The 62,792-nt window shown below is 34.4% G+C and overlaps 1 protein-coding gene across 2 annotated transcripts; it reads left to right on the forward strand.

The window, feature by feature from the left end:
• Positions 1-2,232: 2,232 nt before the first annotated feature.
• Positions 2,233-52,672, forward strand: LOC124354835 (zinc finger protein 474-like). Of its 2 annotated transcripts, XM_046805585.1 has the most exons (7): positions 2,233-2,358; positions 17,449-18,655; positions 27,819-27,932; positions 29,303-29,425; positions 42,817-42,959; positions 44,521-44,774; positions 52,455-52,672. In XM_046805585.1, exons 2-7 carry the CDS (start codon positions 17,492-17,494, stop codon positions 52,604-52,606), a joined length of 1,950 nt encoding a protein of 649 aa, XP_046661541.1. In that variant the 5' UTR covers positions 2,233-2,358; positions 17,449-17,491; the 3' UTR covers positions 52,607-52,672. The 2 variants fall into 2 exon arrangements, with proteins under 2 accessions (XP_046661541.1, XP_046661542.1); XM_046805586.1 differs by lacking the exons at positions 44,521-44,774; positions 52,455-52,672 and adding an exon at positions 44,215-44,402.
• The last annotated feature ends 10,120 nt before the right edge of the window (positions 52,673-62,792 follow it).

Below are 62,792 nucleotides of genomic sequence, written 5' to 3' on the forward strand. Positions count from 1 at the left end.
ATTTAAAAAATCCATCATAATTAAATATTATAACATACTTTTGTTTATTATTATATTTTATAAGGGAGTTTGTGAATGGTAACATCCAGCACTTTTTACTGTATACTTTAATTTATGAGTGTAAAATTATTTACTAATTATGCAATTATTAATTCAGCTAAAGGGAAACAATCTTTTATACTTTATTTTCTGTGCCTTCTAAATAATTAATCTTCTACTAGCAGCACACAACTGTAAAATTAGAGCCTTCTTGTGTTTGAAGGCGTATTTAAGAGTCTAGTCTAATATTGTAACCTATCCTTATGGTTTCAGAAGGAGACCAACAGGAAATAACATATTTTGTACTCATTTAAATTTATGTGTCATACTTTTGGAGAGTATTGTAGTTTGCAGATTACTCAAGCGGTTTATTGTTTAGTAACAAGTTCCAATAAATTTTATACAGCTTTCCGAGGAATTGGTAAAACCATTTCAAGTCAACAGCCTTTGCCGAACCATTAAAAAAACAACTCTATTCTAATGTTGTTCTGATGTATTCTAATGGAATCACTTAATATACTTCTACATCCGCACAACAATTTCAACATACAACTCCCTATTAAATATGTTTTACCTAACTATTTCTATAGTAACTCTCAAACGTAGACATATTTGAGCAACATGTCAATTAAATATAGAGCAAGGATATCCGATTAGGCAAACGTACACAATTAAGCTGTGATACACAAAATTAGTTTGACGCAGGCAGACAAGCACATCACGCACACAACACGCACAATCAAATTAAGGTAACCATGGCAACGCTGCGATACACACGTCATCGTTGTACTTTGAAACACGATTTCTGTTATTTTCAACCGATTATTTTATTTTAAACTATAAAAATTCTCTAAAAATGTCGGACTAAAGATTTTTTTTGCTTTTCATAATTTATTAATGAACTAATTGTATTTTTATTTGCATTTTTTCTTTAACATTATACTTGTCAATATTAATTTAATAATCATTGATGACACATAAAAATTCAGTCACACATTCAATCCTTTTAAACATTGTAGTGACACAAACCATTTTATATCTTTGAACTTTCCGCAGTCCTTTTAAATTTCATACTACAGCACAGCGTTAAAGCCTTCCTCACTCACTCATCACTAATTCTCCAACATTCCAAAATCACAGAATGTTCAAATGTGGCACACGTGTGCCTCACGACGTAAATAGAAAAACTAACGTATTTTCATAGTGATCAAAGATCCTTAAGGGTTGAAATGGGGTTGCAACCCTTCAAAGAATTATATTTTGTTTTTCAATTTCTCGATGTCCTAGAAAAAATTAAATTTGACATACACTGTCTTATGCTCTCAACAAACAAGAAAAAGACCTTTTATGAAGACCAATCGCACATAGGAGTTTGAAATAGGATTGGCATCTCAATAAAATTATAGTTTTGATTTCCATTTTCCGATGTTCTATAAATGAAATTTCACACACATGTTCCTCATGCCTTACAAAGCAAAACAAAAGCACTTTCATGAAGATTAACTAACCATTGGGGCTGAAAAAGAAATTTGCAACCCATAAAAAACATATTGTTTCAACTTCTAGATCGCATAGATCTATTAAATTTGGAATACAAGTGGATCATGCTCTCAACAGACAAAGTCAAGATTTTTCATGCAGAACAATTGCCCATAGTAGCTGAAATAGTGTTGCAACCCTTAGTCAATCTATAGTCTGTTTTATGTTTCACGTGTTCGCTGTCATAAAAAGATTAATTTTGATACTCATGTGTCTATACACTCAACAGACTACCTTTACCAGATATGTATTAAACCTGAATAAAAAAATATGAAATCTTTAAACTATGTACACGAGTAACAGTTTCAGGGAGTGACATATTTTTTAGTTTATGACGTACGTTATGTATATTTGTCTAAATTAAATATTAGTTAATACAACGACATAGTTGAAATATTTGTTATAGATTTTATTTTTTATAAATGAAAAAATATAATTAATATATGAATATATATATATACAAATAATTAAACATTTTGAACTTTCACTGTAATTCTTTTTAAAACAGTTCGGAATAATTTGCAAGAACGGACTACCCAACCCACTATAACCTCAGTTGCACCTACTCAATGACGTCACCAATTGTATTGATTGGTTGACGTCACAATCAGCTGATTGACCACATAGGTACACCGCTCCTAGTGGCCATTGTTGTGACTACCACAGCAGTTGTTGGGCGCGCATATTATGCTCACTCACTACTTGATATTGTGACCAACCACACACGCTCATTATCGTTACTATCTGTGTCTTCTGCCGAACGTGGAAACTTTGTTACAGGTTAGTTAAAAGTCTGTAATTAAAATTGCGTAGTGTTTTTCTTATACCTTATGTAATTATTCAATTTTAATATGGTGGAAACAAAACTATAGTTTTATACTCAAGTATAAAATTCCAGTAGTACGTCCTGAATTATACAACTTTTACAGAAGTATACATATTTTTGATAATAAAATAACATTTAAATGAGTATTTATAGTTATATGAGGTACATTTTAAATTCTATTTGTGACATGATTTAACTTAATTTATTTTTACTTCGTTTTTTCATATAAAAATAAAATATACATCTTTAGTTTAAACATGAAAGTACAATTCAGTGAGTACAATCTTAGGATAAATTGTATTGTTTTTATCAAGTCAAAAAATCTAATAAAAACGATACTTTTAAAATAGCGTTTTTAAACTAGATATATTAGTTTATTACAACAATGTTATGTCATATTTGTTAACACTTAACTCATTAAAAATATTGTAAAGTTTAATCATATTGAGTGATTTAAAAAATTAAAACAACTATAACTATACAACTTTATATAAGATTTAACATAGAAATATAACTGTGAAGAAGCAGTGTGAAAATAAATGACTGAGGAATACCTTTTACAATTTCAAATACGTTAAAAAAAATACAATGGTAAATGCATACTACATAACACAATGGTAAAAGCGATAAGACTTAGAATTGAAAGGGTAATCTTGCTAGAGAGATCAAATTAAGCGAATTAGGACTTTTTTTACTATTTGTTATTTTTATTTAGATATTTATTGTTGTTCTATACTGCAAGATGATAAATATTATATTTCGTTTGTTTTTCAAAATTATAATCGTTATAAAAAAAAATCTATAGGACGAAGTAGACAAATTAAGAGTTAGCATCATAAAGCTGTTATGATCCTTTTACCTGATTTTTCAGCAGTAAAGCCACAATCGCCACTGAATCGATGGTTCTCCAACCGGTAACGTGGCGCTCTGCTACAGTTTCGGTCGATGGAGAATTTGCTTTTTTTGTAATTATTAATTTTCTATATAATTATGAAACAAATTTGGTGACGATATTTCTTCAACGACTTGCTGTTATTGTCAAATATAAAGTATCTAATGTCGGAGCCTGCACGGCGGAGTACCGGCCGGGTTGTGGAGGCGCGTGGGAGAGGACACGGATAGCCACGGCACATTTCTGCTTTTACAAACGCATTGTCATATTATATTATATTAAATAAAGTTATGCGTCATAAGCAGTGTAAATAATTAGGTATATTAAGCAAGGGAAATAATTTCTTTTTGGGGAAGAAAAATACGATTTCTGTAGTCGAAGGCACTTTACACAGAAAGCGTACTCACTACAAGACAAACCTTCACTCCTTGAATCAGCGAGGACTGACTGTCTTAACTGCTTAGAACACACTTTCCACGAAATAATTTTAGAAACATACTGTATGTAAATATTCTACTAAATTGCAGTATGAAGTTTGTTTTACAGCTTCCCGTTAGACATTTCAAATTGATCGAACGTGTTTCTAATAATTTGAAAATGTAGAAACTTGAAAACATGTGATTTGGTTGTACTGAATTACATGCCAATAATGGATATCCAAATTAAAATGTATAATCATGGAAAAGAGAAAACTACATAAGTCCTTCAGGAACATTTGTTCACAGCGCGATTCAAATGACAGGCCTAGTACTACCAATGACTGGACCTATTGCAACACTAGTGAATTATATTGACAGTTTTAATCAGTAATTTCAGTTAGACATGTAGTTCTGACTTATCGCTAATACTTATTTTAAACATAACAATTGAATTTGTATTTCATTTAGGTTAAAAGGGTGTTGTAATGCAATTCTTTTTTTACCTATGTGTCCAAATATTTTTTCATTCTTCAATTGTTAGACTGCATACTGTGATTCAAACTTCAATTAGTTTTTTTAGAAATAATAATTCCGATTTAACACAATGAACACATTATTAATTTGCACATCAGTGGCGTAACTAGTTTGATTGCGCCCCAATGCAAGTCTTCCTGGATACTGCTTCGCTACATACGGCATTGTACAATCTCTATCCAATTAGAGAAAGATATATGATAGGGTAAACTATACAGTCATTGGCACTTTAAGATGCTATTCCTTACGTCTGTTCAATATTTTGTTCTCAGACACATGAAAACATATATTTTGTTAATATTGATTGGTTTTTGGCTTTATACTTTCTTTTTACATTCACAATAAATTTAAAAAGTAAATATTTATGTTATGTGGAAGTGGAAATATTTATTTTGTTATTATGTTACATAATTATAGTGATTGGCACCTAATTCACAGTTATTGGCATTCTGTTTGACAGTCATTGGCACACTTTCATATTTTGCTAAAATAAGAGTGAGGCAATGAAATCATGCACACAACTTACTCTAAAATGTATAATGTGTATATACAACTATTGAATACAATAATTATGATTGCATAAGTAGAAAGTTTAAAAAAAATATTACTTCTATAGCCTATATTGTGACGTTAAAATTCAAATAAACTAGACAATAATAGTTTGCCCTTCTACAACATCTTAATAAAACCATTAAATGTTTAATTCGTTGGCAATTTCATTTCCAAAGTCCAAACAGATGTTGCATACAAACACAGGATCATGTTGATCAAGGTCCTCTCTGTTTTGTATACATTTTATATGATACAGTCTATCACACATGTCACATTCAACAGGTTGGGAGACTTCTTCGTCTTTGAAGTTAGTCCCACAACTGTAGCACAATCCATTTTTTGTTACAGGAAACAACTTTTTCCCCACAGACTTAGGCTTATGTGATACAGACGGTCCGTTATCAACATCAATTGACTTTTCAACTTTGACTTTCCCACATAATTGATCTTCATAATTTTTCTTCTTAACAGAAATCTTACTATGTTGTTTAGTAGAGTTTCCTTTCTGGGCTTTACTTAACTTCTTTTCTTCTCGTAGTCTTTTCCTTTCTGCCTTGGCTCTTTCTTCTTTTGCCTTTTTTTCTTCCTTTTCTTCATAAATTATTTTCCATTTCTTCGAAGAAACAACGTAAGGTACTCTTTCTGTTTTTCTTTTGCCTTTTCTGGTTGGAGTTTCGGGCCACACGAGAACATCAGCCAAAGCTGGACCACTGCTTCCAGATGCTTGGGCAATGCCTTGTGAAGCATGTAGCGCAACACGTGAACCTTCACTTAACTTTTTCTCGGGTGTTGTATAGTTATGGTCAAGTTTTACATTTACATTGTTGTACATTGTTTCACATTTTGATTGTTGAAGATATGTGGTGTCATTTTTTAATGCATTGGCACTGACATCTGGTGCAGGTAAATTAATTTCAGGATCATAGTTTTGTTGTTTTTGTAACATCAGTTGTGTGGCATCTTTGACAATAGGCCTATCTGGCACACATACATCAGTGACAGTTTTTGGAGAGTGTGGATTTAGTTCCATGACAGCATGTGGCGAACCAAATTTTTGAGGTTGCTTATTTCTGGAAAACTCCTCCCACACTCGATATAGTGTGAAAAACAGTGGAGGTTCATTATTTTCCGACACAACTTTCTCTATATTGCGGAATTTTTCTATCATTTCGTCTCCTACAATCCCTTCGAATTGATCCAAGGTAACTACATCTTTACCGCTTAATGGTACAATTTTCATTTGGGTTTTACCAAGACACTTTGTATAGTCAATTGAGTTGCAGTTCCAAGGAAACAAGCCACAGGCTCTAAATCCGTTAGTAAGTGTTTGAGGCTTGACCTCGTCCACTACATGTTTCAGGATTGGTGCAACATTCTCCTTAGTTAAAGCGTCTGTCGGGTGGTTACTACGCCAATTAAACACTGCCTTTTTCCAGCCTGACTTGATTGGTCTAAATGCAGCAACATCTGCTGGCTGCATTATTCTGGTAGCGTTTGGGTATAGGGCTATCAGTATTATTTGCAACTCAGAACACAGTTGGCTTAGCTGATAGGAAAGATGGCTCTTATGCCCATCTACAAAAAGGATAACTGGCCGTGTGATATTGTTTTTTTCAAGGTGTGCATTAAAAACATTACCGATGTACTCATAAAAGACTTCGGATTTCATCCATCCAGTGTTCGAATGACCAATACCCCAAGAGTCTGGTACAGAATTTACAATTGTTGATGGTAATCTATGGTACGGATAGATTAACATCGGTGGAACAATTCGCCCACAAGCAGAAAAAGAAAACATCACAGTAATGGCGGCTTTTGAATTTCCCTTGTCAATTTCATAAACATTTTTTGATCCTGTGGGAGCTAAAACTTTAGAACCCTTTGGACACAGTAGGAAATTTGTCTCATCGCCATTAAAAACACGAGTCGGGTCTTTCAAAACGTCCACCGCATTTTCTTCTTTCAAAATGTCTTCTATAGTTTTAAACCAATTTTTAATATCGTTTTCGCTGACGCATGAGCTTGCAGAAGTTACTCCTTCGGGAGTCCTTAAGGATAGGTTAGGGTGCCTTTTTAAAAATGCTTGATACCAACCGAGGCCTGGAAGATTGTTTTTAAAAGGATTAGGTCTTTCATTTTGTATTAAGAATTCTTGAACGCTCAGTTGCAAATCTTCTTTCCGTCGTGGGAAACCTTTCCGACAGCAGTCATTGATCCATTTTTCAAGTGTATCCTCTTCTTCCTTCGTCAGTACAGGTGGAGGACCAAGTTGTGTTTTTGAAAACTTGTCACTAAGCCGAAACTGAATAGTTGACCGAGGAACACCATGCTTTTTTGCTGCAGCCTTTTTGGTCATTCCATTTCTAACATCTTGTAAAGCTGCCTCAAGAGAATCGGCTTTGTAAGAGAATTTAGGCATAATTTGAACTCCGTTGGTGATCTGAAAAGAAAAAAGTTATTTATTGGCATGCCAATATCTATACATTGACATAGTGCCAATCACTGCTAGGTTACAGTGATTGGCATGCCAACGAGAAATATATATGTGTGCCAATGACTGTTTCAAATTGAGTTGTTAAACAATAACAATATTCATAAAAAGCCCATTGTTTTTATACTTCGAAAGATGTTATTTTGGCTTAAAATAAACAATCTCTTAAATACATAGTCATTGGCACTCCCTGCCGATGACTATATTTCATAATTTTTAAACATACAGTCATTGGCACCCCCTTTGCAGGTTTGATTTTGAGGTTATTTAACTTAAAACCTATCAAAAATGGTTTCAACTCCTTCTACATTACAGCTATCATTGTCTTAGTTGCAAAGATTTATCTTATCAAAGGGAAAATAACATAGTACAGAGAAGCAACTCTAAAGGAATTCACAAGAAGATCAACAGAAAAAGCTTACCTATACTAAAAATAATTTTTCCAGACACCACGTGCAGTCTATCTGCAAACATCACAATACCAATTGGGGAGAACTGTTAAGAGTATCTAATGAACTATGTTGGCATTCAATGCTGCCAACCTAAATCTTGTAATGAACAAAATAATTACAAAGTGCCAATGACTGTACTAGTGCCAATGACTGTATGGTTTACCCTATACTAGGTTATTTAGGTTATCATCCTGTCAAAAATGACGGTATTTCTAATTTTTTAATGTTTTATAATCAATGGATTATTAAAACTTATGATGTTATGACTTTTTACTGTTTGTATTTCTTGGTCATATTAGTTTCAAACTTAGTAAAATTTAAATCAATCATTCTATCACCTGGTAATTGGTAAACGTAAACACTAATGTTAAATTTGGCAAAACACCTGGTAAATGTTAACACCAATGATGAATCTTTTGTTTACATTTACATGTTTTGATTGTCAAAGATTATGTACAAACATTTCAATTAGGGCTAACTACAAGACTAGGATCACATTACATACTTTCAATTAATTATTGTACTTTTTAGGACGATAAAATAAGACTACTTCTTTTTACTTTTTACATTTATTCAGTGACATATAAATGATGTAAGAAGCTCCAACATTATCTTAATGTTAATTTTATGCTAAACATGAAACATAGACATTTTAATTGAGGGTTTTAATTCCTACTCCCACTCCCTGACAAAGCCCCTACGGCTCTTTGTTTCTAGGAACCGTCTAGTTAACCTTTTTACATCTAAAGACCGAGCTCTCTCATGTTCAATACTAATTACACTAAGGTCACACAGTCTAGTATTGGACATAGAATTTCTTAAGTAGTTCTTAATTATTTTTAGTTTGGAAAAAGACCTTTCACTACTTGCCACAGTCACGGGTAATGTAAGAAACATTATGAATGCAGTACATACGTTTGGCACACTTGATGAAATAAACTTATTTTCAATCAATAGATAATCAGCCAGCTGGCTGATTTTGCTTATTTTATTACTTCTGATGTCGTCTTTGACTATATTTCTAAAGCAAATGACTTCGTTAACTAAAGCATGAGTCACATCAGATTCATATTTTTTACAAAAGTCAGAGGCTGACTGTACGAGTTGTTCGTCAGAAAACCGTAACAAATTATCTGGGTTTAAAAAACTGAACGTGTCAGTTATACATAACATAGATTTAAACCTTTCGTTTAACTGTGAAATTAAAATATCAACAGCTCTCACAAATACCCTAACTTTAAAGCAATGCACAGGATCACTAAACTCATAGTCACTAGAAAGTTCGTCAAAAAAGTCTTTACTTTTCTTTTACGTTTGGAGGTCATTGACGAATCAATATTCCACTTAGCAGCTAACCTCCTGGCTTGATCTAGGACATCGTCGAATTCTCCTCGCAGTTGGCTCACAGTATTTAAACACTTCTGAAGGAGATTCTTTGCATCGTCTAGATTAACGTCGGACCTCTGTAGGGTTTTCGACGTGATCTGGATTCTTTCTAAAATTCGACTTTGAAACACTAACATCAAAACAAACTCAAAAGAAGACATTTCCTTTATAAGACCAGTTGCTTCTACGACTTCATTGTTCTTGCTTGAAGTCAAAATTATTTTCGATAGACACTTCAGCACAGCGACAAAATTTACATTGATTGATAGTAAAGCGTCGTACCTTGACGACCACCTAGTAGGACAGAGTTTTTTCAAGGTTAACTTGATAACACAGGAGTCGGTCAACTCTTTTAAACATTGCCATCTTGGTAGGCTTTGGCCGAAAAATACATAAATACTGTTTATTGTATCATAGAATGATGAAATCTCTGAAATCGATTTCACACTGTCGTTTAAAACTAAATTTAAATTGTGACTAGCACAATGGACATACTGAGCGTTAGGTGACTTTGATTTTATTCTGGTCTGCAGTCCTGTGTAAATTCCATTCATGACAGAAGCGCCATCATATCCTTGACCTCGGCACTTATCAAAAGATATTTTCTTTTCTTCTATAAATTTAACTACAAGATCCTCTAGTCCTTAGGCTGACTGGTCTAGTACTTGCACAAAGCCTAAAAAGGATTCCATTATCTCAAGCTGATTTAGGTCTGGTTTGTATAAAACATATCTTAAGATTATTGATAACTGATCAATTTTCGAAATGTCTTGTGTAGTATCTAAAATGAGAGAAAAAAATGGAGACTGTTGAACATCAGTCAATATTTCACTCAAAATCTGATGAGATGTCAAATGAATAAGCTCGTTTTGAATTGAAGGGCTTAAGTATTTTACCCTACTATCTTCGTTTTCCAGGTGATTCTTTAAAATAGGATCGTATCTAGAAAGGAGATCAATAATATTCAGAAAATTTCCTGACTCACTCTTAACATTTTTTATGCTCTCAGATCGATGACCTCTAAGAGCTAGATTACAGGTTGACATTGTTATGATAACATCCAAAATTCTCTTTATTACTTCAACCAGTTTATCTTCTTTGTCATAGAAAAGAGTTTTGATATCTCTATTATTTTTTCTTATTCCATATGCGATACATGCATTAATATGGCACTTATTCAATTCGTGGTCTTTAATTTTTGTTGACAGATTTCTCCAATCATTAATTTTCCCAGTAGACCATGCATTGTTAAAGTTTTTATCAAGTCTGTTAGCAAACAGCCAACATGGTTCACAATACACGCCATTTAAAGACGGAGAGTAACAAAGCCAAAAGCGCTCAATTTTTTGACCAGTTTTCGTTTCGGTAAAATAATAATCTTTCGAAAAGGATCTATTTGTTTTAATGTCTTTAGGGAATGGCCCTTGAGGTCTACACGGTTCGGAGTTCAAAATCCGAGATTTCAATTCATCATTGTTAATATCTTCTGAGAAAAGAGCTATGTCTGTACTCTCTACTCCACCATCATTGCAGATTATACCAAAGACATCAGTATTTTCTTGTACTGAAATACTTCCGCCAGTTGCTGATGTAGAAGGAGCAGTATATGTAATATTTAAATCAGCAGACTTACTCACATTTTGGTGGACTTCTGAAGTTTGGTTATCGGCAAGAACATTCAATTCGACGATATCTTCTGACGTGGATATTTTACCCCCAAGCCCACATTCATTCTCACCAACACCATCGTCACCTGATTGACTTTGAGAGGTATCAGCAAAATCCCGTTTTTTAAAAAACGTGTCAATCTTTGGTAGTTTCTTCACTTTTTCTTCTTCTTGTTTTTTCCTTTTTCGGAACTCGGCACCACTAGGTCTTTTGTTTCCGTCCATTTCGTTCAATCACAAACAATCATAACGAAATCCATTAAAAACGCACAAATTTATACGGTAAAAACGGTCCACTGATTTAAATTGTATAACAAATACACAGACAAAATTGTTTTGTAATAAAACTCACACTACTGAACCGCACAATCGTACTAACAAGGACCGACTGACAGGACAGGGTGACTAGTCTGTGAGTGCGCAGCGGCCACCCCTCCCCCGCCGAGACTTGGACTCGCCCAGGCACCCGGCACACGAGAGGGGAGGGGCGGCGGCCTACTACATGCCGCATGACCTTGAGATGCGCAGCAGTTACGGAGTAAAACTGAGTTGTGGGGACAGCGCGCGGCTCAGTAGTGTCCCAACATTCAAACTGAACGTATCAGTCCGGCATAGTAACATCGCAGATAACCTAGACTTGAGTGGACTAGTTATCATATTTCATTTCAAATATACTCATCATGAGAATATTTTTAAATAGTGTATTAATAGTTCATACTATTGTACTGTTAGAATAACGAATACAACTCGGTGGTCAAATGTTTTGTTACCCACAAATTTAGCTTCAATTAAAAAAAAAAACACTTTTGCGCCCTTCTAGGGCCTGCGCCCCCTGAAGGCCTGCGCCCCAATGCACCGCATTGGTTGCATTGGCGTTAGTTACGCCACCGTTGCACATCTACTATACAATATACAGTCTGTACAGCGTTGAAACATTTAAATTGAATTAGTGTCCTTAACCGTCACAACTACTCAAGACACGAAATTCAAACTTCTTCGTGATCTCTTGAGGCACTATTATACTGCTGGAATTAAAACCGTTGAGCGTTGAACATTCTTGTTGTTAAACAACCGAGACTAAGTAGAAAGTGACAGTGAGTTCAGAAAGCATTTAACAATCGGAAATGTCTACCATAATGTTAGGATCGTTTTTATCTCTTTTACTTTATTCTTCCGTCTTTCGTAACTAAGGTCGTTAAATTTGTATATTACTTGTTTAACACTTTTATTTAAATTTCCCATGGATTTTACTCGTAGGCCATATAATTCATAAAATAAACTTCAAAAGAAAGATTTACAAGCAGTAACTGAATTTAAACATTCTTTCTTAAGGTGTTTTCATTAATTCTTATTTCTTCTTAAAGACACACGGCACACAAACAAACAGAGAAGACTTTAGATTGTGGGAATAAGTAACTGAGCTTTGTGAAAACAAAAATATAAATATAGGTCAAGAGACGTAAGGTTAGAGGCACCCTAATTTCGATTTTCCCGGGTAAGCCACCAGATTACTTTACAAGGTCCATATTATAGGATTTTTGTTACTGATAATTGTATTAACTTTTCATTATTTTACAAATGTTTATATTGTAACATACTGTAATAATATTGTAATATGTTTTGTTATATTGCTTGTAATATGTATTGCAAGCTCTTATTAAATTTTAACGAGCTTGTTCTGAAATAAAACGTGTCGATAAATTTAAAACGATTTTTGAGTGAAATTTCTAAATTGATTTATATTTTTTATGTAAGAAACCTGTTTCTGTCGGAACTACCGCTATAAACTAACGATTGGAAGTATCTTCCAAACAGCTAGTGCCTTGGAAGATTTCCTTTATAAGTACAAGTGTGTAAGCCTACCTGATTACTTGAGTAGGATGTCGTGTTCAATTTTTGAAATAGGTCATAACGTTCATTTTTTAAATTTTTATCACGTGTATAAGTGCAAATGTTTGGTGGATTAGCGAGCTAAAACTTTCTTTTTTCACAAATTGTTCCACCTAAAAGGTTAATAATTTGTACAATACGTAACCGTGGTCTGGAGGAAACAGATAAGGCATAGCTATTTATTTCAACTTTGCTAATAACGATATCATCAAAATAAACTATTACCAAAAAATTTATAACTTACTCTCTAAGAAATGTTTTTACTCTCCAATTTGAGACCTCTAGATCTCTACGGTGGCATTTAAAATGTTATGTCGACAGAATAATAATATTTTGTGAAAATATTCTTCTAGTGTTAGTTGGAATTCTCTAAATGTCAAATAAAAACCTGGTGTCTAAACAACTACTTTACCATTTACGTATTATCGAAACAATATATCCCAATTTCCACGGCCGGACATCGAAGAATATAAATGCAATACTCTGGGTTCGTACACAAGTGCGTGAAAATAATCTGACGGGATTCATCATGTAGTGACCTTACCGAAGTCGCAGTCCGAGGAACCCAGGAGCGCATCAAGTTGATTATTGGGACGCAGCGAAGTGCTTTTCCAGCACCGTATACAGCACCCTACGCGGGTCACCATCACTAACTTTTCTTTTACTTCAGGTTTACTAATTACATTATAAGATAAAACATTCAACGATGGAAATGGTTGCGAGTATGAGCCTTTCTTCCAATAGCAATAGCTGTTCTCAGCAATACTGGTATGCCGATTGAAGCAGAGTGTTTTGTGACTAATTAGAGGTTAAAGTCTTTTCAAAATCTTTGTTTTCCAACCTAGGGTTTATGGTCTAAAGTTTTTTTACCAAGATTTAGGAAGCTAGATCAAAGACAGTTTAGTTTAAGTGAAAATTTCAGTAAATAAAATAAATAAAACTAATATATGTCCTATTATGTAAAATTTAGAAGTGTCAAATATCCATATTATTAATATTAAAGGATTGGTCACAGCAAAACCATGAAGTCGATGCGTATTATTTTTGAGAGCAAACTGCATTGAATCGATCCTGAGCTTCAGACCATGAAAACAAAGTTAAAATTAGAATATCTTTATTTTGAATTATAGAACATGAGAGATATTTCATTTAAAAATACGATTAGTAAACACCCGAAAGCTTTGTTTTCCAAATCATTTAACACACAATTATTAGAATTTGAGTTTCCTATTCTGCTTGATGGTTCTCCAAATTCGTAAACATGTTTATTACTAGAACATTAACGTGAATGATGGACTGTGACTTACCATTACCGAAGTCTGTTAGGGTAATTTTAGGACTCAATATTTTATTCACTCCATCAAGTCTGACTCGTCTAATAGAGACGTCACTCGTAATCCTAACACCAACAGCGAAATGACCTCTAGCATCCCTAAAGAAAGAAGTGGTCACCGAAAGAAAACTATCTTAGCAGTCATTTAAGTTTCATTACTCCAAAACATGTTCCAAAGGTTTCCCATTGGTCACCTTCAGCCCGGGCTAAAAAGAAAATAAATGTGAACACCATTTCTAAAATTATTCATAATTAATCCATATCTCTCCAAGTACATGCCATTTGAAATATCCCAGCATATTTCCTCTGTCTGCCACGTTGGTCCTTATATTCTCCATGGTCCCCATGGATTGTGAACGTCTTCCCGAAACAAAATAAAGAATGGAATTTTCCTTGGCATTCGAGATAAGTTGAGGCAATTTACTGAAAACTGCGTGTCTGTAATTCATTCTCTTTGGATTTACAACAGGTTCGATACATCTCCAAAGGAGAGTTGAACTAGAACCGATCTTGAACTAAAACCATTTGATTAACCATAAAATAAAATACCATATACATTACAGCCAGATCACAGAATTTGCAAACATTCTTGTTTGCTAAATATACATGAATGTGAAATATCTAAGCGAGTAAATGATTGTTGCACTGCTGTTTTTAAACCCATACAAAATAAACTAGAAAAAAGATAAACTAGAATATTTTATACCAGTATTTCAGAGCTAAAACCTTTGAATGTAAGAAAATCTTTAACAATTTGAAGTCAATTTAGTATCCTCTCATAATTTTCCACAGACTAAGAACTGTTACTAAAATACTATTAACTTATATTTTATTAGATTACTTTTGAAAATCTACTAGGTTGATCGCCTTGTAGGACGTAAATACGTAAATAGTATCTATAAATCCTGTTATCGATGTATAAATGTTAACAGTTTTAAGAATATTACGTTTAAGAGAAATGCTCAGACATTTCTTTAATACCTTATAGAAACATATCATTATTATATACCTTTAAACAAATTAATAATGTTATCCTCTTAAGAGCACCCGATTTTAAGCATTTGTGAAGATGTTACTCTCGTCATTAGGTAGTTTCATGGGAGAAAACCCGCATTCAGCAGTTCAAGTTCTTTGAAACGATTTTAAATAGTATTTCTCTATTTTTTTAGGCGGAATTATGACTGTTTTAGTTCTCTTTTCCTCTCAACCTCAAAAGTTAAGTTTGAAGTTTTATTCACGAAAACATTATTCATTTGGGAATAAAATTGTATTGATATTAACACACTATTTCAATAATAATAATCCTTTTTTGTAATATTGATTATGTCAATGTCCTTGTTTTAAACAAGGCTTCGTGCTGTCAGTGGTGTGTCTATTTAATGCAAGGTTTTAATATTTGATTGTTTAATTGAAACATGCAATAAGATACTTTGACACTGTACAAGAAAGCTGCCAGAATAATAATGCACATTTAGAATTTTAGCGCTACCACTATTCTCTCTGCCAAATGCGTGACTTCGTCACATTTGAGGGCTGGGATTGAGCGACTGCCTTCCCATGTCGTGTCTAGGAATAGGTCCATACTCGTATTCTTGGACATGAACCCAGATTAGATTACACAGATAAGTTAATATACTAGTGATTTGCAGCAACTATAAAATGAGTTAATATGGTTCAAAATCAATATAAGGTAACATGTGCTAGCTTAAACGTGTGAAAGTTAAAATTTTAAGCGCGTTGTTATTACATTTCCGAAATAATGTTAAAAGTTTTATTAATTCAGTTAATTTGTGTTTGTAAAGAAATTAAACAGATTCTTAATCATTACGTTTTCATCGGCTGAACTTTAGCAAAGCCTATCAATAATGGGACTCGAGGGATTTCATTTCTGTCTGTCCGCACGATATCTCGAAAACGAACTGAATAAAAATTGTGCATGAAGCTTCATTTAAATATGAGGAACACTGAGTTCGGTTCATGTCATTCCATTGGATTTGGCTGATCGTTAACGAATATGTTTACATTGGTCTTATGGGTGACTATGATGAACGCGATATAATATCTGAATAGATAAATTTGTAAACACACTGTGTACAATCATATGAGATTTTAACAAGTGACAGTTGTATTCAAAGATTAAAACGAAAATACAAAAGTCGGAGGGAGGATGTAAAAGAATCGGTGACAATATTTTACTTTAACGCATTGTTATGTTGTATAACCTTCGCTAGCTTAATTTTATTAAACTTTGATTTAAACACTGCTATAACATCCAACTTGCTGAACCAAAATACGAATGAGCCATGTGACAGGAGAAAGACATCGAGAAATATTTTATCTGTACACTTTAAATTTTGCGTGAAACTTCATTTCACAAAGACGACGATGAGTTATATGATGATGCCCAACCATTGGATTTGGCTAAGCGGCGTCGTTGATGCCTATCACTCAGTATGTTAACACAATTTTATTTTGCTTGCCGGGAGGATGTAAATATTTATTTTCTGTATGTCTGTCTATCTATTCGTAGGAAATCTCAGAATGAAATGAGATATAAACTTCAAACTTGCCTGCAATCTAGTGACGCCTGCTACGTGACGCGTGATGTGGCTTACTCATCATATTAAAAACATAATTTTCTAGAAGATTAATCAATTACTTAGTATTCTGAAAACAGGTGTCTCATCACAATATCATGTGTGCACATGAATATATTTTTATAAACAAACCATTTTGATTCAATGCATTACAGTAACCATAAATATTTGGGTATAAATGGAGTTACTTTCTTGTTGGTTACAATTCAAATGTGCAAAAGGATGTCCATCCATAATATTGTTAGTTATAATAAATAAATAAAATAAAAATGCCTTTCATTGTGAGCTATTCACTCGCATATCTGATTTACAGGACTACTCAGTGGCTAAAATTTAACTACTAACTAATGTAATACTAGAAGTAGCTGTCACTAGCAGGTGGGTACATTGATTTTAGTTTATTCTTACATTTAAGAGTGAAGAAGCATTTAAGGACTGAGGATGCCGTTATACGTGATAGTAATAGAAGCTCCTCTCCCCATACTCAGCCTTACTTTGCAGAAGTGTTCGAATGCTGTTAATGTCTTCCCTCAGCATTCTGTTGACTCAAAAGAGTCAGCACCTTTTTCAACAGTACTCTTTGGCTTATCAGCAATCAACACTTGATCAATCAGGGTAGTCCAATGATGAAGCTATGTCGTAAATAACAATTATGATAACACTTTGCTTCTTTAAAAATATAAACCAATATGTTAAGAATAATTATTTATGAAAACAGCAAAATGGTGTCTCATTATCGCTAGAGTCGTGTTGTAAGTAAGTAATTGTTACCATGTTTTAAATATTTTTTTATTATTAATAATAATTTGAAATATTCTTGTCTGATTTTAGATTAATTGATTCTTCGTTCTTCACCAGAGATGTGCCTTTAGGCATGTCAGTGAAGGTCCAGGTGGCGCCATCGCCGCATCTGTGGTCTGTCGTGAAGAAAATGCATCTGAAGACGGGTAAAGTAGCTTCTGGGAGGCACCGGCCAGACACAGCCACCCTAGAGAAGCCCCTGATCCTAGATCCAGGGCTGCTAAGGAAGGTGGACATGACTAGACTAACAAGAGACCGCCTCCTGACCATCGAGAACCTCATAAATACTCCAAAGAAGACGAAGACCTCTCCCAAACCGAAGGAGAAACCTGGAAAATCATCAATTAGGAGCAAATCCAGAGAAGACAACACGGAAAGTTGGGTGGATGAAGAGATCTCGTCAATCAGCGATTTTAAGAGGAAAAATTCAAGAGTAATAAATACCACCTTTAGAGTGAGATCTCATGTTAGAAAAGGACTAAGAGAAGTATTCTCTTCACCTACTCAGCTCCAGATTTCTCCAGCTCCTGAGAAACAGCCGGTAAAATCAAAGAGTCCGAAAGTGAAAGAGACCCAGACAAATCGTGACAAGAAAAGTGTTGAAGATGTTTTTGGCACTTTGATAGTAAGTGAAACTCTAGTTCCGTCGCCTTGCAACACCTGTGGAAGATCCGAGAGGCCCGAAAGGCTCCACGCACACCCGTCTATGCCACAGAACAAGCGAAGCAAGTTAAAGGACGACCAAGAAAACACGGCGGTGATGCAGCAGAAAAACTCTGTCACTAAACCCATGGCTATGAAGTTTCGAAGCGGAAAATCTCGCGGAGAAAAACACCCGGATGTGGAGAGACCCCAGGAACAGATAAAGTCTCCGGTGCAAAAAGATACAAAAGAAGAACAGAAGAAAACTGTGCCATTGATTAGAAGAGAGACTTTTAAAATTGAAAGAGGGCCTAAACCAGTGATTGCTGTTGAGAAGAAAATGTCGCAACCTTCTCCTTCTCCAACGAGAAAATTGGCAGTACCTCCGAATCCTCCTCCAAGAAGACAAGCTCTTCCGAGGACTCCTGAGAAGGAGACCCCGAGAGAAGATCCTCCTGCTACCCCGTCGGAGATGTCAAACCCTCCAGTCGTCCACTCTGGCTCACCACGACGGCCCCGGACCATCACCTGTTATCTCTGTCAGAAGCAGTTCGGCACTGCGTCTTATCCGCTTCACGAACCTCAGTGTCTTCAGGTAAAAGTTTCAATAAATCTAGAAATATTACTTTTATTTTAATTTATTAAAAGTTTCTAAAATGTTACAAAATTGGGGATAAAGCGTTTCAGGTGATTCCGACAGTTATTATCCTGACCTGTAATGCATTTATTTACCTTCTCAGTTCTGGTTTCCTACAAATGTTTGATTACAGTTACTTCTATATCTTACATTATTAATCTTTGTAGTAGAAGACTCAAATCCCTAAAAACATTAACTAATGCAGTCTGAAATTAAGATGTACCTTATAATGATGGTTTGTGAATGAAGATTTGTGAAATGTCTTAATAAAATATCTTTTTCTTATTTTGAATACGGAGAATATAAATTTTAAAAGGTTTTAATAATTTAGACTATTTCAATTACATTTGATTCCTTATGTTATTTTTAAATAACCTTGTTAAGATCGTATAGTTTTAAAAGTGATTTAGAATACAAAGAAAACATAAAATAGAAAAACAATCTATGCTATATATGTTCAGTAATTCGCAAAACTGTGTTCTGACTGATCAACGTCTGGCGCTCTTCGTAACAAATCAGTTCTTATGTACTGTAATTGATCTATAGAAGAGAAAACGAAACATTTCTTAGGCGTTTAATTGGTAATTTTCCGGTTAACTGGCCAAGACGTTAATTGGACCGAAGGCCCCGTCGTGACCTTAAGAACAATTACCGCGTACAGTTAATGGTTAACAGTTAACCTTTTAATGACCGTCTTCAATCTTCTTTCAGACAAGGTCTTACATGTTCGTGCTAACAAGATTGATACAAAGTCTTCTAAAAACAAGAATAATCTTGATTCAGTTTAAACATGTATTAAGTTACGGTTATATTAACACTGAAAAAAGAATTAATTTAGAGCTTATCATATGAGTCTTTCCAAAAATGTATAACAAATCCTACAGATTATCGTCCTCTAATGGAATTAGAGATGGCCATTATCTACAAATAATACATATTATTATGTGATATATTACAAATTCGATGTTTGGGAAATTTTAAGCCAAGAAAATTATGAAGAACCTCCATTTTTATTTACAACCTAGATGAACATAAAATAAGTCTTGACTATATATTTTACGAATCTCTTGTTAAAACTAACATGTAAATTTTCCGGTTAATTCGGTCTCGTAACATTGTTCACACAACAATGTTCTTGAAATATTTTAGTATCGTTGTGGAATTATCTTCAGTCAACAGGACACATGAAACCTGAATCGAAAATGACCCAGTTTGGTTTACCTTCTCTTGACTAAAGATAGCATCTACAATACATAGAATATTTAAAGAACGAAATATTTATGTTGTCAATAAAATCAACTAAATATGATTGGCTGTGAAGGATTTGTAATACCATAAGGTTTACTAATATGATCATAAAAATGTTATGAGAAAATTCGTCAACGTGGGCGTATTTATAGTTGAAACAGAACCGAAAGGAGATTAACCTTGAACTTGCCGCGCCATGGATGTGGGTCACGAGGGCACCTAGAGGATACGCGATATCATCTTCTTTCTGGCGGTCTGATGTCCGTTTGTTATCAAGGTTTAGTTTGTCCTTCTTACAATCACGTTATGTTCGTTGGAGAGGGTATTCAATTAGTAAGTGTTTTGAGTCAGGCTTATGTTGATTCGCATCAGTAAAATATAATGCTGTCAATGTTTTAAATCTGCTTTAACAGTTTCGTTTTATAAGTTGAAGTTTTGTAAAAATGATTTGAAAAATAGTCGCCTGTAGTGAAACTTCATATTCTTATTTCTTATCTTGTCGGAAGCATGATGAAATTAGGGTAATTTTCAAATCGGTTTCTTAAAATAATGTCATTAAGGGCGCAGATTGATGAGAGCAAAGTGGGGTTCAAGAATAGGTAAACAGGTGCAGCAAGTGCACTTCAACAATGTTTAAATTGAAATATTAATTGATAAAAATTAAAAAAGTCAGTTTCGAGTGTTTTTTTTGTTAGCGATTTTCTATGTTTGTTAGTCCCACAATGTTTTATTACAAAAAGTGGGTAGGATCTTCAAACAACGCTAGATCAAATAGATAAGGTATCAATGTCGACGCAGAGACTTACATTTAAAATGCAATTAAATGTAAAGTTTTCTTTCTTGGTGATAAATCATTTACATTTTAGTGAAAATAAACGGGTATGGGTGGAACATAGGATTTAGAGGAGGTAGATTGGTGAAGCGCTCGTATGTTTATACTCATTTCAACGCTCCAGATTTTCACACATAGTATTAGTAAGTAAGATGCTCTCCTCTCTGGAATGGGTGGATGAACTTTTGAACTCATGCACTTTCTGTCCTTGTGTTGGATAATTGTTTTTTAGATATCTGGATGTCCTTAGGAACCCCTCATTGCCATCAGCAGAGACTAAATGCTCAAACTCAGAATTTCGCGCTCTAGAACCCAGTCAAGAAATTTTGTCAGATATCACACCGAACCCAGAACAAAAAGATAATGATATTGAATATTTGAAACAGAGCATACCCCAATAATCTGGACATTTGGACACCTTTGTGCCATGGAAAATTTCAACGCGTAGTTATCTCTTGTAAAGTTCATAAAGGGTTTACTGACTCAGCTTTATTGAACCACTACTCCTGTATATTAGTTCAATCAGAATAGGATAAATAATAACAAGGGGTTCTAAAAATAACATGCTAGCTCACTCCGGAAGTCTGTTATACAGTTCAATATAGTCAGTCTATGGACAGTGGCGAAGAATCAACTATAATGGGAGTCGATACAAATGCATTAAATGCTTCCCTGATACCTTTGCAACTATGAACAATACACTCCTAGATATCATGAATTAATCTAAATGACCACCCAGAGCCCCTTAATTCTGATATAACAATGGGTCATCATCTAGATGAGCGGTGGTGAAACAAACGTGGGAGTAACAGTTACTGTAAGTGGTGGTGAGTGTTTGCGCTGAGTGTGACTGTATGTGTGTGGGTGTGGGCGAAGTGATCTGCCACGGATCTCGTGACAATAGTGGGTGGGTCGGAGACTCTGGAGTATTGGTGGGCGGTCACGTCTTTGATGCGACCAGGATCTATATTGATATTGTAAAACATTCTTAGCAATGTAGAAAATGTGTTGATGGTCGTACTGTGGTCTTCTACGATAATGTTTTCCTGTTAACTGAGTAAGAACAGAAATGTAGAGTGGCGTAAGATTAATTACTGATTACATACGAACTAACAATGACTTGTCCAACAAAGTTTGTTAACTGGTTTTGCAAAACAGATAGTATAAAACTAACAGAACAATATTAGCCAGTATAGACTCACTTGTATGTTCTCACGGCAAACACAACTCCTTGCGTTCATTTTCAGTTGAATTCCCACTTCGGAAACAATAGCTGCAAGTGAAAGTGGGTCAATGTAACGTACACAATTTGAATATAAATAAATCTGCAATTAATACAAAAGTAGGTTCAACCTATTGATGCTTACTGAGTGGGCCATTTGGTCTACAACTGTCTGCCTGGGAACATATCTATTGCGTGGTCATCAAGGAAGTTCAGCGATTTATGATGGAATATATGATTTAAAAGACATATTATTAAGGTACTAAAATATAAGTAACATGGACTCAAATATAAATTTACCATTGATGATTGTAGAGGATAACACCCCTTATGGAGTCCAAGTGCTTCTGAGCCAGACGCAGCGAGATGGTATGGTTGCTTATATGGGGATTTCCCCTATTAAGTTGATCTACTTCTTAGTAAGACGTCTTAAACATATCTCTTAAATATATTAAATGAAGCAGTTCTCACAAACTATCAATACGGTGCCGACATCTGCGGCGTGTTAATACGTAACACCTCGAACCGTGACGTAACGTCCTAGATGCGTGACGCCTGCGTCACTCCCATATCTCGACTCGGACACGCATTCTGGGCTCTTCTCGCGCTGGGAAGTCAACTAACTATTGAGGAAGCTGTGAACTGGTGTAGTAACAATTTATTTGAACAAGTGGCTAAACGCATCTCACCATCTAGGTGAATGTGAGGGGAATAGATACTTTTTCTTTGTTTGAAGTTTATTGTTAGAATTTTTAGGGAATAGATAGGTATCAATTTTGGAGTCCAAGAACTCTTGAGCCAATTACAACGAGATGGTACGAGTTTCGATTGTATGTTTTCGTTCGAGTAAGGTTGGTAATTCTCAAACCCTATTGCGGAAACTTTGTCTTTGAAAATCTTATAAGAGAGCTGATTACTCGTCTGTTTAATGTACGTTATATAAAAAAGAAGCGAAGATCATCACGACTTCAATTTGTTACCTTTTTTGAAATGAAGTATAAAACATACACTATACATTATCTCACAGAATATGTAAGTACTTCCATTAATGCGTTCCTGCTAGAACAACTTGACCTGCTAACACGTTGAATCTCAAAGTTCGGTTGCACAAAAGCCCAGCAGTTTTACTTAACGCGAAATTGGTAGACCATTTCGTCTCATTTCTAGTCAGGTTATAAGGCCTAACTATATAATTTAATAACATTTTTTTAAAGTATTAGTATTTTGTAAAAAAACTAGTTTGAATTTAAGGTAGCGCTTATTTCGCCTAACTATTTTTTTCGTAGGTTGTATTGTATCATTTAATAGTTTCTCATGCATCTTTTGGCCTTTTAACGTGGTGATGTGTGATTAAGCCCTTTTATATGTATAATATAAAAATGTTCTTTGTTTGGAGTTTATTTTTGACGATGGAAAGATTGTAAAGGAAACAGGATTTTGCCGGACATTTGCCATCTGAACTATAGAATAAACGTCAGAATACGTCTACATTCGGCTACCAACCACCTACGACGGTCAGTTTAATGATTAGTGTTGCGTATAGTTTTTTATTGTGCATGTTTTAGAGTTAGTGAAGTTGACAAACAACATGGTGGTTGTGATTCCTGACTTAGGCGTGTCACAGCGTTTTAGTATGATTTATTTTATCATAGATTGTAAATGTATTAGGTTAGTTATTTACCTGAAGAAGAGATCAGAATTCAGATCTCGAAACGTAGTGTTATTGATTTTTTGTACCACTAAACAATGGCAAATGTCCAGAAAAATCATGTTTCCTTTATAACAATGTTATGCTTAATACAATTATAGTCACTTTGTATGTCTAAATAAATAATTAAATAATGTCTTAATCAGTTCTCATAATGTTCATTATTCGTATGTACTGAATTATATTTATGAGTATAATATTCTTTCTGTGTTTAACCAATTAATGTTTAGTATAGACCCAATGCACATTAATGAAATCTGATAGGAGTCTCTATAATTTTTTTTATTTATATAAATAAAATATACCTAAAATATTTCTGTCTTTTCAGAATCATTCTGAAACACGAATTTTAGTTGTCGAATTAAGATCTATTATACATAACATTCAAATCTTTACTACCTATGTCCTTGGAAATAATTTAAATTTATACTGTTTAGGAGAAAGTGAAGCAGCACTGCAATGTTGTTTGTAGTTAAATGCACTGTGTGTGACCTTTGACACGAAGCGAGGCATACACTTGACGTCTGACTGATGGGGTCGGTCGGTGCGCGGTTGACAAGTGATAGTGGTAAAGGTCAAGGCACTCTGAGATTGATCGGCACCTAGCAAGGGTCAGGTCACAGTAACATCCTTTACCGGTTACTACCTCTACAGTAACTCCGATTCGTGTGTGACAAAATAACTAATTTTAGATAATTGGGACACTTTCTAGTGTTTTAGGAACTACTTGTAGACACTGGAGACGAGGTTATACATCGTGGTCGCTAACAGGCACTAGTTAATTATTGCAAGGTAGGAGTATGCCACACCACGAGTCGCGTAATAGGTTTCGGTAAGGTTTTGTGCAAAATTGTAAATTTATAGCTACTATATGTGTTACTATGTCAACATGCCATATGCTTACACTCAGTATGTTTACAAATGCATTTATTCAGTGGTTTTCTGGTTGCTGTTATATAATTAGTTACCCATACGACCAATGTAAACATGTTCAATAATAGCCAAATCAAATCGCATAAAATGCGAACTCTGTATAGGTGAACTCGATGTTGCCTATGTAGAAAATAAAATATGTACATTACAATTTCAAGTGTATAGGTCAGTTCGTTTTCGAGATATCGCATGGGCATACAGAGAGACAGATATAGAAAGAACAGAAACTTTTCCAGCTCCTGAAGTATAGGCTTCGCTAACGCTCAGACACTTTTTACCTTAGATTCAACTCTTCTGGCTGGAATCGTTGATCGACTTTGTCGTGTTTTGAAGGGGTCGTGTTATAGTTTTATGAAATACTGCAATTTGTAATTAAACCTCTTACTTTCGTTGAACATTTCAGTGGCAAACTTAACAAAAATGAACAAATACAACGGTTCGACAGAACGTAACGAAAGCCTTACCAGCCAATCCAATAAAGTAATGTAACCACGCGCGCGCGCGCGTGTGTGTGTGCCACATAATAAAGTGTTATATGATTTGATTCAGTTTGTTTATTCTACTGTTTTGTCTACCATCCTGATCAACCCATAGGGACCGACGTAAAAATTAATTACTTTTGTAAAACATTTTAATAATTTTTATTCCTACCTTCATTTACCTTTGGTCCCGAAAGAAACCCTATAGAGCCTTTTTCTTGGACTAAGAGGAATCTATGTATCAAGTTTGAAGTCTGTAGGACCTTTCTATCTAGAGTTATCGCATGCATCTAGAGTAGAAAACGATACGATTTTAAGAAGGAACTGTCGGGAGTAATAATAAAGAAAGAAAGATTGCATGGAAAGATTACATTAGACTAAGTAGAAAATTTGTTGTTTCTTCCAAAAGAGACAAACGTCTTTAAAATCTCAAAACGCTTAAAAGAGGCTATGCTCGGACCTCATTTCACCATGTCAGCCTTACTGAGGATTGAGTGCTATTATAACTGAGTTAATAGAATAAATAATTTTTCTTAGGTAATTAGAAAACAACAGACTTGAAAGATTTGATCTGTTGAGTTAACAAGAAATATGTACTGTAATATATGGGAGTTATGAAAGGTGCAACCAACTCCTTTACATAAATCATGATTTTAATTTAACATCTCCCACTGACTGGAGTGGAGGAAATAATCGCTTCCCATCAAACTTATGTATTATGTTGATGTACAAGGATGTTACATTTTAACGGTTAGAAAACAACAAACAAACATGGACCTGTATTTAATATCGTGAATAACAATGAAAGAACATCTCGTAAAGTGATATGCGTGCGGAAAATGATGTGAAGGTAATCTTCTCAAGGTCAGCAAGTTATTGCTTTAGAAAAAAACTCTCCGCAAATCGTAGGCAAATAATGTTTGAAACTCGTGAGGCACGACACTCTCCCCCTGTTTACTAATGACAGCAATCGATATTTCAACTGTGACCGGATCGATATATCGACAGAAGCGACTATTGACACCGATGTCATGACGACTCCAACTGACACTCGGCCTACTGCTAATGCCCTATTATACATCAACACCTTTTACTCGTGTTCAAAACAGACGTTGATTTATTTCAAAGCCATCGATATTTTATAGACCATAATGTCTTCATATAATCTACTTATGGATGGAATTGAATTTTGTTGCAGATTTCTGAAAGTCACTAACAATATTAAACGGAGGTTTTGGACGACTGTATTGTTGCCATCTCGATATAATGTCATTAGAACAATGTTCACACCTTTTTACATCCTTACTCTTAGTTTGAAGACTTATGGAGTACGCATCTATCTAATCGAATTAGTTATTTCGATATTTGTATTTATTAATCATAAAAATTAATTAAAAAAAAAAAAAAAAATTTTTATATACTGTGTTATTCTAATATTTTATTTCAAAACATATACAGTTGAAGCAAAATCATGCACAGTGTTTGGGTCCGTATTAGTTATAAGTTTAAAATTAGACTAATCTCGTAATCTGACAGTTTACATTGCCATTGTGGGGTGCAGCTCAATGTACTAGTTTCATTATAATTTGCTCTTATAACAATATCGCTCTAATGGATTGATAAGAAAGATTGGAATTATAATCCAAATGTTGTATCCAAATTAAAATAAAATTAATATTTATATTTTATGTAAAATTATATTAAATTTATTCCTTACTGAAGGTGAGAATCCTAAATGCAATTAGGGGATAGATTTGTTAAAATCGGAAGCTGGTTAGTTAAACATTCTATCTTCTATTGGCTGAATCCCAAGCTCATTGGTATACTGGCCATGAACCAGTCAGTGCCTTAGCCAGAAGGATTTTCTGTTGTTCAACCCCTTGAGACCGGAATCATCTATAGTATGAGATCTCTAGGATGATGATAGGTATCAAGAGACAAAAGTTCCTAGAGGCTCAGTGCTAATATATGCCAGGTGCCAGTTGGTTCAATAGCCGTAAGTGTCAAATTGCCAGGTCCTATGAACTGCAACGGAAATCTAACTGAATCTGTGATCAGTGAGCTAAAAGATCTCGTTTCAGTTTACAATTTTCAACATATAGGTGCAATACAGTGTAAAAAACCAATAGTGTAAACTTTATGCCGGACCCTATGGGAAGCTTGTAAATCCATCTCAGTTGACGTGTCGTGCAGACTGCAGTACTACATTAGCATATGCGGAACTGTGAACTGGCAGTTAGTGGGTTTGCTCATGGGCAGCGAGTTGTCGCTTTGCTTTCTGTGTCAACTGTAGGAAATGTGTGTCAAATAACACCAGAATGTATTGTTTTAGATGTCCTTTTTACCAAGGAATAAAATACCCCATTTTTGAAATTTCATATTTGTCGTATTGGATGAATAAATATATTAACAATCTTAAATGTACAAGTCCTTACATCAAAATGTGTAAAGAGACGGACGTAAAGAACCACAGTTTTTTTTTTATTTTACTCAGGATTCATTCTTTATGTTATAAGAACATGAATCGCCAAAAATTTGAAATGCATGTAATATTTTACTTGGCTGTAATCAAGTTGGTTTTATCTGTAATAATTTTTATTGACTGCCAGGCCTTGCAAATTCTAATTTGTTACACTCCTCAAAAATAATTCGTCTTTTGTGAATTGCTCTTCAGAAAATGAAATTATCTGGTTTTGTAGAAATGGCAGCGAGAGAACCAGATGCTTGCAGTTCCTCAACCGGAACCGAGCAAACCGCCGTCGAGACGTCCCAGCGAAGATGGGGTGTTGGATCATGCGTGGGAGGTCGCACAGGTATTTACAAATATTCCAGAAGTTTAGTCAGTATTTCTTTCTTGTTTAGTTAATAATACACGTTGTTTTCAGGACCACCTACCTATTTATTATTTATTGATGTAAGACGTTTTATTTTACTGAAATCCAGGGCCGAAACTATAATAGAGAATCTCAGATAGTATATTCCTGCCGAGCAAAATGGAATATATATTGCAAAGTTAGTTTTTTATAGGTGAGTATAAAACAGTTATTTATAACCCCAAACAAATTATGAATTCAATTAATTATCACTTAAAAGGTAATTGTTTGTTGTATTGATGATTAACCGTGGCATCTAGATGGATGAAGATTAGGGATTGAGGTGCGTTTAAAGTCTATATAATTTATAAATGAAATTGGAATTATTGCATTTTTCTCTATGGTAGGAATTTTACAAATCCGCAGTACACCCTTATTTGTCAGTTAAACTATTTAACAAACAGTCAACCTCCTAGTAACATGGATTCACAGTCTAGAACTGAAGTCGATGGAAGTAGTCGATGGAACTGAGAAAAATCCACCATAATTTATTTAGCCACGATGAAACCAGTTCCAATCGCACAGATCGTCCTTTGGCCGACCTTGGTATAGGTACCTATTGCACACCCAAGGTAAGCCCCAAGCTGCACCAGCAGACAGTTCCAGTAGTGACGTCACAATCCCAGGTGGGCAGAGCCTCCTACCCGACGCCTACTGTCCTGAGTCACCTACCGAGTTGTCCTGGGGACCACGAGAGTGGGTCGGTGAGGGCAAGTTCCGGAGAGTGGGCGAAATGGGGAGAAATCCGAGTTCGAAGAATTTGTGAAAGGAAAATAAAAGATTTAGATGGGAGAAGAATTATAATCCTTCCTAGGAACCAGGCGAATTGGTTACTGACAAAGAAATTTTTACATCACGACTGCAATGTAGTTACACCTCCAAACTGAACATTAAACATGATATGATTTAGTTTATGAATATTCAAATGAAGTAATATTTGTTAAACCAATTTTTGTTTCAGTTTTAGGTCTATTGACTAATAGCAATATAAAGAAAGCAACAGAGATTAGGCTTGCAACTAACTTTTAGCTTATATTATACGGTTAACAATGGTCATACAGCATAGGGTTTAAACATATTTTCCTGACTGTAGTTATATTTCTTAGACTTTAACGTACTGTATACATTTATAATAGGTGTAGCTGAAATTTGCAGGTGTATTTTCGTTTATAGATGTCCATGAAACTCATGAAGGAGGTACACCGTTTTTCTAAACCATCTTCCAGGTTAGATATTCTCGATAAATCTTTTAACTCTCATATGTTCGGTTTTATTTCTGTCTACGCACTCATCCAAATATCTGTTTATAGGCAACCATGGTATCCTGTGATCGATGTTCCAAGACCTTTCTACCACATCGACTAGAAGCCCACCAGAGGGTATGTGGTCCACAGATAGTGAGCACTGCAGTGAAACCATCCATACCTAAACAGGTAGGTCAGCCCTTTTTCGTGTAAATTGAACATTAACTAAACATGTGTAAATTGAATATGCAGATTAATATGCATGAATAATTAGTAGTGAACATTATATGAATCCCTTGAATACTTTAACGTTTTTATGCGATATTACTAAGCCCTCGTTGTGGAAATTTGCCAAGTAGAATCTCTTGAAGCTTAGACTACAATAATTCTGAGTTCAGGAATTGTCGAAAAACTGTTACGATTTCAACAATTACAGAAGCACGAATTTAGTAATATTACGATTATATTACCTACTAAATTTGTGTAACAGTGTGATGGTATTTGGGGACGTTAGGTGGTAGAAACAAGACGTGAATGTTAAAAAAACTAAATAGAATATAGAAATTTTGACATAATTTATTTTTTCTTGCAACGTATTCTTCTTGAAGTCTTATTCGCCACAAATTGTGAGAATCTCTTCATTGTATATTAGTGACTGTATAAGCATAACAACAGCCTAGAAAGTTAGATATAGGAATGATAAAAATACAATAAATTGTGATCTTTATAATATTTTAAAACAAATCTATTGTCTTAATTTAACAATTTCCAGCCTTTAAAGTCACTAAACGACTAGGAGACTAACTAGCCACTTTGCAGACGACCAAATATTAACTAGTAGTGACTTCATCAGACTAATTAGTGGCTCCAGACGATCAGATGACTTTATAGTGAATGCTCAAGACTATCAAGAGATTAAACTTGTAGTGACTTCATCAGTCGATCATGAGACTGACTGGTGACTTCAACAGACGCTCAGAAAACAAATTAGTGACTGCACCACACGACCTAGAGAAAATATAGTAACTACAACAGACGATCTTAAAGTTAATTATTAGTGTCTTCAACAAACTATTATAAGAAAACTAATGACTGCCTCAGATGGTCAAGAGATTAATGTCAAAGGATTGACTAGTTAAATTATTTTTTTTCTGTTTATTTTTTTGGAATAAAGGGACTAACGAATTACTTGGGAATATATGACTAATATGGAGAATCCGGAGTTAGAGTTTGAATGAGCTCTGTTCTGTTTCGGATACTTTTTATCAGTACTGTCTACTTTGCACTCAATTCACTTTTTTGATGTTAAATTGATATCCCTGTTCGCCAATCTTAAGATTCTCTAGCAAATCTGTAGTATCTGGAAAAAATTAAGGTACAAAAGTGAAATGGTGCTAATAATATTAGTACATACTGTTTAATGAGGAATATAGTTAATTCTATATTCATTATCAAGTTAAAATGCAATACAAGTTTATAAAGTAGCTTCAGGAGGAATGGGTACAAAAGTAATGAGGAACCTCACGAAAACAACGAATTGCTTGCAGTACTTTCCTTTGATGGCAGTGCTGTAACAGGCTGTGAGAACACGATGTAATCTTGTGTAAGACAATCTCATTGCCCTTGTTTCTGGTGTCACATATCCTAGAGTTACATAATATGGAATACAATAAGTAATACTAGAATTTAAATGAAACAATTATACGACAACTAGCAGTTACACGCGGCTCCGCACGCAATTCCTTGTTGAAAAACTGGATAATAATAGTCATGTATTCTTTTTCCATGACATAATAAACAGTCTAAAGATAATCGATAGTCACTCAAAGCTAATCCAATCTCCTGATCAATTTTAGATTTCAGGTTAAAGAACAGTGTTTTGGGATCCTGAAGTCGTAAAGTGAAACAGTTTTTAAGATTCGTATTTCCCTCCAACATTCCGTGATAATTTATTGAAGTTCTCCGATGATTTCAGTAACAATAAGAGTTAGCTTTTCTATCCCAATGACGAAAGTGTATCGTACAACTAAAAAGTTGATGCGGTCAATGGGTATGTTCTGGTCGTTTAAATCCACTCCTGGTCTAATCTATTTACGGTTCCCAAATTGATTTATGCTGTTGTACTGACAAAAAAATAATTGTCTCATATGTTGGTTTCGGAATCCAATTTAGATTAAATTTTGGTTATTAAGCGATTTTGATACTTTTACCGATCAATAAATATGTATAAGAGGTATATGTTTCTAGTATAGGGGCAACAGTGTGTTATTCCCATTTGTGTTTCTATAACTACAGTAAAAATGCCATACACAATGTTAAAAGGAGCTAACCAGATTCGATTACTTTATGTGCAAACATTCACAGCTTTATACGATAAGGTAGTTTTTATAACAGCGTATAGATAGTATTTCCATTGCATTAGATGGATTATTGATCATTGGCGCAATCTAAATTTAAAATTAAATAACTTTCTCTTTGCAATCTCTATTACACTACTGATTAAGCACTTTTCAATAATTTAATACTAACTAAAATTGAAATGTAAACAAATGTTTCTGCCTCTTTGATGGACTTCAGCTGAAAGTGTTAACAGCTGTTACGTATCAGCTATATATATATATAAATTGTATAATATATTTTATTATATATTTATATTTTATATGTTTAAATAAAGATGAAATAGCTTTTACTTAATTGTTCAATATTGTGAACTCTGGCCCTTACTTAATATACTTATAGGACTGCAAGATTGTTTTGATTAATGTATTTAAGTGTTATCCCTCGAACTCTAGATAGAGATTTGACAAAATTAATATTAACATTTTGTATGATTTAAAAATGTCACAAGACTTCAAAAAGATACTGTTGTAGATTTGATGATTACCTCAAATGTTGCAGCAGGACACACCCAGGTGTTTTATTAAAACACAAAAGCTCCTTCATTCTGTGATACCACGATCACTTATTCATTCGCGCGAAAATAGCCTAATAATCGAGCGAGAATAGAAGCGTAGTAAATAATCGGCAGATTTCCGTGACACAACCTCGTAAAACTCTTTGTTGACAGAAGATAGTAAACCGTAGACAGTTAATGTAGAGGAGCAAAGGTCAAAGGCAGTTAAGGTCGGACTGTGCGTGATACCTTCCATCAGATATAATATAAGACTTGTAAAACACTTAGGCTAAGTAATTCAGGAGTTTCGTGATTTCGCTTCCTTATTGTACAGTGTACATGATACAAATCGGAGTACCGTGTAATGTATTTTGCCTTTAGCTTAAAAATAAAAATAAAATAAACTACTTGTATTTTTTTTACTTGACATATGTTTGAATGCATAGTAAACATTTTATAACTTAAACGTTTTGCTTCTGTTTTGTCTTATTGAAAATCGTTACAAATGCCGTTATTCAAGCAGTATTTACGTGATGTATTAAATTTTCCAATGGAATATTAAAAAAAATATTTATAGTACATTTTGGTCACAGACTTTTCAAATACTACTATTTCTGAAGATATAAAATGTTATCATTCTACGAGGAGTGGTAAGCATTTGAAGCAGAATTGAGGGTAATATTAATTCAGGTTATAAAAAGAGAATAAACTTTTTCCAGTATATAAAAGAGCACTAGAGGGAGAGACATGATATTTTATTTATACACAAATTTAATTTCTTTTATACAATTATTACAAACATGTTACTTTTTAAAACTATATCTAATTAAAAATATAATTTCCTTGAGTGATAAAAACAGTTTTACTCCAGAAGCAATACCTCATGCACATACTGTGTAAATTTCACATTTTTATCTTCACCCGATTTTATTTGCACCTGATTATCAATTCGTCACATTTACCACTTGCCTGTAACTTCGTGGAGTGGTAAAACAGACTTTTCTACTTTTTGTGTCCAAGTAAGTTATCCAGGCTATGAATTTTAAATAAACAAAGCAAAATTATCCAACTATAAAATGACTGCACCGCTTTAAACATGTCAGTTGCATGGGAATCAAGCTTTATGAAATGCTTATTTTAAATAATTATTACACATTGAATCAACATAATCTTTATTTTATTGGCGAAATTAAATAATTCATCTTACGTGCAATTAACTTCATCGTATTTACGCAAATCTTGTTATATCTGTCATACGCCTTGTAAAAACACATTTTACGATAAGTGACTAACATTGACATGGGAAAAGCTGAAAACCCAACATATATTTATTTTAGTAAATTTTTAATTCGAAGATTAAACAATGTTGAGCAAGTAATTGACCAATATGTTTTTAAATACAAATATTACATTGGAATATTAAACCTTGTAACTTTAAATATATCAGGCCAGTTCCTTGCACTTCTACCCCATTTCGCCCACGGGACTCCTCAAAATTTCGAACATCTAGGGTTAGGGTCCCACTCTGTATTCTCAAAATGTTATTACAAATTACGAACAATGTTTCACTAACGTCAGAGGCATATATTGATATCTTCACTTGTTATATTAACATGCATTTGAAAATTACCATTATATAATCCAATATTCAGATTTTCATATCAGAATAATTTGTTTTGGAATACATTTTCTTCTACCTTCAATAAAAACACAATACTATAAAAAACTGTGGTAATAAACTGGTATATAACATATATTTAGTAATAATAAAAAATGGTATCACAGTCCCAGGTGTAAATCACTGAATAAATCTTGCCAACCAAAATAACCAGTAATAAAAAATAGAAGATGGTGTGATAATAAAACAAGGCTGCCACCATCCCGACGCAAAAAACAAAGTTAGCATAAAACGCAGCGGAACACGATGTCGACAAATATAAATCTGGGCTACGACGTCGTCGCGTGAAAATAATATTGTCAGACTCTACACGCTATTGTCCACATCAAGGTCAAATGGAAATTAACAATTCAAATATATATTTAACTCTGTTACTGTCCAATATATCTACCATTTTTACGGTATCAAACGAAACTCGTCTACTTTGAAACGGTCTGGAGTTTTCCTCAAAATAAAAGTGTTGAACACTGAACACATCTAGGCTCTCATTCTTAGTCTCAGAATTATAGGAGATATATCATTTTAAAGAAATCATTAATACACTTTAAAAAACTGTTTTAGTTTCTTACATATTTTATTGGTTGTTCAGATACATTCTAAAACTGGCTTTTATAGATGAAATATTTAAAAAGTATGAACTTTATCGGAAAAGCTCAAAAGCATTTGGAGCGTAATAGTCATATTTTTAAAATGAGATAAATTACCTCCCATAGTCTTATGACCTAACATAAGGGCGGAAAGTGTTTGCAGATTAACATTATTTTTATGGTAGAACCCTCAGGTCGTTTCATTATAATTTTGTTGTTACATTTTATGCTGTGTTGTGTTATTATATATGGGATTTTGTTGTTCTGAGTTATGTTATTTGTATTTTTTTTTTTTCAAGTCAAGTATTAGAGAGGACTTCTTAGCCTTAACTTCTCTGGGTGAAATGATACGTTCTTTGCCCTATACATGTATTTATGATGTCTCAGTTCTTCCTCTATGTTAACAGGTGTTTATTCTATAGAACTGTGAACCTGACTATATTCAACATAATATTTTTAATAGTTCTTTACTTGGTTTATTTGGTCTTGTAATACCAATTATATTAAATATAAATACAAGAAAGAAGCAGTTTTTCAACAGATCAGGTAAAAATAGTTTTGAACAACTTAAATTCGCTTGTCCAGCTGTAGATAAGTGACAATCAATCAGTAATCACAGGACGCTGGTTTTTTATCAATTGTTATTTAGTTTGAGACAGCTGACAAGTTTTTTTTTAATCGTTTAAATATAGAATTGTATTCACAAAATGTACCAATATAGAGACGGTTCTTCAGAAACAAGGTTGTGTAGAGGAGGTTGGCCCACTCCTGTACGTGTGCGGTCATCGCGCCTAGCGGTCTGTGACGTTGTCTGCTACATCTCACTGCCTCTATCAGCATTTCGTTTTGGAACACTGCAAAATCATTGATTTATGTCCACTGTACGTTATATAAAAATGAAAATCTGCAACATCTGGCTAATATTTAAATTGTGACTCTGTTTATAAAAATACTGATGACACTATTAATCATTATTAAAGAACCAACCAATGTATTTTTTCACTAGTTTTGATTTACGGTTTCCTGATTTATTGCTAATCTCTCTAGAAGTTTAAAATGAGGTGATCTTATGATTTGTCATAAATTTATGTTGTTATATTTCCGTATTTAACATTACCTCAGCCGCGTTCAGAGGAAAGGTACCTGGTGGACCTCTATATCTATACAGATTATTGGTTCTTATATATACTACAACTAATTTGATTACCAACCTCTATAGGTTACTCATCTGTATGACAATTAACAACGAATAAGGATTACAAAAAAATTAATGATTTTAAGGTATGAAAATGTGCCAAAAACATTTGTATCAATATCCTCTCGATTAATATGGACAATATCACGGCCCTGTGTACAAGGCAGGTGTACGCCAGATCAAATGACATAGAACATTTTAAATCTAAAGTTTAATTCGTCCTCGAAATATTACCCCGAGTTATAGGATTCGTTAACTCTCATCCAAATCACATGGACGAATGTGCACCATGATCAAATTAGGTATAGCCTATGTACAAATACAGATTCATAGTACACAGTTCCAAATACACAGCTTAAGTCTTTCTCGGTTGTCACGATATTCTGTACAAAAGCAGACAGGTAGACACAATAGACATTTTGCCAGCTCCGTTCACTGATGCTCAGCCAACAAAATTCTGTAAAATCAAAATTTCACAAAAAGAAAACGTTAATTCATGTATTCTCGTAGAACGTAATTTATAACCCAATGGGGTCAGCTAACGATTGACTGACAAGGGGCATTAATCAATAAGCTACCAGTCCATCGCATCGTATAGCCTGCCTTCTTTCTTTTGTCAGTGGATAACTGTGTGAAGGTGGTGGGTGGTATTATACAGAGTTCTTTTCTTCAATACACAGAATTTGAAAAACATCGATTTTAGGGCAAATGCTTTTCCAACCTTCTTTTCTTCAGAAACAGTTTATAAACTAACGGACAGTGACTAAGACAGTAGGAGTTATGTATTTGTAGGTAGGACTGAATAACGTTACTGTACAGAACCTGTTTCCATCCACACATTTACGTCCTCTTCATCTTCAGAATTCGTTATCATTAATAAAACTTGTAACTGGCTAGCTTACTACGTTTTGTGTTAACTTATTATGGCACATACCAACATCTCTAACTCTCTCAGTCGCGATTTTTAGTACTCTGTGTTGAAGATGCATTTCAACCTGACGGTTCAAAATCATACACCCATTTTCCGAAAAAGTCTAAGTGTGATTATATTATTCTAATGTTGGTTGTTGCGACATAAATCACGACGTTACCAGATAAAAGGAAACATGTAGTTACTAATCACATATAACAAGAATAATCCAAGGTCAAGGTGATGTACCTAGGATTTAAGATGGGAAGGGCCTTAGTCATCATCTAATATATGTTGTACAGATACGGAACGGATGAATTTCGTTTTTTGTCAATATTACGTATTTTAGGTACATATTGGTAGAATAATAACATGCATTTCAAGAATTGCTTAAATGGACATGTTCAAACTAGAATATATCTCTAGCTCCAGAATACGTTGTTAAACTATGATACCTTTTTAGTTACAGAATATGTTATTATTAATCCATGATGCCTTACTAGCGCCAGAGTATTTTATTTTATTTTATTTACATGCTATAAAACAGGATTTACCCTAATAATATTATATATTAGTATTAGTAATATTATATTTCAGTTCACAAAAAATTCCAAAACAGACATCAGTGGCTTGAGTTATAGCTGAAGTCCATAGCACAATTCTTTACTTTTGGCACACAAATAATAATAAAGACAACCTTTGAAAACTTGTCATAAAGAATAAATATTTGTACAAAATATATAAATAAACTATTTAAATAGCATAATAGTAACTAGTGTAATGTCATAAATAACAATGTAATAAATATAATATAATAACAATGCAATAAATATAATATAATAGTAATAAATAAATAAATAACCAAACGCCAACTTACATAGAAAACAAAACAGCCCAGGAAGAAACCTATGGAGAACGTTGACCTGCGGATCTCATGACAACAATGGCTTAATCTTTTTTTTGAAAACATTCAAGCTGTCATGGTGAATGTCAATGTCGGACCCACCCAAGAGTACTGTATTATAAGACCTCATCATCCTTAAGAGAGGAAAGAATGCACGCGTCGCCGTGCGTGAATAGGGCAAATGAAACAAACATTATTGTTCCTGCTGTTGAAGTTAGGCACTCGATAACTGAGGACTCCCAAACAGTTCGCGTCGTCCACCCGACCCCGGACCAGGCCCCAGAGATACACTTGCGCCAGGACCTGTCTCCTCCTACTCAGACTCTCCAGCCCAAACATTTCTAACAACTCATTGTATGGCACTAAATATGTATATTAAAGCATTTATAATATAAATACCACAAAAATATTTTTTGAACTTGTTCAATCAATTCTTTGTGAATTAAATGCACGGATTCCACACAATGACGGCGTTCTCAAGTCTTGATCTGACTATGTTGTTAAAGTATGATACATTTGTAGCTACAGAATATGTTGTTAAACTATGGCACATCTGTAGCTACATTATATGTTAGTTAAACTATGATATATTTGTAGCTACAGAATACGTTGTTAATAAGAAAAAAGTCATACCACTAATTAATTTTGATCGTCATGTAATTAGCATTAGAAGCATTAAATTTAATGTCTTATATTCCACGGGGTGTTCTGATATTAGGGTTTAGTAGACAAACAATCTAAATATATACTAATAGAATAGCTCATAAATCAATATTTGAGTTATATTAGAGTTTTAATTCTTAAGGTGATTAATATATGAGTACATATTAGAATTATTAGTGAAATCTTGCAATAAATGTCTATTATTATCATCTTACGATTTGGTGAAGGTTCCCAAACTCACCCTCTATCACGGTGAATCACTCTTCCAAGTGGTTTGATGTTTGAATATCAAAATATATGCGTAATAAAGTAATTTGAAAAGTCTGTTATTGGCAGCCTGGAATTTGTAAGTCCTTTTTGAATTTTAACAAAATTACTGCATCGAACAAAGATTGGTTGACAAATTATGAGTCCAAGATTATTCTAAAGACGTTTATGTCAAAACCACCCAAGTTGTGATAGTCCAAGATAGTCGGGATGGATACAGGAAGGATGGAGGTCGTCTGCAGTCAACCAGAGAAAGAACAATGCGCCACCGGAAGTGAGGAATTAATAGATGTCGATGACAACCAGAGTGTGCTACTGTAAACATAGTTAGGTTATGGCCTCTGCACCGCCTTCTGTGAGTTTTATAACAAACAAGTGTATAAACAGCGGCACAATTCAATTGTGCTTCAACAGGAGCATTGACGCCGGTGTTATGTGACTAATTTTACTGCAGTATACAAAATGAGCATATTGCAAATGCCCTCGTGATAGCACTTACCGCAAATCTATGAATAACTTCCCCGAACGCGGCCCCCAGAGCCCAAAACCACCTGTATAACAACTGTCCCAAAAATCTCAAACACGTTGAAATGTTTACAAACATTGTTCTTGAAAACATCTTGGCTAAGTTCGTTGGCCTGCTTGTAACGCAGTTTCATTTTAATATGGTGGCCACTCAATCTCCATTATTTATAGACTTAGAGAAAACACAAAATTTTTTGAATGATTTTCGAGATATCTATTACATGTAAACCCTATGAGAAATAAAATATTAATATTTCAGTTTCCACAAAATCTACTTACTTCTACTGAGCCGAAATAAGTATTATTATTTCAAATAACCTAAATTTATTAGTTAACATGCAGGATAAACTGTTTCTGCTTACAAAATAATACTCGTAACAACAGTTAGTATGACGACACCTCAATAGCTGAGACTGTGTCATTGTAAGTTATAAATAAAAATGAATCGCAAAATGTGTTGGTAAGCGCGAGTCTTGATAACGGCTGGACCAATTCGGTTAATTCTTTTTGTAAAATGTCCATTGAACTCCGAGGAAGGTTTTTATGAAGAAAGAATTAAGAAAGTTACCTGGAATATTTTGGAATTCAGAAAAAAATGGTAGTTTTTATATTTCATAGTTCAAATCAAACTGGCACTAAACAGCTGTTGACAGCTATAGTCCGACTTTCTAAATCATCTATTTACATTTAAATTTTATCAATAATAAGTAAACAGTGTTTGATCGGTTGTGTAATGCAAGATAGTAAATAAAAAGTTAATATCAAAATAATTATACTCCAGATCGCGCCAGTGATAAATTTAAATCATCTAATGCACTTTATATATTATTTAAACACTGTTATAAAACCAACCTTAATGAACAAAGCCATGAATGTTTTCACATGTTACTTTAAACTGATGGGCTTCCTTGAGATTTTGATATGGAATTTTAACAGTGGCTTATAGGAGAACAGAGAAATTAATACTAACATGCCCCAACGTAACAAAAAACTTTTATTTTGGAATGTTGCGTAACCTTAATAAGGATTTCTCCCTTATACCGAAAGTACATAGGAAATGGTTAGGACTTCTCCCTAGACCGTAATAGGCTTCGTAGTCCTACTTATGTGTATATTTTCTTCATCAGAACAAAAAAGCAAACCCAACTATGTACCTGGAAATATTTGAGACGGAAAGTATATTACAGAAGCCCATAGTCGATGATTTTGACTAAAGTAGATTTCCAAGAACTGCATAATCGAACTATATAGTATTTTGATCGAGGCAATACGGCAAGCTAAATTGTAACATGGTAAGTGAATTTAAATGGTCTGCACTAGGTACTTTTTAATCGGAGTAGGGTTCTTGGCCCTATACGTAAGTATACTTTTTTCTTCGACAGGACAAGGCAAACTCTAATATGGTAGACTACTGGAAATATCTTAGACCTGAAATATGTGATAACGGCTAGAAATAGACGTTTTTTGACCGAAGTAGGTTTCCGAGACCTGTGTATTTGTATTTTATTGATCAGAATAATAATGCAGGCTCAAATGTGACATTGCAAATATAATTAATTAATTTGAACCAGAAATGATCTTCCGCGTGCAAAACATGATATATTAATTAAATTAAACTCTGATAATATTTACCATGAACTTCAATAATATCTACTTGATGTATGCCTATTACGTTTTAAAATTTTCATAGAACTCCATCACTTTACATCATAAGTGCTTTTACTAAGTAATATAAGGACTTCGGTTCTAAGATTGCGTGTGAAGCCGTGGGTAACAGCTAGTATTGGAATATATATTACATTGTGGAATACCACGTGTGGTAATATATATATGAGATATTGTTATAATGTTGCGAGAAGTCATCCAAAACATTTAATTTTTAGGTTCTAATTAATACCACCATAATGTTTTGTAGGAGTCGGATAGCGGTATGTTTCAATAAAATATTAATTATACGTAAAATAGCCTGTAAATTTGACAGCTAAATGGACAGTTTTATGGAGCTCAATTACAGTACTATAAATGTTTAAATATATTTGAAAACATTAACACGTATATACAATACGTAAAATATATCTAATAAAACTAGAGTGTCAAACTACTCGTAATTAGTAAGTGTCTGTAAAATATTGAGTATTAAAAATTAAAACTACCAAACTAGTTCAAAACTAGTTTTAAGTGCTTCTTGGTCTTCAAAGTATTCTACTTACAATTAATGATAGACCGATGGAATGTCATGAACACAATTTTGAACTTATTTATGGTAGTAAGTTTGACTGTGTAACAATTTGGGTATAGGAAGATACGTATTTACCAACTGACTAGTGTTTAGTGTGATACTTTTGGCAATAAAGATTGTCATGCTAAGGAAACATTAAATTAAACGTATCATTTTTAAGTAAACGTAAACTTTTCAACAACTATCTCAACAACCCTCATTTTTGTCAGTGCAACACAAAAGTTCCCGCATGCGTTAAACATTTTCTACCCCGGTTATATGCAAACATAATTCGCAGGCGCTGTTATGCAACCATCATGTCACGGCTGTTTGGCGTGCGGCCTTGAACTGGCGTGCAGGCGCTTCGATCCACCTGTTGTGGCCACGTTTTTACAGGATTGTTGGTTGGTAAACAACCGGAAATGGTAGTCTCCACGATCAACATCACTCAAGCCTGAGAACCGAGGAGTGCTCGGCCTAAAACGCTCCTTCGATCGATCCGGCTGTGTTTGCGCAACCATTTCACTTGTATTATCCGCCGAAAATAGCATTCTGTGGATTGTGAAATTATTTATTCAACCCAGTTCCGGGTCTTGTCGGCGGAGGGAGGAAGGACTTTGTAATCACCCTACAGTGGAGTGGGAAGGGTTAAAATAGCAATGTTCCGTAAGACTTAACTATTTTATACATAGACATTTTACTGGACACCGTTTTTGACAGGGCCGGTGCTAGCTCTTTTACTACCTTACACAACTGTTTGCCATCTCCAACCTGCCAACCTTTTGATTACCAAATTAATATAACATATTAGAGATAAGTTGTCTACACTTTATCGATTAAATAAGAGCTCGTGAGAGTTTCAATTTTATAAAAAAATCAACTCAACAACAAAATATGTAATTTATTGCTTATTATTTTTTCAGTTTATTTCTCCCCTCTCTCCTACTTATCGACACGCCAGGTCTGATATACTGGTACTTTCAGGTTTGTTAAGAATGACACTGGACGAGTCACATTAACTTGAGTTTTAAATTACGAGAATAGTCTTGCCTCCTAAAAATACAGGTCATTCAACGTTTCTGTGTGCGATTTTTTGTTTTTATTACTAATATTTACTAGCATACTAATGACATTCCATCCCAGTATTTAAAATAATAAATACCAAACACATTCAACTCGTTAAAAGATAAAATTGAAATTGGGTCGAATAAAAAATAATGCGTGTTGTAATTCGTCACTTACGCTGCGCAGTGGGTTATGTGAAAAATTTAGGCGACGTAAACATTTTTTTACTATCGAACTAATGAGTTTGGTATTTAATATTTAATTCCGAATGCTTGGAATGGGATGCGGCCCGGGTTAACTAATATAAATAGGGAAATCGTAAACCATTATTTATTAGTCTATTACAAATTAGATGAGGACTTTTACGTTGGCCTAAGTTAACAAAAGGAAAAGATGTATTGGGTTATTTCTTGAGAGGTGTAATCTCAATTTCATTTTTTCTATGGATGACAAGTTCAGTTTCTAAATGCTACCATAGTGATTCTTAAAACATAAAAGAGATACTTTCCAGAACACATCAAAGAGGTGATGGCAGTTTAAGTTTCACTGGGAGATTATGTTGTTTTACAAAACAGCAGAAGCCCAATACCGTCTGCAGCGCGTCGGTCGAATCCCAGTTTTTTAATATATGAAATGGAGCAAGATAATACTTAATGTCGCCGTGTGTGTAACCAGGTGCAGGAGTGGGACAGTGATCGTGACGACCGCAGCGAACGAAGCGTGTTGCTGGAAGGTCCGACGTCCATCCACTGCCACATATGCGGCCGCATCTTCAATAAGAACGCCATCGATCAGCACGAGCAGCAGTGCCTGAAGAGGTCAGTCCTATGTGCCTTGGAGTTTGGGTTCCTGATGAACTTTGACAAAACAGATAGACTATTAATTTGGTGTTTTTAATATTTAAAACATTGGGTCACAACCGATAATTTCTATAAAACATGAAATTAATAGACCTATTTTTAACACATCAAAAGAGACTTTTATGCACTTAAATTAGTAATTTCAAGGTACCTTTAATAACCTTTAAATTCTTATAATTTCTGGGACTGATTATAAATTCCCACAAAAAATCATGAACAATCATGTTAGCTACTTATAAAGATTAGTATAAAGGAAGGATTTTAGTATAAAAATGGAAGCTTCAGTTGTTTCCAAAGCACTGTAGTCCGACTCAGAGCAGTAACGTGTATACAACCCGTGTTCATGTTCACTCATGTTCATGCATATCGTACTAACAACATAAGGAGAAGAATACGAAGTAGATTTACAACGGGTTAATCGTACAATAAGAGTTATCGAGATAATCATGGGGTTGGGTCTCTTTCGGTATTGCCCGGCATTAACAATAACGACTAACTGTTGAATTTCTTCCACTCATCATGTTTATTTGAGAAATTATTTATATAATTGTCACCAAGTAAATAAGGTATGATTTCATAAAGACCTTTTAGAATACTCAAAGAAAATATATTATCAGAATGAAACGTGACAACTGTAACAGAGAATGTTAAAGTAAAAGAGTTTTATTTTATGTAACGGCAATTAATATTTAGTCATAGTTTTAATTTTAGCTCAAAAATCAGAGGCACTGGGTCGGGTTTTCTCCATTTATATTCTAGAATGCAGTCATAGTTAATAGCATATTCCTATTAGGAGCATGCTTTTATCTATGATGCAACCAATAGATTGCACAAGATTGCGGTTAGAAATACTCGTACCTTCAGCAGTTCTTATCCCACTCCTAACCCAGTCATGTGCATCCTCCAGACTCATCTATTAGTCACTAGTCCTACACCAGTTTTTTAGCTCGTGACTCCAGCAGCTTCTGTTCTAGTAACGCTACAGTAAACTCCTAGAAGCCACCTTAGTCCTATGCTTCCTACACAGCCATACACTAGCCTCCATATAACCTTGTTCTAGGAGGCAGGAAGAACACTCCCGTGACTCCAGCAGCTTATGCCCCGTCAATACCACCAGCTCGCCACCTGGCTCCCACCCATCGACTCCTAGACGCCGCCTGGTCATGTGCTTCCTACACAGCCATACACTAGCCTCCATATAACCTTGTTCTAGGAGGCAGGAAGAACACTCCCGTGACTCCAGCAGCTCATGCCCCGTCAGTACCACCAGCTCGCCACCTGGCTCCCACCCATCGACTCCTAGACGCCGCCTGGTCATGTGCTTCCTACACAGCCATACACTGGACTCCATATAACCTTGTTCTAGGAGGCAGGAAGAACACTCCCGTGACTCCAGCAGCTTATGCCCTGTCATTACCACCAGCTCGCCACCTGGCTCCCACCCATCGACTCCTAGACGCCGCCTGGTCATGTGCTTCCTACACAGCCATACACTGGACTCCATATAACCTTGTTCTAGGTGGCAGCAAGAACACTCCCGTGACTCCAGCAGCTCATGCCCCGCCAGTACCACCAGCTCGCCACCTGGCTCCCACCCATCGACTCCTAGACGCCGCCTGGTCCTGTGTTACCTTTGCGGTCGTCAGTTCGGATCCGCCTCCATCGCCATCCATGAGCCCCAGTGTTTGCGTCGCTGGAGACAAGAGAACGAGAGGTTACCCCCCACACAGAGAAGGGCGGAGCCGGTAAAACCTGACGTCATCTACGATTCGGGTTGGCATACATAAAATCATGTAGACCTTAGGTTTTAAATTTTAAATTTTTAAGAGTCTTCAATCGTGTTCCCACAGATCAATATTTTTTGTGAATTTAATCTTTACTGCAGTTAAATTTGGCTCTTGAAATTTATTTATACTATACAATATACTATATATACTATAATACTCGTACTATATATATATATATATATATATATATATATATATATATATATATATATATATATATATATATACATATATACATACACACTAATTGACTTACTGTACTAAACTAACTCGTAAGTAACGCACACTCCATGTTAGCTTGGCGTTACTGCTGGGCTGAGGTCATTGCACCCTTGCGTGATGACTAAGATATTGTTTCTCTCGTCTGTTTGATCAAATATTTATATTCATTATTTTCTATTACCACATTTCTGGAAGGTCATAGAAAATTGCTTGTTTTTTGTGTTACAAAGTCTATCTCACACAGGAACATTTAAAGTGCATGTTTAATTTTTATATTAAAGTTGTGTGTGTGTGTGTGTGTGTGTGTGTGTGTGTGTGTGTGTGTGTGTGTGTGTGTGTGTGAGAGAGAGAGAGAGAGAGAGAGAGAGAGAGAGAGAGAGAGAGAGAGAGAGAGAGAGAGAGAGAGAGAGAGATAGAATGAAAAAATATATAATAGCTACTTGACTAAGAATTAATTGAGATTAATTTACAATGGAAACTGAAATTACAAAAATAAAGACCAATTTCACAAAAATCATGTAAATGATTGCAATTTGTTTTTAAAGTTTGTTTAAAATAACTAAGAAATTTAATTTTTATTCATCTGGTTTAAGTGATTTGCCAAAGGTTTATCAAACAAAGGTAATTATACTTTTTCACCTTTTTAAAATTATTCCATATATTCATATGTAATTTGGTATTTTATTTATGTTACACATGTAATTATGGAATTGTAACACGTGTATCCCAATTATAAGTAGTATATCTCGAGAAGATTTAATTTGTAGTCTTTAAATTTTGCATGAAACTTCATATCTAATGAGTTTATGGCGCACGTCCATCTGCAGGATTTGGCTTAGCGTTATTTAAGCCTCTCACTCAGTAGGCTACCATAGTTTTTTTTGTCTGCCGGGGAATGTAAGCATTACTTTCTGTATGATTGTATGTTTGTCCGTCTGTCCGCAGTTCTTATCATGAACGAAATTAGCTATAGACTTGAAATTTGCATGCATTGAAGCCTGGTGTGCAACACGTGTTGTGGCGATATAATCTGTTCATCAATGTAAACAATGAATATTTTAACCACTTGTAAATATAATTGTTATTATAATTATTATAAAACTTATAAAGTTTTTTGGAAAGTGAACATTCTATTTCATTTAGTGCCAGGATTTCCAGGATAATAAAGCACTGCTTATTGAAATCTAATAAACATAGAAACAAAGCCAAAACTAAAATTTGTTAATATTTTTGCTTATTTACTTTAGCAAATAGACAAGAGCGTTGATCGTCATCATATTTCAATAACTTTATGTTTGTTAAAAAGTGCGCTAAACATTCAAATAAAATATTATGCTTATAAATGTTATAGTTCTCTATTACAACTGAGATTTCCGAATTCAGATACTTCGAAGCCTATAAAATATTCGTTCAAGAGATTTCTTGTTCAAATCTTGTAACATTGACATGAGATTGTGCAAAATAAGTAAAACAGGTATTTTGACAGAGCTCTAAATAGGAGGAGAGCTCTAAATAGGAGCTCTAAATAGAGTAGACATACTCTATAGGCTGCTAATGTAAAGCTGACACCACGAGTGTTGAACAATCCTTCCTTCTGTATTATATGCAAATCTGATATAAAAATCTCAAAATATAATATAAATATTTACCGAAGAAGCCAGATAGATTATTTGCAGACAGTACAAATAATACTGATAGCTAGTTAACAAAGTGCTCAGTCACAAATAGTTAAACGATATAATAAACTCGTCTGTAAAAAGGTAAATTAATACAAGCAACAAGAATACTAATGTAATGTATTGAATTACAATAATAATTATAATAATAATTATTATACATATTATAAATTGTTACTGGCAAGTTAAAGCCACAGCCAAAGACCAACTGTATGATCGTATGATGCTGTGACGTCATATGGGGTGATCAGTTTGAATAAATGCCATTGGCTGTTCTCATCACGCCACCAGATCATACCACCACTACCACTTCCAGTGTCCTGCCCTTGTCTCTCTCTCAGTTACCCTCCAACCTTAACCGAGCACAGTCGATGATGTAAACTAATTCAGTCTTTTATTCCGATTCCCCGTAACCCGTACACAACAATTGGCGACGAGGTATTAATGCGATCCCGCGAGTGCAATGCAACCTGTTCGATTGTGCGTAAATAATTTCTTCGAAAATTATAGTGGGAGGAAGTGTGTCTGTAGTTTGGCGTCACGTGGACTCAAAATCGGTACATTTTGATGTTGGAAGACAAGGTCGTAAATTGGAACATTTCGTCTTTATTTAGTGAAACAGTAAAAATGGCGGGAATTATTGGCGGAATCGGTGACTTCGACAACAGTGCAGAAACTTGGAATTCGTATGTTGAACGATTTGAATTATTCGTTGACTGTAACAGTATTAGTGACGACAAAAAGGTTAGTACGTTACTAACAGTCGTGGGTGTGAAAACGTACAGTTTGTTACGAGATTTATGTACGCCGGAAAAACCTTCAGTGAAAAAGTTCGATGAATTAGTGAAGTTAATTCAGGACCATTTGTACCCGAAGCCATCATTCATAGCTGAAAGGTACAAGTTCAGCAAAAGGAATCAGCAGGAAGGAGAATCAGTCGCAGAGTACATCGCCAGTCTCAAGAAGTTGTCTGCATACTGCGAGTTTGGCGCATCCCTCAACGACTATCTCAGAGACAGACTGGTGAGCGGCATCAGGAGTGAGTCGACCAAGCAGAGGCTGTTGGGAGAGACCACCCTAACCTTCGACCAGGCTGTGAAAATCGTCTGCTCAGTGGAAGCGGCGGAGAAGAATGCGGCAGCCGGGTCCAGCGGATGGCAGCGCATCACCACCCACATGTGAGAGTCGGCGGCAGCGGTGGCAGCGCGAGCTACAACGCAAGGCACGAAGTCAAGGTGCAGTGTACATGCTGTAGGCAGTGTGGTCACTATAGGAAGCAGTGCAAATTGTTTGGTGTTGTGTGTCACAAATGTGGTAAAAGAAATCACATATCTAAGGTATGTCGATCTACTGAAATTAGTAAGTTACCAGACAATCAGCTTTCGAAAGTTAAGAAAGGTATATCTTATCAGTCTAATTTTCAAAACAAGAAAAACAAAGATTATAAGAAACATAATTTTGTAAATGATAGTTCAGAACTGTCAGATTCAAATAATTCTAAGAATTTATGTTCAGAGTGATGAAAATCTTGAGAGTTATGTCGAGGACATACAGAATTTATTTAAAGTAAATGAAACTCACGGTGAAAGAATTAGAGTTGACCCAATTAAGATTAAAGTCCTAGTGCAAGGTCGAGAAACCATATTTGAAGTTGATACTGGAGCTAGTGTCACAGTGTGTAGTGAGGATTTTTATGAAAATAATTTTAGTTCTTGTAAATTGTTAGAAAATGACCTAACTTTGAGTTCGTACACTAATGAACCTATTATACCTGTGGGCAAAGTTAATGTTGATGTTTGCTATGAGAAAATACATAAATGCTTAGATTTGTATGTGATTAGAGGAGGTTCACATCCTTTAATGGGTCGTGATTGGCTTAAAGTACTGGGAGTTGACATTTCGTTTAAAAATAACTTGTGTGTTATAAACAAACCTATAGATAACAAGGCTAATTTCGAGACAATGACGTCCGAGCTAACTAATCAATTTCCAGAAGTGTTCACTGAGAAACTAGGTCAGTATACAGGCGAACCAGTAAAACTAAATCTAAAAGAAAATGCTAGACCTAGGTATTTTAAGCCAAGACCGATACCATTCTCATTGAAAAGTAAGGTAGAAAAAGAACTACAACGCTTAGTTGACGAACAAGTGTTAATTCCAGTAAGCAGCTCGGAATGGGGAACGCCCATTGTACCAGTATTAAAAAAGAACGGTGAAATTAGGCTATGTGGAGACTTTAAAGTTATTCTAAATCAGTATCTAGAAGTAGACAAGTACCCTATACCTAGAATAGAATATTTATTTGCAAATTTACAGCATGGAGAACGTTTCTCTAAAATAGATCTTAGTCAAGCCTATATGCAATTAAAGTTAGACAGTGAGTCACAAAAATTATGTACAATTAGCACGCATAAGGGTCTTTTCTCATATTGTAGAATGCCTTATGGAATCTCATCAGCCCCAGGCATATTTCAAAGAGTTATTGAACAATCTTTGCATAATTTAGAAGGCATATCAGTGTTCATGGATGATATTCTTATCACCGCACCTAATAACGAAACTCATGTAAGTAGGTTGCAAGAGGTTTGTAAACGCCTGAGTGAAAAAGGATTTACCGTAAAGAAAGATAAATGTACGTTCTTTGTAGACAAAATCGAGTATCTTGGTTTTAGTATCGATAAAGATGGACTGCATACCTCTGAATCTAAAATTAAAGCTATAAATCAAGCACCTGTACCTAAATCTGTCACTCAAGTCAAAGCTTTTATTGGCTTGGTAAATTATTATGGAAAGTTTATCAATAATTTGTCAACAATCTTGAGTCCGTTGTATAACTTGTTAAAAAAGGACGTGCCATTTGATTTTGATGAAAAATGTCTCAAATCATTTAGCCATGTCAAGGATGTTTTGACTAAAGCACCAGTTTTGGCGCATTATGATTCAAAGTTGCCTGTAAAACTAGCAGTAGACGCAAGCTCGACAGGGCTGGGCTGCGTACTTAGTATCATAACCCCTGAAGGCGTTGAGAAACCTATTGCATACCACTCTCGTACTTTATCACCAGCAGAATGTCAATATTCACAAATAGATAAGGAAGCTTTAGCAGTAGTATATGGAGTAAGGAAATTTCATCAATATTTGTATGGCCGAAAATTCACATTGTGTACTGATCACAAACCTTTAATTAGCATATTTGGACCGAAAAAGGGTTTACCTGTTTTCGCAGCAAGCCGATTACAAAGATACGCATTATTTTTAAGTGGATACAATTTTGATATACAGTATGTAAGGTCAGAAAAGCATGGTAACGCAGACGCATTATCACGCTTACCATTAAGCACTAAACACGTTGTAAATAATAACAATGAACCAAGGTGGAAAGGTACCTATTTACACCCTATCGCTGAAAGTTCAGTACCTTTAACTTTTGAAGATGTAAAAGATGAAACCCAAAATGATCCTATTATAAAACAAATACATAACTATGTGATGTACGGATAGCCAAATTTTTTGTCAGGAGAGAATAGGGAATTGTTACCTTATTTCCAAAGGAAAGACGAGCTAACAGTTGAGCATGGCATTGTTATGTGGGGATATAAAATTGTTGTTCCTAACAAGTTGAGTAGCTACGTATTAAATGAGTTACACGCGAGTCACTTGGGAATTGTAAAAATGAAGTCAGTAGCAAGATCCTATATTTGGTGGCCAAATATAGATGAAAACATTGAAAGCCTAGCGAACAATTGCTCTTCCTGTCTTATGGAACGTTCTAGTCCTAGTAAGAGTAATCTACATGTTTGGCACTATCCATCTATGCCATGGGAAAGATTGCATATTGATTACTTGGGTCCTTTCAAAGATAAGACCTACTTGGTAGTAATTGATGCTTACACTAAGTGGTTGGAAGTATTTGAAGTAGGCTCTACTTCAGCTAAGCTAGCTATAGAAAAGTTAAGAGAACTATTTTCTAGATTTGGATTACCTGTCACTATCCATAGTGATAATGGACCACCATTTACCTCAGTTGAATTTAAAAATTTCATGCAACTTAATGGTATAAGACATACATTTTCACCAGCTTATCATCCTCAGTCTAATGGTCAGGCTGAGAACTCAGTTAAGTATGCTAAACGTAAAATAAGATTGGCTTTTCAAGAAAATATTGATACTAAAGTAGCCTTGAATAGGATGTTATTTGATTACAGAAATTCCGTTCATAGTACTACTAACGAGACACCTGCCAAATTAATGTTCAATAGACCACTAAGATGCAGGCTAGATTTACTCAGACCTAATGTAGCCAGAACTGTGCAATTAAAACAGGACAAACAAAAAGAATATTTTGGCGGTAGAAAAACGAGAATTCTATTTCCTAATCAATCTGTATTAGTGAGAGATTATCGCTCTAAAGACAAATGGATAGAGGGCATTGTAATAAAACAGTTAAATAATGTGATGTATTCTGTTATGACAAAAACTGGTTTAATTTGGAGTAGACATATTGATCAGCTGATAGGACTACACAGTAGTATTGTTGACAGTGACAGTCAAATTCCACCATCTCAGGACCGTACAGTTGCGGAGCGTGAGACAGGCGCTCAGTGTCCGCCAACTCCAAGCCCAGTCAGAATTAGTAACACTGACCTCACTAGATCAGTTGGTCTCTCCCCCTCCTCACCGCATCATACCTCTCCATGTCACATCACTACCCCTCATTCTAGACCACGTCTTTCTCTACCCTCAGCTGTTCCTTCTCCTGCACTAGAACAGCTGATCATACAAACAGATACCCAACTCGTATTAGGAAACCTGTAGAGAAATTAAACTTGTAAATAACTTACAGTACTTAAGGATGACATTTAATAATGATATGTGTTATTTATATTTAAATGTGTTTATTATATATTTATTATTACACTTGTATTGTTTAATTTATCTATGACTTGTGTGAATTCAATTCATTTTGAAATTTGGAAGGGAGGAAATGTAATGTATTGAATTACAATAATAATTATTATAATAATTATTATACATATTATAAATTGTTACTGGCAAGTTAAAGCCACAGCCAAAGACCAACTGTATGATCGTATGATGCTGTGACGTCATATGGGGTGATCAGTTTGAATAAATGCCATTGGCTGTTCTCATCACGCCACCAGATCATACCACCACTACCACTTCCAGTGTCCTGCCCTTGTCTCTCTCTCAGTTACCCTCCAACCTTAACCGAGCACAGTCGATGATGTAAACTAATTCAGCCTTTTATTCCGATTCCCCGTAACCCGTACACAACAACTAATTAGGATTGTCAATCCAATTTTGGATAGCTACTACCCTACTTGAACTAGAATTAACAATATCCTTTAGCACACAACACTACAACAAAATTAAGAAACACAAAGCGTAACAACAATGATAGATCAGACATTTACAAATCACAATTAATCTTTTTTTAAATTTTTGGAAGCAGATATCGACGCTTGAAAGAATTTGGATATGGCGAACTAGCGCATATCCAGTAAGTAGTCTATTAATAATTAATGTTGTGTAAATTAACAATACGCCAAAAATTCATTTTTTTTTAAATACTCGTATTTGTAGATGGAAAACAAGAAAGGATTAACAACTATTTGGATTCGAAATACAAAAGTGATCAAACAATTTCTAAGGAAGTGAAAAAAGACAATCGAACGAAGAAAAGGTAACCCACATACAACAATGTTTTATCTCTACAAACGCTTGATAACTTCCTATCTCTGTTCCAGAAACGGGGCAGGTGGACTATGCAGCTACTGATGATGCCCAGTGGCAGTGCCATCTGGTACAGTTGGTGCCATGTGCTCGCTGCGGCCGGACCTTCAACCCCGATCGTGTTTCTGTACACGAGAAGTGCTGCAAAGGGCCCTCCAAACACTGACATTACACTTGCTTTTGTAAAACAGACAATATTTTTATAATAATAGAATAAATATATTTAATACAATCTGTTTCTTACTACTCCTTTACGGTTTTTCAATATTCAATCATTTCAAAGACTAAATACCCTATAATTCTCATTTAAATACTAGCATAGCACTATCTAGTACTAATAGTTAGATATGTTACTTCCATATGCAAGTTATTAACTGTACGTAAGTCACTGTTAGTTCTTCGATTTAAAATCAATTTAAAAGTAGCATAACTTTTAAATCCTTTCTGTTAAATTCTACCAGATGGTACTTCATTTTGTTATTGAAAAGTTTTAAGTTTGTTTAAGTTGTTTTGTTAAGTTTGTGATGTTGTTAGAAACATCAAATTCTAATTTGAACTATCGAACACTAAAGTCAACGATTTTCTTGATTGGGCAAAGAAAATAAACAAGAATCTGAATGTATCAATCAGTCAATTTGTATCAAAGTGAAAGTAATCATTATTAAGAATTAGATAAGTGAAAACTCTAATACACCCACAAATTTAGGTGAAGGATGAGCTACTGAATAAGTAGTTCAGTTCACTTAGTTACACCAGTAGCTGTGATTATAAATAATGTTTTGTGTGAGGCAGATGTTCCAAATCAAGTACATTGAAAAATAATGAATATTCAGTTTTTGATTGAAGGACTTCAGCTATTGCTAGCAGATTATACTGTTAAGGTGATTTGAAATTTAATTTTTAAACGTTCATATTACCTTGCAATGTTTATAACCCGAGTAAGGTGGTGAGTTGTTACTACATTATTAAGGAAACGATAGATCTCTCTTAAAATCGTGTTGTTATATGTCTGTCTATGCAATAATTCTTTATGAAAAATCCCAGACACTTCTGTCAAGGAATAACTCTATTAATTTTGTGGTCAAAAAATTAAAGGACAGCAAAGTCAGAAGGGAAAAGTTACATTCAGTTTAGTAAAGATTGTGTTACATTCTGTCGGGTCCTTTTATACAATGTTGTACCGGTTTTGATAATTTTAGGTAGATTTTGTTTATAAAATCAGCCTATTACAGTTGTCCTCATGGTAACACTTCCCAAAAATATTTGCATAAATCCACTGATCATGATAATATATTTAAATTTGCGTGTGTGCTATATAACGGGGCTTGTGGAAGCAATAAATGGTCTAAAACATCTAAACGAGTTGAATTTTATTACAAAAATTGATCTTAGAAAATTCTATATAAGTTACGTAAAAACTATCTATTTCTTCCATCTAAGCCGGAAGGACTATTTCAATTACAATTTGTTGTCTTTTATTTAAATAATAAACTGTAAAGGTTAACGATACAATTAACATAACTGTATTATCATATACATTAATAATATAAGTATTTACATAAATATCTTATGTATAAAATTCTCGTGTCACAATTTTAGTACCTTACTCCTCCGTAACGGCTTTGCCGATTTTTACCAAATTTTATATGCATATTAAGTAGGTCTGAGAATTGACTACTGTCTATTTGTCTATTTTGTCATACCCCGAAGTGTTCAGGGTGGTTCACCAATTAAATTTAGAAGATCACAGTTTTTAAAGCGCCTGCATATTAGAAACAGCAAATACGAGACATTACGTTTCTTATATAGTCGAACACTATGTGAAGGCGATAAGTTAAGATGTAGATTTGTGTTTAAAATAAATGATCTATGGTTGAACTTAAAGCTTGAATTTTAGACAACTTTATAATAAAGTATATGTAAGTGCGCCTTTCGTTTTTTTTTAATTTTGTTGTTTTTTGCAGGACACCTCAGCCTACAAAAAATTTTAATCTTCTATCATTCAATTTTTGAATATAAGCAGTAATTACCATCATTAAGTAATTTTAATAATTTATTAAACGATACTTGAATTATTGTGTGTCTGTAAAATTAACCTGATTTTTTTATTCAACTATAAACTATTCAAACGACTGCGCTGAATTTTGACATGGAGATTGTTAAGGTCCCTGGGATGAATATATACATATTCTTATTTCTATAATCCCTCCGGGCTACGCCCCATTGATCTTTAAAGTAGCAACATAATCCCTCTAAAGTTCTGAAATATTAAGTAAAAGTTCTCATGTTACCAACTGTTCTGTGTAAACATTGTTTATTATTTAAAATTTATTTACATTTATAGTGAGTGAAAATACTTTTAACATCGTTTTAGATTTCAGCGATTAGGTAAGTACTTATCTATTTTACAAAATATCCCAAAACACAAAATGGTCAGAATTTGACACAGAAGAGTTCCTATGAAGTAGTTGGCAAGAACTCAGCTAGATGAAAAATTCGCTGGACTGTGCTTTTGAACTAATGTACTAATTCCAGCTATTAACGTTCTAAAATACTAACAATGTTTTTCAGTTAAAAAGGAAACAAACGTGTAGTGCCATTTTTAACATACTTATAGCTGTGCATTTTAATCAAATATTAAGTATTAGATCTAAAAGATAATGTTAGTCTACTATCTAATAAAGTAAATTAGAATAGCCATAAATATAAACTTCTAATGTATTTTCTTGATCGTGGCAACAAGGCAAACCTAACATTGGCGTCGGAAATAAAATTCACTCAAACAAGTAGTGGTCATACACGTGCAGTACCTATTAAATTGCGTACAAAGGAGTGGGTAAGACACAGTTTAGTCTGACATTTACTTTACATATTTTAAACACTGTTATTAAACCTAAATTATTTGTCTTTTTACAAAAGTGGGGTTATCAGAGCTGTGTATATATATATATATTTTTTTTTTTTTTTGATCAGAAAAGAGGCAAAATCAGCAATGGAAAAAACACTAATGTCATAGTAAATTACAATGACCATAAATAAACCAGTTTTAAAATTTTTTCTGCTTTTTAACCCCAGAAACAATTTAGATCTTCCTTGGAGCCAAGTTTCGAATCTCTAGGACCTTTCTATCATGAGTTATTGCTCACAGAGATAAATATTGACACGATTTTAAGAAGGAAGTGTCGGTTTTTGGAACTTTTTATATTTCTGTGGGATACCAATTACAGTTTAGAACGCATGGGCTTAAATAAGGGAAGGGCTTAGGAGCTCAAGCCTCCCACTCCAAATTCTGAAAGAGACATTAATTGCACCCAGTAGTTTGTTTTAAGTTGGAACACATTCATGAGATCTTAAAGCTTAACAATTTCCTTGGGGAAGATTCCCGAGCCCCTGTTTGTGGAGGGTATTTTATACCTAGTAAACCACCCAGTGTCTCAACCCCCCTCCCCCCGAAATAATTTTCTATACACGCCCCTGTTAGAATGTATTTACTTGACAATAAACCAAAAGGGTAAAATAACTATTTTATAAGAGATTGGCACTCTCCCATTAAGTCTAGAATGGCTTTTCCAAAATATAGTTTGAGAGAAAAATTATTAGAAACTTTAATTTATTCTATTTCAGTTCATATCCATCTGGACTGGTGCTGTGCCTAAATAAGGCCAGTTGTATTAAGCTTTCGGAATTGGAAGTCAGGTTGTGAAAAATTGCCCTATTGTAACAACTGCCTTCCTCCTGTTGCAGTTCCGAGTCCAATAACGACTCTCAACTAAGACAAGAAAGCAGCCCTATATGCTGAACTATCAAGAAGAATTGGAGATGAATTTAGGATGAGAATGGATTTTGTTAATCCTGAATAGCTTAATAAAACTACTCAGTTTCTTTGTTTCTTCTATTAATTGTGCCCTTTTTTGTCACTTGAGATCAAAATCATGCAGAATTCCACTGGGAAAGAGTCGAGTAGATTCAAAAGAAGAAGTATTATGGTTCCACTTCTGATAATATCATTCCTTTTCCTCTCCTATTTACATGTTCTCATAATTACAGTTTTTATGACTTGTAATATAGAATATAACACGATGGAGAGAGTTGAAATAGTTATATTTATTTCTCTCATAAATAGAAGATGCAAACCCATTTTTGTCTTTGAACTTCACCTAACCATTATAAATAGTAATAATTACGTCTACAATATTATTACTACAATAGACTTGATAACTTCATGATGAGAAATTTTTGACACCTCTTTTAAAAATAAATAACATTTTCAAATGTACAAATAATGGAAAAAAGATCAATGTTTTTCTTGTATAAAAAAGTGTACTAATAAAGTGGGTTTGAACAGTTATTTATTGTTTACTATTTTTGTATGTCCCCCAACAATAATGTGTACAGTGTTTAACTTATAATTTATTAATGTCTAGTAAAGACATTGCCCGATTAAATATAAATAACACATATTTCTTGAAATTAGAATTTCCTAATACTACAAAAGTTGATTTAGTGTTTCAAATTATCTGCTACAAACCACAATATATTTAAACTTGTTTACTTTGAATATTATTTCACAATTGTGTATATTTTACATTTCAATTGAAGCAGGTATCCCAATTAAAATTCAAATCTCTTTAAAATAAAAAGTATTACAGCTAAAATTCAAGTAATTAGTTTTAGATAGGTACATTGACACTCATATTATTGTAAATGCACCATGGTCTCAGAGTTTAAAATGTTATTAATATCATTTCAAAATTTGTATATAAATTTAATTCTTGAAAATGAAGATTACATCATCTGCAAAATCTGTTACTGCACCATCATTGTTTTTTCAAAAGATCATTGATATATACCAAAACCAATATTCCAGATAACACAATTCCCGAGGGACCCTTCTATTTTCACAACTTGCGGTCTATTAAATAATCATTGTTTGACCGATTGTAAAACTAAACCTCTAATTATAATGTTTTTCCATTGTTAGTAGTAGTAAATTGTGATTGACAAGATCTAAAGCTCTTAAAAAAATCAACAGAACCAGTTGCTCTCTCTATTTATATTAATATAACCAGGAACCAAATTTTTCAATGGCAGAGCAGACATTGCATTATTTTTTTCTTAAAATGTGCTGAAAGAATGCAGAAAAATCCTATTAAAGTATATTATTTCATAATTTTCAATATGTACAACGTTTGTTAAGTTTTGAAAAGCATTAACATTAGATTAATATACACTTTAATCAAATTTAGATTTGAGATTTATTATGAAGCTTTTTTCCTATATAGGGAATATCATGAAGATTCTTGGAGCATTGGAAATATTTTAATGTAATACCACTAGTGAATTACAACACATATTCTAATAACTAATTTAATTGTGTGAGGCCATTCAGAATCAAGGATTCTACAGCAGGCAACTTCACAAATGAATAAAGTTTTAACAAGACTGTCTAAGACCTTAGCTTGGAAAGAAATTAACGTGAGGGCCAATATCCCTCAGGTGAACTTTTTATCACTTTCTGGTTTTAACAAGGGAAAAATGACATGATTCTCCAAGCCCTGGGCAACTCAGTACCTTCCGATTTCCAAATACTGTTATATAGTGTTATGAGTAGCCTCTTATCTTTCTCGGGCAATTGTGTCATCAAACAGTTTTGTATACTATCTGCACCTGGTGATCTGTTCTTGTTCTCACTTGCAAGAACAATTTCCTCTTTCCTCTCTCATACTAAAAGGTCCAGTAATTCTTTCAGTTTCTTTGATGAAGTTAGTCATGATTACAACCAGTGGCGCACTCAGAAAATAATTATGGGGGGGGGGTTGACCGGGGTCTCTGGGCCAATCAATGGAAAACTTTTTAAAAATTCCTTAGAAAAAGCGGTATTTTAAGGCATTACTTTAACTTTATTTTAGCTCTTTCAATGCAAGTTTTGAGTAGGGACTATAGGAATGAATGATAAAACCCAGCAGATTAAATAACATTTTAGGTTTTATTTTGACAAAATCTTATTATATCAGCTGTCTTACAAAACAAAATTGAGTCTTCTTTGGGTCTTCGTCAGTATGGATAATACACTGTCTGTGTCACCTGGAATTTCCCTGTGAATATTGAGATTGGCTAAGCCATTTAGCTTACTCTTAGACATTGTGTTTCTTAGGTATGTCTTGATTCTCCGAAGAGTGGAAAAGGAGCTCTCTGCTTTGCTCAGTATTCAGTATGAGTAAAGCCTTTTTTCTTGAGGGGGAGGCTACAGCCCCTTTAGCCCCCCCCCCCGTGGTTGCGCGCCTGACTGCAACACATATTTCGTTAAATTCCTAAACGCTGGATGAAACAATGCTGCCCATGAACGCCTCCACCAGTTTCAATATACTGAATACGAATACGTCTCATCTGACATATATATTTACTCTGAATACTTCTAATACTTTTCCAGCTATTAGGTAAATTTTTATTATGTAAATTAGAACACAACGTATCTCATAATAATGTTTGTGATTTTTTAAGAACTTCTTTCGCCTTGCGAATGTTGCTTTTAGCTCCAGTTCACCTTCCTCTTACGTGCAGCATCTTAAATCTGATGCTGTTGCAGACTTGACTCCTGAAATCTAGTCATGCTAGGTTGTTCCACCTTGATTTTGGATCGTTATTGTAGTGCACTCAATTGTGCACCTCGTAAAACAATGAGAATACCTCTTCACCTAGATTGCACTACCTTTTAGTCTGGGTGTCTCTGATGTTGAAACGATGCGGGGGGTTTCGTCTTGAGCTTCGTCGTTCCTCGTTGCCAAATGTTTTTGGATCCTTTCAGACGAACATGACATTATAGAACGAATCCTACTTTGGTCATTACTAGCTATGATGACTTGGTATGGCCCACGATTATTCGCATCATACGATTGCTTTTGATCCTTTCTTTTTTACCAGCTTTATTTTGTAACACAATGTTAATGTAATTGTATGGGTGGTTTCACTTACCTAAACCACAAACTACATATTTGTGGTGGAGTACTATCATCTGCTGGAGACCAGCACGCCACTCGACTAATGGAACGCGGAGAGGCGCGGTCTTCTGAGGTCCTTCTTGGAGGTCTAGGGTATTTTGTGTTCAGCTCCGGGCTCAGCCAGGTCATCGTGAAGATGGGCAATCAGACAATGGGGTGACCGAGGCCGCAATTGCTTGTCATCTGCAAGCCGACAACCTGGACCAACTGTGTCCATCGAATACTGCCCATACCTCCATCACTGACACCCATTGCACTGGTTCGTCAAGGAGCTTCGAGGAGGGCAGGTAGGGCTATATATTCTTGGAGTGTAGATTTACAATAGAACATATTCTATCTTTCTTTTTCAATTCTTAGAGTCTTTGATTTTTATGATTCAAAGGTCTGTTTGTATTTAGTAGTGAAGTTTTGTCTATATGCAGTCCATTGTGGGAGGAGGTAGCGGGTTAACCCTTAGTAATGCCCCAATACGTGATACCTATTTTGAAAATATTGATAAAACTGTAGATACTCTCAGAGTGCATGTTTATCCTGGTCACAAATAAAAGATGGTTAAAGTTTACTTCAGACATATAAAACTTCATCATCGAACTATAACGCCGTGCCAATACAACTATACCCTAAGGCTAGAAGAAAGATTACACCCACAGTCATAAAAACACATGAACAAGAGTTATTATTAGTGAAAAAAATCGTTATAATTGTATGTTTATTTTACTAAACGCAACGAGTACATGAATAATCACATGTTTGTAAATTACTTTTGTAATGAAGCCTTTATTACCAAGTAAACTTTTGAAAATAATTCTCAATTAGACATTTAAGGACTACAGTTCATATAAAATCTGCTAACTGGAGGTAACCAATACAAGAAAATTTGAGAGAATGTCCTCTCGGCATAGAAAGTAACTTTTTTTTTCTTATCTAATCAGGACTGCATGTTGTTTACACATTGTTTTTTCACTGGAAATAAGTTTTAATCATTGTGCATTCATTATTCAGTATCTGCACTGACATAACTTCCGCCTTTAAATAAATCAGGTACAACTTTCATTCAATGTAACAATGTATATACACATGTAAAATATTTGCTTTTAGGAGACATTTCAGCCTGCATCTTTGGCCAGTTGTGCTTATTGTGTTCACTTATGTTTCCGCCTTTGCATTTCATAAACATGAATTTTAGGTTTAGAAAAAGGAATTTTGCTAGAAAATTCTATTTTTTAGTTAAAAACAGCTAAAATATTTCTAAAAGTATCAAATGTTTTTAAAAACGACTATAAATCAAATGAAAGCGAATAACATTTCCTTCATTTTAAGTGGTTAAGTAAGGGGGTTTTTTTAATCAACGACCTAGCCAGGAGAATGGAGTGAAAATAGGTATTATAAAACAATTCTTATATATATGGAAAGTTTCCAGTTTATCCATATAAAGTAATATCTATTTTCACTTAACTTGGTTACTATGTAATATTAAAGATGAAATTTATTAACACTGATAGATTAAATCAATATTTTCATGTCACTTGCATTTACAAAAAAATTGTAAAGGTTCAACATTTTTTACAATTTGTGTGTACTGCACCTTTTGGCTAAACCTCTAATCTAAAATAAAATCAATAATTACTTAACGTGTAGCAAATGTTATTTCATTTCATCTATAATAGTATACTCTTTTTCATATCATATCCCTGTAATCTCTTTGCTGATAGGATTTGTTTTTAATTTTAATGCGTCATACACATGTACGTCAGGGAGGTTAGAACTTAGATTGAATTCATGTAGTTCACAGATACGTGACTAAACTGCAACAACTTACTGTTGTTATTACAGATAGTTAATTTTTAACTACATACAGTTCAAAAATTCAATTGTTAGGCCAACGCTTCTTGAGCAGAAGAATAGAATAATGTCTTAATTGAGAAGATGTTTTCCTTCAAATTTTCTCTACTCCAGCTGTAAGACCTACAGTAACACCTTCAAAACCAGTCTATGCAGAGAATGTATTACATTATATCCACTTAGTGCTTGATATATCTCTTCTGTTCCTCAGCTAAACTCCCAAGTTAATCTGTGATATGAAATTTTTCCCTTTCGTCTAGAGATAAAGATCCAAGATTGGGCTCGGCAAACCTTGAGGTGGTGACACGTGAATGATCAATACTTTTTTTTTCAAAATAGAAAAGATGACGGGTGATTAATCCTGTAGGTCTCCTACGACCGATCTCCTGGGCACTTCGACTGGAATGTTTTTCACCGGTTTTTCAACTACTTCCTCGATCACACATCTGCTCCAACCAGTCGGGGTTCCTTTAGAGACGGCTTCTTCTCAGATCTTATTTTTGTCTCAGTAGATTGGGAATGATCTAATCGACCAGCGCAAGGCCGAGATATTAGTATTTGATCACATCTTTGTTCTCTTGTTTTTTACTCGCTTGTGGGATTCAATATCTTGCCCAGTCTGATTCTTGTTAATATCTTAATACGAATCATGTCCACTGTTCAAATATTGTTTAACTGGAACCTGCCTAGTAGTAGTGATCTAACGTGGTTCGGTCAATACACTTTTGTACTTTTCTGAGCTTAGTCTATAGTAATGACAAAGAGCTTCATATCATGCACAAAAGTGTGTCTCTGAGATAAAAGGTAAGTACTTTCATTTGCAACTTTCATTGTTGCTTTTATAACTTTAATCAAACTAAATGAGATTTAATGTTATACTAACATTTCTATATTGAGTTATACAGAAATACGTTAGAGGTATTCTGTAAAAATATTCTGATTATAAATACTAACTGGAAAATTTCAAAGAGAAGTCGTGTTTATTTGTAACGTGTTACATTATTTTTTACCAATTTAAAGTCAGTATTTTTTCAGGTTATCACTCCCAGCAGTGTTCTTTTACGCGGCCATTTACGTGAGTCTTTGTTTACGTTTGTCGTATATCATTTAAAGTAATTTTCAAGGTTGTAATAATTAATGCTGAACCATTATCGGACGCTTACAGATAATTTATTTTTGAAAAGGCATACTTGCGCAACGTTAACAGTTAATTAAAGATAATTGTCCAGTATGTGGCGTTCTGATTGGACCCTATAGTTAGCGTAACGACAATTTGTGAGAGAACACGCGCACTTCTAACAATCGGTGTTAATAAGTATAAGATAGAGGGTAGTGTAAATTGAGTAAGGCTCGTTAAAGACAACGATAAGAACTCTTGAGATAAGATATATAAGGATGTAGACCTCGCCCATGAAAATAAGGCCGGGGCGTCTGACGCAGGTGAGCCATTAGTCAATTGCAAATTACTCGTTCTTCTGTTATAGAAATATCTGTAGTCTGTACCTAAACTGA

Source organism: Homalodisca vitripennis, chromosome 2 (assembly GCF_021130785.1).
Source record: "Homalodisca vitripennis isolate AUS2020 chromosome 2, UT_GWSS_2.1, whole genome shotgun sequence".
Classification (NCBI taxonomy): domain Eukaryota; kingdom Metazoa; phylum Arthropoda; class Insecta; order Hemiptera; family Cicadellidae; genus Homalodisca; species Homalodisca vitripennis.

Bases quoted from the DNA above. Each gene is read 5' to 3' on its own strand.
- LOC124354835 (XM_046805585.1), top strand. From the start codon at position 17,492: ATGTCAGTGAAGGTCCAGGTGGCGCCATCGCCGCATCTGTGGTCTGTC. The intron at 42,960-44,520 runs GTCAGTCCTATG...ACCTTGTTCTAG, and splicing joins GAGCAGCAGTGCCTGAAGAG to GTGGCAGCAAGAACACTCCC. The intron at 44,775-52,454 runs GTTGGCATACAT...TCTCTGTTCCAG, and splicing joins TGACGTCATCTACGATTCGG to AAACGGGGCAGGTGGACTAT.